Genomic DNA, 72,089 nt, shown 5'->3' on the forward strand with positions numbered 1-72,089 from the left:
TTGAAATACATAGTACTATAGATAAAATCTCTTTTTTAATAGTACTATAGTTTAACTGTGCCTTATTCCAGATTCCTGAGTAAAAGCAAACAATTTGTTCAGAGGATTCAGAGGAAACTCTTTGTTTCAGAATTCCACCATAACTAATGTCAGAGGCATCATAGCCAAGGAAACGAACTTTTGTTTGGAACAGTTTAATTTTCTTAGCAGAGACAACAAGACCATTTCTTTTAATAGTATCTAGAAACGAATACAAATGTTTCCAGTGTTCATCAATAGAGCTGGAGTAAACAAGAACATCATCAATATAAACAATGGTGAAGTGACTGAAGTAGTTGAAAATATCATTCATATATAACCTAATGCCTCCAAAATAAAGACCTAGCTAGAGAGAGTGGATTTTTGACCTAAACTCTTCCAAAAAAAAAATATTTTCTCTGCATCTTTGGCACTCATAGGTGGAGAACATTTCTTGGTTCTTCAAAACCTCTCTCTAGTGGTCTTAAGGCAGAAACTACTTTCTAATCTAAATCAAAAACCATTTTCAAAGAATCTTTTCAAGAACATCTTTTTATTTTGAGTTGTGATTACCTATGAACTATTGAATATTTTGATTCCCTTAATTATCATTTAATCTTGTTGTGTAGACACTGAGGGGCCGATTAAATATCAACCAAGTTGTGTTCCATAAGCAAGGTGAGTCTCTCTTCATGGCTCTTCCTTAATTTGGTTTTTTATAACTTCTGTTCTTGTTGTTTTTTATTTGATTTATTTTGTTAAATATGTTTAGAAATATGTTTTTCTTCGTTTAATTTTGTTTTGTTGTGTCTTACCATGTTTTGAATGAAGGGTGGAATCAAATATTAGAAGTACGCTAGGGTTTGTTAAATTTCTATTTTTTTGTTGTTTTGAATTTGTGTCTTTGGGAGTGTATGCATGCACATGCTCTATGCATACATACACATACTCAAAGTATGTGTACACATACAATTGGGATGTGCATGCATATTCGTGCCCAGAAACGCAAATTTCAGGTTCTTGTTGTTTTATTTGTTTTGTTTATTTTAATCACATGTTTAGATCTTGTTGTTTTCACATGTTCAGGTTTAGGGTCAATAGAATAACATGTTTCACATGCTTTGATTGTTGAATTGATAATTAGGGTTTATGTCTTTGATGAACTACATGAACATTCATGAGAACTTGAACATGCATTGATGCATAGGTGTTCTGGTGCAATGAGGTAAGGTAAGTCATGCATATGAAAATGAACATGCATCTTTAAATATGATGATTGGTCTCTTTGATTGATGAATACCATGATACTAGGTTTGAATTATTGAATATGCTTGATTAAATGCCTTGTTGATGTTATTGTTTTGTAATGTGCTTGATGCCCTTGGATATGCATTTTGCTAGATGAATGGTTTTTATGCAGTGGATGAGTGTGGGACATTTGCATGTTTTGCATGTTACGGTGTGTAAGTTTAGAATAACATGTTAGAGAATCCTTTGATGGGATTAGAATTTTGAATACAATGAGTGGAGGCTGACCTACGGGTTGGGTAGGGTTAGGTGCCTAAAACCTTCCCATCCCCATACCTAAACTCCAGACGTGCTTTGGTAAAGATCAGTCCTTCCACAAGAGTGCTATATTTATGGTTCCTAGAACTAATCTAGGTGGCGACTCCATTTTTCTCCACCACAGTGCACTCGGCCGAGGCATATTCCCCTGCACCCATACATGCTAGAAAGCAAGATAAATGCATGAAATTAAATGGGGGTAGGTAGTAGCTAAAGAGCTACATCTACACCCCCAAACCTCAAATCCAAGGTTCTATAAAAGCAAGAAATCAAAGGTCTTCGTCTGTGTTTTTGGAGAGAGAGAGAGAGAGAGAGAGAGAGAGAGAGAGAAAGAGAGAAAGAAAAAGAGAGAGACTGCCTAGAAAATCTTCAAAAATGCCCAAAATATTCTGTTAGAAATCTGGGGGTTTGGGGGTTAAATTAGTGTTCAGCACACTTCCAGAGGCTCAACACACCCTAAAGGGCCGTCGTGTTGAGCTAGTGGCCCTTTAGGGTGCACCAGGTCCACACGCTAACGTCAACAGTTTTGCCCTTTTCCTTTAGCTTTTCAATTCTAACTTCGATCACATATTTGAAGGCCTTGGAAAGCTTCAAATACTACCTCTGATTAAGCTGATCTTGGTATCTCTAGAAAGTTATGGATGTCTAGTTTCCAAAACACTAAAGAAATTGAAATTCCGATGGTCGGATCAAAAGTTATGGCCTTGGGAGGCGAGCTGACGTGCTTGGCACTATTTTGATGATATCTCAACTGTTTTAACTCCAATTTCAACCCATGAGAAGTTGTTGTAAATTTAATTCCACAATCTTTGCGATGACATTAGTTCAATTTTGACCTTAGGTTTGATGTAAAAAAATGGAAAGTGTTGTTTCGGAGTTGTTTTGACCAATTTTGACCTTTGGTCAACTCTAGGCTAACTAGGAGCATTTTGGTCATTTTGACCTAAAATGGCACTTTGAGTGCTCCAATGCCCGAATGGGTTATACCATGTCAATGTGGACATTCCCACAATCCCTTGGTGAAAGGTTGACATTTTTTGAATTTTCGGATTCTAACACCCAAATCCAGGGCAAACAAAATACGATATCTACAATGTCAATCATAAATTGAAATTTAACTTTTACGAATGACTAAAGTATACTTTTGGCCCTTAAAATACACTTTTTTTATATAAGTTTTTTAAAAGGCTAAAGCACAATTTTGGCCTTGAAAGTTTGGGTCTATTTTTATTTTGACCTATTATGTTTTAAAATTCTCATTTTGATCCTTCATGTTGGATTCCATTTTTATATTGGCCTTGTTATCAATTTTCGTTAATAATATGATCATTAAGTATCCTTCATTTTTTTTTTCTCAAAAAAATAAATTTTATATATATATTCTCCATGTTTCATATATTATTTCATGAAATACTAGCTCCAAATGCTATGGATTGTGGGAATTTTATTGTTGTAAGCGGGAAAAGATATTATGAAGAGTCAAAATTACTAATGAAAATGAATCAGTGACAAATATAAAAGTAAAATCAAACATGAAAGGATATAGTGAAATTTTTGAAGAAAAAAAATAAAAATAAAACTAAAACGAAATTTTAAAGGTAAAAAATGTAGTTTATGTTAGGCTAGGTGGAGCCTAATTTTGTTTTATTAGGATTATGACCCGACCTGATATAAAAGTTCTACAGTTTTTAACTGGAGATTTTTTAAGGCTTAGCTTATGGAGCGAAGGTTAGGAAAATTTTTGACCTGTTTTTAGCCCATTGTAAGTGCATGATAGAAATACAATTGTTTCATATTAGGGTATGGTGTAATTTTTTGGGAAAGAAAAAATTGTACTTCTACATCTTGTATTTTTTTTTTTTTTTCCTTTTAATAGTAAAATCACTACAATTCTATAGACATAGGCAAATTGCTGAACTGTGTAAATATTGTCTTGTATGATTGTTTTCTTTGGGTTGTATTTTTCTCTCTTTTTGCATCTCACGGATCTGAGAATTTCATGTATATTCCCTACCATTTAGCACTTTAGCCTTTTTATAAATAGCTTATTCACCTGTAAATAAACCCTTCAAATATAAAAACAATACAAAGAACAGTTATTTTTTCTTCTAAAAGAAACTAGTTATTTTACTGTGAATTTTCTTGCGTTAAAAATATTATTCTTAAGATTTTTTTTTTTTTTTTGATACCAGAAAAGGAAGAAATACATAACAGTTAAGTTACAAATTGAATCATATGAGGCCAACAAAAGTGAGTTGGCACATCAGTAGCCAACTTAGCTAAGTTCCATAGATTTTCTAGGACAACCTTAGGAACAAAAATCAACTTAAACACTAAACCAGTTTGTTGCATGTGACTAAGATCTGCCATCATTGTTCTTTCCCCCCAATCTGGCTTTGCAAACCCATTATAGAGTAGAACTAATTTCCTACAGTTGCTGAGTACCAAAACTTGCTGAAAACCAAGGGTCCTTACCTGGATAAAGGCTTCCAGTAGAGCTTCATGTAATGCCCCAGCAGCAGAGCTTGCAACACAGCTTCTGATACCCCAAAACACCACTTCACCTTATCTATTCCTAGCCTCATAAGCATAAGCACTACTAGTAAATCCCTTCCTTTTGGCACCTGCTAGTTTAAGAACTATTTGCCGTTGACCTCCAGTAGGATTAGGATCATTGGAACATTTGTACTCCTTGAATTGTTGAAATTCTTCCTTGTTGAAAGCTTCTTGGTACCTATAAGACAGATTTTGAGCCATTAATAGTACACCAAGGGGGTTAGGTTGAATATTGTCATAGACAACCACATTCCTATGGTTCCAAATTAACCATAAGATGGTAAACAGAATTTGCAAAAATCTCATATCCTCTTGAGTCATCTTTTTATGTTTGGTCAGCAAGGAGCTAATCCAACCTTGAACTGAGATATTATTCAAAGTAGAGGTATGGATGCTCAATGCAGAGCCATGCCAAATGGCTCTGGCAAACTAACAAGAGAGAAAGAGGTAAGTGGAACTTTCGGCAATCTCTATGGACATTTATCCCTTTGCTATCTAGATTCAAAAAAGTAGGGAAACTGTCATGCAGAAGCTTCCAAACAAAACTCCCAATTTTCAAAGAAAGTTTAACTCTCCAAATAAGTCTCCAAACCTCTTAAGGAATAGAGACACGTGGCCTAGAGTTAGGACAGAAGGCTTGAAAGTCTTTTAGGAGCAAGGAATAAGCCTTGTGGACTGGGAAATCACCAAAGGATGAGTGCTTCCAAAGAAGTTTGTCATTGAAGCATCCTGTTTTAGTAATTGGTAAGCTGAAAATCTCCTTGCAGACATGGTGAGGGTATAGACTCCTGAGCAAGTCAGGTTTCCAAGCACCTATGGAATGATTGATAAGGTCAGCTACTGTCCTAAGAGCAATCCCAGAAAAGTTATTGTCCCGAAGGTTTATGAGTTTAGGGAACCAATCTTTGTGAGTAATGGGAATATCTGAACCCCTCCCAATCCACCATTTACCCTCCTTAAGTGTTTTATATTCTCCAATTTAATGATGTTCCTCCAAATCCATGAGTTGTGAGGTTTGGGAGAACAATCATGAGTAGAGCCTCTAGAGAAATATTTACCCTTTAAAGTCTGTAGAGGCCTTTTTTGTGTTGTGGGTTAGGCTGAGCTGCCTCCTGCGGTGATGGGCCTGAGTATTCTGAGTAGAAGAGTTGAGACCAGCTCAACTGCAACTCACTTTGGGCTAACTTGTGCGCAAACTAGGCCTCGTCTACCAGGAGTGTACTTACAGCAGGCAGAGCTGTTTCAAATGATTTACGGCAAGCAAATAAAACAATAGCAGAAGAACAAAAATATAGTGACCTTTTATTAATGAAAAATAACCAAGTAATCTCTATTCTATACCAATCACAGTAATGGCAACAGCAGTTATAACAATAGCTTTACAAAAGAGATAAAGGATTAAGTGATGATATGAGTTAGTTGAAAATAAATGTTAAGTCAAGTTTGGGTCCGTAGGGACAAAGACCAAGAAGGAAGAACACCTCCTCTCAATGCAACTAATCCCCCAGGAAAAAGATCCTACTGTGGGAATTAATGACTTTGAGGGAACCGGACCTAAATAGTTAGTGCCCAAAGGAATCTCTTTTGTTTACTTATCTCAAAGAGAGTAGGATTTCGAGGGGGAGAGAAGGAAATCGACCTACTGGTGCATGCCCATTGTATTATCTCCCTCTATTTTATGTTTTCCTTCTTATCTTTTTTCTTTCCTTTTTTTTTTTTTTTTTACTTAGTAATACTTTGTTTTTCAATCTCCTTAACAGAGCACAGCAAGGGTCCTTTTATAGGGCCTGCCATGACTGGATTTTACCACCTTACCCCTTAACCGCCTTTGTCTGGTCTAGGCGTACTTGCCGACCACCAAGGAGTTCATCTATGTACCACTTACCCTCGCTAGACGGAAGTAGGTTTGTTTTGTTTTGTTAGTGCGTCGTGGCATTCTTTCCTGCCATGGTGTAAATGCTTTTCTCTTTCCTTACCTCATGGCATGCACCTAACAGTCCCCCCTCAACCCTGCCTCTTTTGGATGATCTGTCATCCCAGCAGGACATACCTCCCAAAAAGGCTTAGGCAGGAGCCGTGGAGTAGGTCTTTTTCCCTCTCCCTACCACCAAACCACACCCCCTTTATCTCTTACCTCTGACCCATGACCCTACCACGTCCCATATTGGCTGGGTACAGGATGGTGGTGTTTGGGCTTTGCGCGTGCTTCCCTGTCATTTATGTTCAAAATCTGCCTGCTACTCATGTGTTTGCTGCGCTCTGGAGCTTTGTTTGCATAGTCTGCTGCACTTCTTTGTTCTTTTACATGGGCCGTTTCATAATTCACTATTCCCTTTAGGGGCTGAGCTTCATTTGATACTGGGTTTTACATTTCTCTTAGCCTATTTCTTGGTTGCCCTCATGTCCTGCCATATTATTCTGTCATTCCTGTCGTAATGACTTAGTCCTGCTAGTCCTCGTTTAGACCTGCCGTTTTACTCTTTTCCCCAAATGGCTTTGCATGACCATGCGTTTGCCGTGCTCTGGAGCTTTGTTTGCATAGTCTGCTGCGCTTCTTTGTTCTTTTACATGGGCCGTTTCATAATTCACTATTCCCTTTAGGGGCTGAGCTTCATTTGATACTAGGTTTTACATTTCTCTTAGCCCATTTCTTGGTTGCCCTCATGTCCTGCCATATTATTCTGTCATTCTTGTCGTAATGACTTGGTCCTGCTAGTCCTCTTTTAGACCTGCCGTTTTACTCTCTTCCCCAAATGGCATTGCATGACCATGGGCTTTCTTTCTTAGGGGATCCTGTGTCCCCTTGGGCATCCTCGGCCCATTTACTTGTTTTAGGCTTCCTTGGCCCATTTACTTGCTTTGGGCTTCCTCGGCCCTTTTCCTAACTTTGTGTTCCCATGAGCTTTTACTTACTTCATTGGGCTTTCGTGACCCAATTACTTCATACTTATCCTTGGGGTTTGTAGGCCTGCCAACAATCCCCTACTCTCTTTATTTACATTACTTTAAGCCTACCGCAGCTCATTCTTACTTTTTTCACATCATACACTGCCCATGGGTTTGTTATTCTCTCTTTCCGAGCCTTTCGAGCCCACTTGCTTTCTCAAGACCTATTTATTTATTTTATGGACCTGTGACCCATTATTCCTGCCTCTTAGGTTTAATGGTTTTATTCTATGCTTACCATTTCTATTTGCTGCCTGCGTTACTGAGTTGGGCCTCCTCCTTGTTTTACAAAAATGACCCTCAACAGAGTCCTAGCTAAGAGTGATTGAGGGTTGTGAGCAATCCTCCAAAATTGTTTAGTTAGCATGGCTTGGTACATCAACTTAAACATTTTCAAACCTAGACCTCCTTCACTCTTGGGCTTACAAACCTCATTCCAATTGATAAGGTGTAATTTATGGGTTCCTAGATCATGACCCCACCAAAAGGCTCTAATGATAGCATCTAGTTTATCACAGATTGTGTCAGGAACTCTAAAACAAGAGAAGGTGTAAAAAGGCATGGATTGTAGCACAGAGGAGATTAGGGTAGTCCTACTAGCCTGGGATAGTAACTTGGCCTTCCACCCTTAAAGTTTTGATTTAAGCTTCTCCGCCAAATATTGGAAATCAACAACCTTTCCTCCCCTAAGTTTAAAATTAACCCCTAAATACTTGCTAGGATTAACCACAAGATTGACTTGGAGTTATGCAGCTAAAATTTCCTGGTCCTCCCTAACCATATTTGGAGAACAGAACAAATCAGACTTATCCAAGTTAATTCTTTGTCCTGAAAGGGCACAGTACCACTCCAATGTTGATTTTAATGTGGCAAGAGACTTAGCATCATTTTTAAAAAATAATAGGGAGTCATCAACAAAAAAGAGGTGGGTAAAGGATAAACGATTCCTACCCAACTTCACACCCACAATCCCATGGTTATGTTCAGCTTTAAGCAAAGCAAGGGACAAAATGTTGGCACACATAAGAAAATGGTATGGGGACAAAGGGTCTCCTTGCCTAAGTCCTCTTGTGGGTTTAAAACTTTGTGAGATGGTCCCATTGATCAATAAAGCGTAATGAACAGAAGAAACACATTCCATGATCCACTTAACCCAATTTGAGCTAAAATTCATAGACATTAGCACAGCTTTTAGAAAGGTCCAGTCCACCCTATCATAAGTTTTACTCATATCTATTTTCAAAACTCCAAAACTAGCCTTCCTACCCCTTTTCTTTTTCAGCAACTCAAAAATTTTATGAGCAATGATGATATTATTTGTAATGTTACTCATGTCTCTTCTTAAGATTGGTCTCAAGTAACACTCATGAAAATGTGTGCATCACTTACAAATTTTTTCAAAATACACGTTGACAATATGCTTACCAATTTCAACTTGTTTTTCTCTTAATTTCTTTCCTTCAGTGTCCTTTACATCACTTTAGTCAATATACATCTTGGAGTTGACAATATTTGCATTACAATATTGCTTTAAATTGAGTACAGCTATTTGAATTTAAAAAACTTAAGCATATCAGAAGTAAATTTGTGAATGAATTAAAATTTCAATAATTTTTTTTTTTTCACTTCCACACTTCGATTACAAGTTCTAATATACAGTTAGAAGTAGTGCCCTAAAACCCAATTATATGACATTATCCTTCTAATTATAATAATAAGTTTTTCTATTTTCTATTTTCTTTTTCTTTTTTTTGCATGGATATTTGGACATTATATATTATAGTCCATGAGATGTATTTTATGTGGTTTATGTATGAGAATAAAATTCACATAACAGAAGATCTAAATTACAAATTTCTTGTAAACTCATAAATCCTAGTTCATAGTTGGTGATGAAATTAGGCATTTCATGATTTGTGAAGACTATAACATATCAAAATTGATGGTATGTTTTGATTGTGGAAGTGATGAGTTCTAATTGATACACTGAATTTGACCACTGTGAGATTTCTTATCCTACCGACTACTATCACTTGAACAAATAATTCTCACAACTTATATTTGCACAAACTCTCAATCTTGAGAGAAATGTGAACTCAAACATGAATTGTTAGTTAGTTGCTTTGATGTTTACCTGAATGAGATATTGTAAGGTCAAAGCCTCAATATGTTGGGCAACCACATATATTATAAACATGATTTGTTTCTGTAAAGTTGTTGTTTACAACTATGTGTTTTTGTTGGCTTATATTCCGTGCCAAATTTAATTGTAATTTTATTCAATCTTTTGTACCCTATATTTATTATGAGATTTCATTGTAAGGGTTGTGTGAGAGAGAAAGTAGTGTGAAGACTCAAACAATTGAAGATAGAAGATTTTTCGTAGGTAGCTCGTGACTTAGCATCCCCAAAGTAACTCATGTGCCTTACACACGCTGGAATGCGAAGAGTCAAGCCAGATGGAGATAGCTGTGTCTCGCGAGTATCTCATAGGTAAGACCTTCTCGCGAGACACCCGCAAGACATTCTGTTCTGCTAGTCTGTCCAATCTGATACACATTTTCTGTGCCTACACTATTTATACCCACATTACCCACAAATGTTGAGGAGTGCTTCTGAGAGAAACCCCTAGTCAAACACCTTGAGAGTTAGAGATTGTTATACCCACAATCCTCTATACATTTGTTTTAGGAATTTCCTCAACTCCTACCTCTCCATTTCCATACCATTGAGAGGTTGATAGCTCAAATACTTACCACATCCTTTCAGAGTCTCAGGTGAAGTTTTGGTGCTGCTAGGAAGCATTGGAAGAAGCCAAGGATGGTAGATGCAACATGGAGCTTGTTGCGGGATTCGGAGAGCTAGACAAGACACGGTTCCGAGAAACCTTGTTGGAGTAGGAGCTTGGAGGGCTTAGGTACAGAGGGTAGATTAGGCTTGGAGGGTCTCTTGCTCACCCATGTATCCCAACTGATTATCTAGTGGATCAATTTCTACTTTGAGGGCCGCGGAAAGGTTTTTGGCCAAGTTCTTTGGTTTCCTCTTCGATGACACATCTCGGTGTTATCTGTGTTTGCATTTCTCTTCCCTACTCTTGTTCATTTCATTTTTACTGCTGTGTTGGTTTAAATATGGATTAGTGTAGTTCTCTTGCTTATACGCTGGTGTTTACACTTGTCCGCACTTAGTATTAAGTTAGTGTAAAATCAACCAAGCCATAACTTTGATTTGGGGGTCTAAACAGCTCTTGTGTTTTCAACACATTTTCAAGCTTTCAGATTCCTTAAACAAATGAGAAAATAAATTATTGTAAAAAATTTTAAAATATAGTAATATGCTTGTACTTTTTTTTTTTTTTGGTTGAGAATATATGCTTGTAAAGTTGTATACATGCCTTTAATGCTTTTAAAAGATTACCTAGAATTGAACCTTTAGCTAAAATTTGTAGATATAGTTATAGCCAAAACTCATGCTTGAGACTGAAAATGTTTGGAAATAAAACTAAAATGACAAAGTTTAGTTACAGACTTTTTGTAGCCTAAGGCTACAACTTCCTTTAAAAAAACTAACATTGCTACATATTTTGAAAATCTAACTATCGGATTGCATGTTCTTTATACTCTCAAATTTTGTACAAATCAGATGTTATTTACTATATGATCCATAAACTTATTTTTTATGAATAATTTTAGATTACAAAAAACTTACAATTTTAACAATTGATTGATGATATAACTATTGGTCTTGGATATTTTGAAAATTTTGCGAGTATGAAAGATATAAGAAAAAAAATGGAACCAATGGTGGATTTGTCAAAATTCACATCCGGTAAAAAGATATTATACGTATGTGCAATTTGGATTTTAGAGATTATTTTGTAAATATCTCTAAACCTCAACAAGAGTACATTTAAAAATCATATATGTTAAAAATTATAAAAATGATGTTTTTGTGCTTGTAAGAAAAGGAAGAACATGAGAGTAAAGTTGCAAGAGAAATATACATAAATTTTTTTAATGTGGAAACCCTCTATGTTTGGAGAGGGAGAAACCACAAGCACAAACCAGTCAAATATTCCACTATTTTTTGAAAATAGTTACAATGGGGGTATTATGTTACAATGGAGAGAAGAAACAATGAATGCAAGAGAGATAGAAGAGGTGGGAAGAGGGTTTCCACCTTAGTGTCAGAGTGAGAGAGCTTTTCATTCATCTTCTCCTTTTCTTCCATAAGTCCTTCATTCTCTAATAGTGGTGGAAATGGGCATGGGTCACTTTCCTAATGGGTAAGGTGTCGCCTTCCCATTGGAGAAGAACAAGGTAGAGTCCTGTCAAAATGGAACGACATGCATTTGGTGCTTCTTTGACAGGTGTGCTTGTGTTTATACTGCACGCAATTTGCTTCGACAATATGGCCCTCTATTGTAATATGGCCAAAACTTGTAGCATATGGCTGGGATTTGTTGTTGCAGTTGTAATAGTCTTTGACTAATTTTACCATTACTTTTACCTGCTATCATGGACACATGGACAATAATTAATGGCTACATGCCTTGGACACGTAGTGATGGCAGATTGGCTCATTATGAAGCAAATCCAGTATGCCCCACTTTTTGGCTTAGTGATTGTAACCAAACTCTATCCTCATCAATGGACTAGAGGCTCTATTTGTGGTACAACCTACAATGGAGATAATAATAGGTTATTTTTGTAGTTGTAGTTTTTTATAATGTCGTATCTAGTAAAGAAATTTAACAAATTACTTCCATGTGAATGTAAAAACTAAAAAACTGTTGCAAGCTAGAGGCTGCTGTCTAATATATATATATATATATATATATATATAATGTAAATTAACTTACCCTAACTTAGGCTAATGCCAACCAAGTCTAAGACATTTTTAAAAATAATCACTTAGTCTCTAAACTCAACTTGGTCTCTAAGACAAAGAAGAGAAAATGACTAATAGGCCTAACAATCTTTAGGGACTAAATTAGTTTTAGGCACCAAATTGGTGAGTTTTGAAATATCTTGGACTTGCCATGGCAATAGTCCAAACTTTAAAATAAGTTAATAAAATTTACCATCTTTTTTTTTTTTTTTTGGTTAAAAAAAGAAAGATAATTAAGCTATATATATAAAGTATGAATAGGTATATATCTTTCATTGATTGTATATGTTACATGAACGTGCCAAACACTATAGTTTAGTGCAATCAATCGGCTTGAAGGAGACCATCCTTGTTTTCAAGTCAAACCCAATCAACAAATTTGCTTGAACATAGTTGCCATATAATCCTTGGTTACCCAAATCTGCCAGTGCAGTGTTTGCAGTATTAGTAATTGCAGTAGTAAATATCATATGCATGAACTGGTCGATTGAAAGTCAGTATAGGCTTTAACTCCACATTTGCACCTTCAAAATGGACAGTCAATTTTGGTCCATTTTCATTAGTAATTTTAGTTCTATAGCAAACCATGTCCCTGTTAGAGTTTCATTTTTAATGGGATCAATTGAAATCTGCTTCTTCACTTCCACCTCTAAGCGACTATAAAAATCCGGTGGCAAAGTCAATGGTGGTGATCCTGAATCGATACAAATGTTGCCCTTAGAAACCTTACCTGAAGAGTTAAAGGGCACATGTGTCTCCAACACTAATTCCTTCTAGTGTCACATAATATTGATCTCCCACAGCTACAATTGGTGTTGAAACCACACCAACACTCACAACTTCACTGCCATTGCCAAAACTTATCTTACCTGTAATACTAGGATTAGTATATTCTAACGGTGGCAAAATAAGCCCAAACCCATTTGCCCGCCCAAACCCGGCTATATTCAATATCATATGGCAACAAGCAATAAGAAAACCTCTTGCTACCAATTTGTGAAGGAAAGGACAAAGGCCCTAATCCTAATGCAATGAGTCCCGTTGTGTGGTCATTGTAATTGATGGTATTGTTGTGTGCACATCCAAAAGCAATATCAAAGGAAACTACTTGCCCAGAGGTAGAAGTGATGGTGACTTTTTCTTTGGCCAAAACACCTTTGGATAAACCACTTGCATATCCACTCACGTAATTGCAACTATTTTGAGGAGAACAATGGACTTGGTCCCATACTTGGACATTTTTTTGAATGACAAGAAATTTCACTGTATGTGCTGGAATTTTTAGGATCGAACTTGGGATGAATCTGATTAAAGCAGATATCACAAGGTACACATTGTGTCCACACAAGGTCACTAGCTGTATCGATAATACCGTAAATGTCTACTTGTGGAGTGCCAATTGAGGCCTTCATGAGATGTTAACTGTAGTATGGTATTAATTGTGCTTAGGGGACATTATGAGCTATAACCAAAAGGCCTATAAGATAATATGTGAGAATGACACATGGATGAAATTTGACACTGCTTGCCATTGAATTTAGAGAAATGAAATTGTACTGGTTATACTAAATACTTTTATATTCTCGATTAAACCGAACTTTCCATGTTCGGCCTAACGATTACTTGATTGCACCATTAATATGACCTAACAGAAGGGGGAAAAAAAAAACAAAAAGAAGAAAATTTTCCATCCGTGAATGGCATTGAATGTACTACTAAAAACTGGAAATTTTAGTAAGCACCAAAATTTGGTTCTTTTAACAATATTTAAAACAAAGATTGTAATGAATGCAATAATACCAATATATCATAACAAATCTCTCATTCATGCCCGAAAATTTCAGTTAAAATTTCTCCCCAATTTTGGAAACCAAACCCTATAACTATTCTCCCCAACTCTGAAAATCAAAAACTCAAAACACATCTCTTCTCTACTTTTTTCCTTCCCCCAAATCGCAAAATCTCCTTTCCCTCTCCTTCCACTCTGATGGCATGTTTGGATGTTTAAAAAAGGAGGGAGAGTAGAGTAGAGGGAGGGAGAGTAATGCAATTACCTTGTTTGGAAGTTTTTTAAAGAATGAGGGGGAGGGGTTTGGAGGAGTTTGGAGGGGTTTGGACTCCCTCTAGCCCCCTAATTTTAATTCCCCCAAATTGGAGAGATTTGGGGGAGTAGATTACATAAACTATTGACCAAGTAAATTACCTAATTTACCCTTATTATATTAACAAAATTACACAAGGAGAAGTGCTAATTACTTCCTTCCCCCTTACTAATTTTAAAAACATCCAAATAAGGTAGAGGTGAATTATTCTCCTCTACTCTCTCTCCTCCCCACTACTCCCCTTCCCTCTACTCCTCTCTACTCTCCTCCCTCTCTAAACTTCCAAACAAGCCATGAGACCAGACAAGCATATATGGTTACCGAATCTCAATGGAAAATTCTCCGTTGAATCTGCCACCATCTTGCAACCCACTCACTGATACGCCAACCACAAACTGATGTTCGCTGGAAAAAGCTTTGGAAGCTCAAATACCCTGAAAGGATTGAGAGAATTACCTCCTCGGCTGCTTCGCTCAACCGAAGAGGTATAACTCTGTAAATTTCTGTCTCTGTGTGTGAGTTAGGGTTTTGTTTGGTTTGGGTTTTTGAATTTTTTCGCCATATTTGTTGAGCTAAGAATTATGATTTGCTCTTCAATTGAAAATCTATCTGCCCAGTTATTACTTCCTATACACCGTTCTCTCTCTACTTCAATTGTTCATGGATTTTTTTTTTTGTGGTTGTGGGTGATCTGCTTTGGTGTTTTGGTTGCTATAGCTAAAAGGTTGGCCTTTGGTTTGCTGCCATTAAAAGGGGTTTTTTTTTTTTTCTTTTTTTCTTTCTTTTAGGTTCTGGCGATTAAGGTGTAAATTTATTTTTCCATCTCAGTTTTGAACCAAAATTGGGGTTTGGATAGTTTGGGTTGTTGTCTTTGACTCAATTAATGAAGTAGCTACTATTGTATGGGAAGTTAGGTGTTTAGGTTTCTCTCTACTTTGAAGGCCTTGATTTTGGGATTTTGAATTTGATCTTATTATTGATGATAAATTGATAATGTGTGGTCTGTGATTAAAAAAAAAATTATAGATATATACACACACACATTAATACCTGATGAATGTCAACTTTGGTGTTAGTTTGCATCTTGGTTCTTTTACAAAAAGGCCATCAATTTTGGTTTGCTTACTTCTGTTTACTTCCTACTACTTAGAATGGTCCTCAGCCACATGGTAAGGTTGTTTTTGCTCACTTGGTAGGGACTTAAACCTATTTGCTGCTTTACGTATAGAAGGTGTTTGAGAAAAAGCCAAGCCCAAAGTAGTAGTAGAAGTAGTTTATGGTTCCATGTTACAATTCAAATCCAAAATAACTTGAACATATTTAGAAGCCTATAATTGAACCTATTGAACACAAATAATACCATATTCTCTCTGATTCATCAATTTAGAACCAAAAAAAAAAAAAAACCAGAGAAAAAAGAAAAGAAAAGAAAAGGAGTTATAGAGTGGCTAAAAGTCCACTTTGTGAACCTTTTTCTTTTCTACCATTTTGAGCTTCTTTTAACAACATAGTAAGGACCACAGAATACGACTGCTATTCATTAACATCCAGCAATTTCTTTCAACATAGATCCACTAAATCATTAGCATAGAAAACTATACAAATATACAACACACACCATGCCAAAAAAATGTCATTTGTATACCTTGCTTTTTTTTAAATAAATTTTGTAACAAACTTCTTTAAGAGCAGCATCTAGATTTTTGAGGGGTTTTGTTTGATTCTTTGTTTGGTTGCAGACCCCAACTTCTTTTCCAATGTCCTCCTTCTGCAACCTTGGCTTTGCTGTTTATGTACAAATTTTATTTGATAGTTATGGTAAGGTTTGTATTTTAAATTTTGGTATAACCATGGAAGCTAAGATTCGGTCCTACTACTGACTTTTTCTTTACATGGTTTTTCATTGCACCATATCAAGCAATGAGGGATTGCATTCCAGATGTGTGGGATGAATTAGAACTGACCAGTTTTTTATTTTTTATTTTTTTAAATTCAGTGGTGTGGGCATGGGAGGTTCATGGATAGGAGAATCATCTAATACAGGTTTCTTTTGAATGTGTTGATAGGAGGAGCTTTTTTACTTTTCTGTTTTCTGTAGATTATTTACTGCTGCTGACAATGATGATATCTCCACAGCTATATAGTTCATCAATAAGGCCATGGGAGGTTCATGGACAGGAGAATCATCTAATACAAGTTTCTTTTGAATGTGCTGATAGTAGGAGCTTCTTTACTATTCTGTTTTCTGTAGATTATTTACAGCTGCTGACAACGATGATATCTCCACAGCTATATAGTTCATCAATAAGGCAAGGCCATGGATTACATTGATGGCCGTTGGCTGGGAATATGGTGCAAACATGTTGACAAAGTACTTGGCAGAAGCTGGAGAGAATACACCGCTTATAGCTGCCATGTGCATAGACAATCCATTTGACTTAGAGGAGGCTACAAGATCCTCTCCTTATCACATGGCCATTGAACAGAAGCTCACTGGTGGACTGATAGATATTCTGAGATCTAATAAGGTTGGTGATTGCTTTCAATCTTCTGTCTATTTTGGTTCAAATGCTTTATACCCCTCCATTCTAGCATTGTTTTAATGTTGAACAAACAAAATCATTGATGTGGTATGCTTTGAATTGTGTTGGCCGCCATTTAAGTATAATAACTTATGCTTAATTTTTTAATTGGGACTAACTTATGTTTAATGTCTACTTAATATCTTCAATCTTCAACTTTTTTTTTAAAACATCATCAAAATCAAAGTCCTGGGTTAGAAAGATTTGGTAGGCATGAGCATAACTTTCAATCAAAGCTAAGCCCATTGCACACTACTTGGAATCTCAACAAAATAGTAATGGCAACACTTGCACACTAGGTTGCATGGACACGCCATTTTTGGCGTCGTGTCGGTGTCCGACACGTATCGGACACCGGAACGACCACGACGCGCCAGATTCCGGTGTCCGGCGGTGTCCCTTTTTTTTTTTTTTTTTCGCTTCTCCGACACGGCATCGACGTGGATCCGACGCGTCCGACACGCCAGCAGCGGAAAAAAAAAAATCACAGATTCCACCCTCTCTCTGACCTCTGCCCACTGCCGCTGCCCTCTGTCCCTCGCCAGAGCCAAATTGGGCCGATCGGAGAACTCCATAAACGTCGACGCTGTGCCGGCGTACCCTGTCCCTTCCAATCGGTGAGCTCCTCCTCTCTCCTTCTTCTTCTTCTTCTTTTGCTTCTTTTTCGTTTTCTTTTTCTTCGCAGATCAGCTGCCTTCTGTCTTCTTCTGTTCATTTAAACTTTTATAATACTTGTTTTATATATTACCTCTTTGTTTTGTGTGTCAACTGCCAACCCACATGAAAGTTACTTTCAAACTTTCAACTTCAAATTTAAACTTTTGAGCACCATATATCAATGCCATGGTGTCATTAATATGCCATTGGTCCAAGAGAAAATAAATTATATTATTATTTTGACTATTATTTTTAGTATTATTATTAGTATTTGAATGTAGTTTATTTAAATTTTTGGTTTGTATTATAAACATTTTATGTATATTATTGTATTAATTTGGGTGTTAATTTATTTATTTGTAATTTTTACATAATTTAAATTCTAGACATAAATGTATTTTATGTCTAAAAATATTAAAAAATATGCCTAAATATAAAATTTTATTAATTATTTAACTGCAGTGTCCCCGCCATGTTGTGTCCTTATTTTTTAAAAATTGCCGTATCTTCGTGTCCGTGTCCGTGTCGTGTCCGTGTCTGTGTCAGTGTCCGTGCAACATAGCTTGCACACACACAAAAAGTTTTCACCTTTTATTAATTTTCATAAATATACATGTATTTATATTCTCTTATCTCTCTCTTTCCTCAAAAAGATACTTAACTATATCCACACGCCTAAAACTCGCTGAGAAGCTTATGTTAAAGGTAGAAATGATTTAATTCCTCAGCTAAATTTAGCTGTACTTTTTTACAAAACCGACAAATCTGATTCCGACCCATTTCACACCTAAAAAAAGATCCACATTATTGAGAGATGTACTTTTTGTCTGAACGAAGTTGCTTGCTTCAGACTCCCAGTTCTGAGAGTTGAGTTTCACTGTTATCAATAATGGTAATTTTGATACATTTGAGGTTAGTTTACATCTGGGGTAGTCTTATTTTTCTTGAAATCTCATTTGGGTTTCTTTATGTGTTTGATATAGTGATTTCTAATGCATTTGTCTATGAGGAAAGCTACTTTAAAAATTGAGCTATGGTGGTCTTTATTTCTTATTTAATTATTTTGAAGTTGATTCTCATATTGGTTGTCCTTAACTATCCTAAATTGTATTTGGGAAGAGCTTTGGATTATGCTGAAAAACAATTTTTCCACCCCCCCCCCCAAATTTTTTCCCCCCCCCCCCCCCCCCTAAGAAAAGAGAGAAGAAGTTGACAAAATTGCCTGTTAATGATACTTTCTGAGTTTAAAGAACAGGTTTTGTTTAGTAATGGTGTTTCCACATTTCGTTATCTGTTATATATGAAAATAACACCAATATGTTGTGGTTATCGCACTTTCTCAGCTAACTTGGGTAAAGCAGCTGTTTTCAAGGAACTATTTCAAGGCAAAGCAAAAGGGTTTGACATGGAGAAGGCTTTATTGGCAAAGTTTATTCATGATTTTGAAAAAGCAATATATATCTATGGTATCTTAGCACAAGAGACATGGTTGAGAATGTGAGCAAGCAAAGAAGATTTATAAAACTCAATGTTTTATGTTGAATAAATATATGATGTACTCTTCTATATAATGCAGATTTGTTGAATTATGTTCTTTCTCTACTCTTTTTGAGTCATAGGAAAAGAATTTGACATTTGGTAATTATATTCTATTTATTTGTTATGAAAATAAGATTGCGATCATTATTACAATTTGTTTATTTGTTTATTCACAATATATATGTAACTATGAAAATAACTTCATTGCTAATGGACCTATGGTAGTGGTATTAATCTTTTTGGCATATATGTATTTTTATGGAGATGATATTCAGGATTTCTTTATCGCTTATTTGCCTTTATAATTTTTTATTGGGCACAAGCACATTGTGTACTAGGTTTAACAATGTTTAATATTTGAATTAGTGAAGATTTTATGTTATGCTTGGGTCTTCTTTATTTAGTTGTATTATTTGATTAGTGAGTCTTGAAACATTCTGATTTAGAGCAACAAATGATAATTGCAATATTGTTTTTTTTTTTTAAATAATCTCGTGCATCGCACGGGTTAGCGACTAGTAGTTTTTTAATGCTTGTGAATGACGCCACTTCGTGTACAGTGTTTAATTGTGACTTATGGCTGGCACCTTTTTCGAATATTTTATGTTATATTTAATTTGATAACAATGGTTATGATTTGTCTGTTTATTTGACAGTAGTTTAAATAATTAAATTGTGTTATTGTTATATGTTTGTTTATTACATATTTATGTTTGAACCTCTCAAAAATATTTTTATATTTGACAAAATGGTATGTGTAATTATCATTATTATTATTATTTTATACAAGATAGAAATTATACTCTAATCTAATTTATGTGTATATGAGTGTGAAGTTTCATCCTAAAGACTTAAACTCCGACTTTTGCATTTCACACTCCACAAGTACTTATATTTGTGAAATGACCTTTCGCCCAAAAGATGTGTGGTTGCATGTGTAATTATTTCTATTGAGGCGTTAATATAAAAACAAATTTACTCATAAGTTGTTTGCTTTTATTGATTGTACATAAACAATATTTTACATTTTTTTAAGTGAAAAAATGGCTATATAATTAGTGTATATAAAATTTAATTTTAATTTTTTTATGTATGAGTATTTTAATGGGAGAAGCCATTCGCAATTAATGCATATTTTAAAAGAAAAATGTTCAAGTTTGGAGACTATTGCTCAATCCTCTATACGAAATATTGAAACTTTAGATGCTGAACCCTGGTTCAAATATGTGAACTAAATAAATGTTTATTTCTTCTAACATGATTGTTTAACTTTGTATAAAACAAACAGGCTACTATAAAATTTAGTTCAAGATCAATTACAAATAGTTTTTGTTCCATGAAAAAACCTAGAACACAACTTTATTGAATTAATTAAAGCTAACTTATATAATAATATTTTATTTTACTTAAGAATTTTATAAATTATTATATTTAGCTTGGCCGTCCATAGAAAAAATTCTTTGCTCTGCCATTGTCCCTATTCTAGTCCCCTCCTCTCTTCTGCCTTCTATTATTATGGTCTTTTCTACTATTCTCCTCTCATCTCCCTCAAAACTTCCATACATTAAAACATAGGAGTGTAACTTTATCAACAAAATATGTGTATATATATATATATAGAGAGAGAGAGAGAGAGAGAGAGAGAGGGAGAGAGAGAGGGAGTAGTAGTGTAACTAATTAATAGTTGTATATGTTAGGATAATATAGTGCAACTTTCTCTATTTTTTATTTTGAAAAATCTTATTTGAAAATATTATTATTGGATGGTGTGTCGTGTGTATCAGGATTATTGTAAAAATAAAAATGGAGAGCTTCATACGTACTAAATACTTCATGCGAGTATGTATACATTTTAGGACATTCTAAGAGAGAGAGAGAGAGAGAGAGAGAGAGTTAAACAAATATAATTTTAGCTAGGCTATCTCAAGTATTTATGCTAAAATAGAACCGCGCTCTGCCGTTCCGTAGACGTATAATAACTAGCATTGGAGGGAAATAAAAAAGAAAGACAGGTGGGTGTCATGAAGTTGCTGCAATATAAATAACTAGTTTGGAACAGCAATACAACTGCCCAAAACAGTAACAAGCAAGGGGATTACATTATTTTACAAATTATCAATTGATATTTGCTCTCTTAAACTAGCTACTGCGCGCGTTCATATACATAACTCGGAGGTTACTAGTACAGTTGTGAACTGATCATCTGAATATACTTCAGGAATTGGATTAGAACTTATATATAAATTGCTAGAAGAATTAGGTTGTCTGTATTAGGTTACTAGAATTAGGAATTAATAATTATGAACTCAAACTAGCATTAAATTACAATATGCATTAATTTAGCATAACTGGCTTTAGCAATGATTTATCGTAGCCACCATGTCTCTTGGTGATGTTCATTGTAACTGAAAGAACAAAAATTGAAATGAAGCACTTCTACTCCAAGCTCAGTGACAATTTTACGTGGAACTAGAGAGCCACGACAAAGGGGACAGGTTGCACGCTTGCATCCAACCCATCTATCTAAGCAATCTCTATGAAAAAGGTGCTCACATCTCAGCTCCCTAATCTCTTCTCCTTCCTCAATCTTGCACAAACAAACTGCACATTCTATTTCTTCGGTATCCCCCGGCTTGCACTTGAACCGGGCTACGCTTGCTTCTTCACTGATCTCTGGGATGTCATGCTGATAATGCTTGGGGAATGATTGGTAAAGGAGGTAATTGCAAGTCCATTTCAAATGGAAAGCAATCAAAATTACGCTATTATACATGATTGATGGACGAATGAGTTTAGAAAATTGGTTACGTACAATAGAGAAGGTGAAAATTAGAAGGGAAAATAGTATAGGAATAGAGAAAGCTGGCAACATGCTCATGTTTGCTAATTTTCTAAGAAAAACTAAATAACTTCTGCTCTGGTTTGGTAATTCCAGAAGCAAAATGGGAGGAATATATTTATAGACCTCGTATTCGAGAAATTAGCTGGAAGTCAAGCTTAAAGTAAGTCTAAAGAAGCTTATCATGTATGAATTGTGTTTAGGAAAGAAGCTGGAAGTGAAGCTTAAAGTAAGTAAGGCGCCTTTTGCTATCTTTGTGACCAGTCTAAAGAAGCTTATCTCCTTCGGTGAGAGACTGTCCCACGCGCCCTTGACATAGGCGACCCATTGCGCAAAAATCCAGTGGCATGTAGTTTTCGGTTGTTAGGGTTGGTTTGGATACAGTTTATTTTGTTGAAAATTGAAAATATTATAATAAAATAATTTTTAAATGTGTAAAGAGTACCGTGTGACCAATTTTTAATTTTTTTTTTTAATAAAGTAATTGTGAATCTCGTGAACAGTGCATGAATAGTGCATGAACAATGCACAATGTCTCCTGCACAGTATAATCCACGTGCATGAACAATGTAGGTTACTGTTCATAAGTCTAAATGCATTGTTCATGTCTCATGAAGAGTGCAAGAGGCGCTGAAAAAAAAAAAAAAAACACAAAAAAACACAAGTGCAGGGGGAGAGACCCATTTTTTATACTAACAAAGAGGGAAAAAAAAAGGATTGATAAGAGATAAAGTGAGAATTGAGAATACTGAGATAAGAGTAATAAAGTAAGAGGATTGAAATGATAATAGAAAATAGAAAGAAAAATGGATGGTGTTTGCTATAACTGTGAGCTGAATCGCTAAGGAAAGCAAAATGATTGCCACTGTAAAGTCAAAAAGAGCATAATTGCCGGCACTATCAAGGAGAACTCGTGGCTACATTATTTTTCTTGATGGGTCAGAATTATTTTTGAAGTAATGCTACATCTACAACATTTTAAAAACAAATCTTATATAAAAATTTGATATTAGTGGTTTAAAAAGTGATGTCAATATTGGACCTAAATTAGAATTAGTAACGGATTTCCACTTATTACATAAGATTTTTTATGAAATTATTTTAAAAATGTTGTGAACGTAGCTTTATTCTTATTTTTATTGAATCAAAATTCTTGTAATTCTCAAATTAGAGTGGTCAAAATAGGTTAGTTTAGTATGTGTGTGTGTGTGTACATTTTTTAGTAAGTCAAGGTGGTCTTGTGACCATCTTGAGATATATGTAGAGCTGCCCCTGTACACATGATGTATCAATTTTCAAAACACTACAAATAAAAATTTAGAAATTTATTTATTATATTGTTAATGTTGCACTAATAATATTTTTTAACAAATTTTTAACATTAACTTTGATATTTTTCATTTATTTATTTTGTTAGTAATAATTTTGATATTATTCATTTATTTGTTTTGTTATTGATGCGTTATTGATTATGTTCATTATCCCGTCAATTTATTAGTTTTAAGTAAAATAAGTAATATTTTTAGCATTTTTCTCATTTATATATTTATATATATATATATTTTAATATTAAATAAATATTGTTTTGCATTAAAAAAAAATATATATATATATATACACACACACACTGTGGGCCCCAAGTTAAAATCTTTTGGTAGCTTCCGTAGTCTCGACAAGAGAAGACCAGCAATCGACAAGTTGCAAATGAGAACATTGAGCCTTCGTATAGAAGTGAGGCGGTAAAACAAAAACATGTTCACATGGACACAGTGATAAGTGATAACAACTAGAGGTAACGTTGAACACGTTTGAATTTGAATTGAACACTTTATTTTAATCTTAATGGAGTATTTATGTATGACTAAATGAGGATTGGTCCATAATAGTGACAACTGACTTGACTTTACCAAGAGAAAGAGAAGTATTCATACCATGGTCTAACGACAACGTAATACATGCATCTTCCTCCTTCCTACACGTCTCCTTCTTTCTATTTCCTCTCACAAAACCAAAGACACGCCCCGGNTGACTTGACTTTACCAAGAGAAAGAGATGTATTCATACCATGGTCTAACGACAACGTAATACATGCATCTTCCTCCTTCCTACACGTCTCCTTCTTTCTATTTCCTCTCACAAAACCAAAGACACGCTCTTATAACAGCGCGTGTCTACCCATATATAACATATTTCAAAATAAATTTTATGTTATTTTTATAATAATTTACAATAAATTTTAGATGATAAACTGTGTTAATAATGATAGATAAAAAAGTGAAAAATGATATTAGTAGTTATGTGGGTTCAGATTATAAAATTAATAAAAACTTTCCAATTAAGCTTTTTATTGTAAAATGTAGCCATAGCACTATATCCACCATTAACAACGTAGGTAATCCAAAATAAATTATAATTTTTGCCTCATTCTTACGTGAGTGTTTGTATGCGTGTCTCTCCTCTGCATTTGTGTGTGTGTTTTTTTTTTTTTTTTTTTTTTCAGCGCCTGTTGACTTTTCATGGGACATAAACAATACATTTAGACTTATGAATAGTAATCTGCACTGTTCATGTATGCGGATTACACTGTGAGCGTTTGGATGTGTTAACACTTCATGTATTTTTGCTTTTTTTTTTTTTTTTTGGTTGTGATATTGATATATTCAAGTTATTTCTTTATTAAATTTTGTATATTTTAAGTTTCTTAGTGACCACCCTAAAAATATTTCCTAGAGCCGCCACTAATCATGTAAACTGAAAGGTTTTTAGACCCCTTAACCCAACCAGATTAACCTAGTTAATTAGCCAAGTGATTAACTTAATCAAATTATGCAAATATAGGTTATCACAAACACACAATAATATCAAGAATATAAAGCAGCAGAAAAATAAATGACACAATGATATGATGACCCTAGAAACCACACGGTAAAAACCTGAAGAGGATTTAATCTAGCTATCCTCAAGGTAAACTTGAATCCACTATATGAAAGAATCGAAGTTCATACAAAAGGACTTACAAGTACCCACGCTCGACTTCCTAATGCTACCCACAAGTAGAACTTACTGACACGACCACATGCAAGCTCTGAATCCACGGACTCCTTCTTTCTTGAATTCTCCAGCAAGTACAAGCACCCACGCTTGTTTTTCTTAAAGCTTCAATGGTAGCAACTGAGTTGATCATCAAGGTGTTGATAATATCTCTACCTTGAAAACCCTAAGTTTATGTGAAGGAAAGCTCCTCAAGAATCTTACAAGAGATTCACACAAATTGCAAAATATGAGCAACAATACAACTAGAGCAACTCTCAAAAACGTGACTAGGGTTTTGCCTTATATACCTAGGGCAAAAACATAAAACCCAAAACATTTAATAAGATAGGGCTGAGTTGGAAATTCTACAGAAAAACATTCTGGCCGACTTTCGATCGATCGAGTCTATCCTTCGATCGATCGAGCCAGGCCGAAATGCACTAATACATCTGCAGCCTCTCGATTCCAACTTTACATGAATTACACAACTTTGAGCAAGCCTAAATAAGACTAAACATATTGTTTTGATCATGGTTTGCCAATATTACATATTAGAGTTCTAAATACATCAAATCCTAAGTCTTTAGAACCTAACATAAACCATACGTAGTTATAAAATGTATATTGATATTATTCTAAATAAATCCCTTTGACCAATAGTTAAAAGAAAAAAGAAGAAAAAAAGGACGCAAAAAACCGTTTTTTGAATTTTTGTTAAAAAAAAAATCAAATAAACCAAGTGATGTTTCTCATAATTTATCAATTAAATAAAAAAAATAATATTTATCATATAATTATATTTCAAATATTTTTGAACTAAAAAGTTAATTAGTGTTAATGTGTTATTAAGAAAGAAAAAAGCACCTTTACTTTTGGTCCCAAATAGTGATCAAAAAGTATTGAGAGAGAGAGAGAGAGAGGTGTCTTATATGGTTTAAATATTTAACAAAACTAATTGGGTTTAATTGGTAAAATCTTTGATGCTAAACAAGAGATCTAAGATTCAATTCCCGCCTAGAACGGCTGCCATAAATTGAAACTCTCTTAAAACAACAAAACTAGAAGATTGAAACAAAACTAATTAGTTGCAAGAAAAGGCCGATGCATGATCACACTTATGCAATCAATAATGCGTCCATATAAAAAGTGATTGAATAAAATGAATTTAAATAATTTTATCTAAAAAATCGAATGGGATAAAACTTCATGAAAAGGAAGTTACGCAATGCAGACATGCTTTTTATTAAACTAACAACTAGTTTATAGTGAATTTCAGTTAATTCAATTGATAAAGTTTTTTTATTTTCCTAAACAAGAGTTCAGTCACACCCTACTCCAAAAATTAATTAGTATATTTTAGTTTGATGATAAAACACAAATTATTATGGAACAAAAATTATATTTTTAATTTTAAAATACTATCGTATATAAATAATAATAATAATAATAATAACTAGCTTGTAATAGCTTATTCATATGTATGGATTCATTTAAAAATTAACATAACTAAATACGTATTACAGTTTTCGTATTGTCATAATTGTGTGGTTAAATGACTAAATTTATCATATCCCAATAGTTTAAACTTTTGGGACAATCTGTAATTTAAACATAGTATCCCAAGAAACTTCTAGCAAACCTACCACCACCACTACAGTAAAACCACAACCACTCTCACAACAAATCCACCACCACTGAAAACCCAAATCCAAAAAAACCCACAAAAAACCAGAACTCACCACTGGTGACTCACAACCACCCATAACCATAGCAAATGATGACCCACAACCAACCCAAACCTCCAGCAATTGTAGATCTAAGAGGGCACCCACCAAATTTACATGCTCTTCTAATGGAATTTACACTACTATTTTTGAACCTTTGGTTTATTTCTTTTTTCTTTTTTCTTTTCTAAATATAACCCTAGTCAAATAAAAATTCAATACTTAAAATAGTTTTAAACAAGTTGGAAATATTACACATTCAAAATTTCACATAAAAGTATAATAAATTTTTATTAGGTCTTTCAATATTTATTTATTTATTTTAGATTCATGAATTTACTTTTTTTTTTTTACAAGATAGAAATTCTACTCTAATTTAACAAAGTATCCCAAAACACTTACAGCAAACCCACCACCACCACCACCATTACAGTAAAACCACAACCACTCTGGCAAAAATCCAACACCACTAAAAAGTAAAAACCCAAATCCAAAAAAACTGACAAAACACTAGAACTCACCACTGGTGACTCACAACCACCCACAACCACAGCAAATGATGACCCACAACCAACCCAAACAACCAGGAATTGTAGATCTAAGGGGGCACCCACCAAATTTAAACCCATGCTCCATTAATGGAATTTACACTATTATATTTGAACCTTTGGTTTATTTCTTTCTTCTTTTTTCTTTTTCTAAATATAACCCTAGTTAATTAAAAATTTGGTACTTAAAATAGTTTTAAATAAGTTGGAAATATTACACATTCAAAATTTCACATAAAAGTATAATAAGTTTTTAATTAAGTCTTTTTATATTTGTTGAGTTTAGATTCATGAATATACATTTTTTTTTTATATACAAGATAGAAATTCTACTCTAATATAACAAAGTATCCCAAAAAACTTATGGCAAACCCACCTCCAACACCACTACAATAAAACCACAACCACTCTCACTACAAAATCCACCACCACTGAAAACCCAAATCCAAAAAAGCCCACAAAAAACTAGAACTCACCACTGGTGACTCAACCACCCACTTCCACAGCAAATGATGACCCACAACCAACCCAAAGGGCACCCACCAAATTTAAACCCATGCTCCTCTAATGGAATTTACACTATTATTTTTTATCCTTCGGTTTATTTCTTTTTTCTTTTCTAAATATAACCCTAGTCAATTAAGAATTTAGTACTTAAAATAGTTTTAAATAAGTTGGAAATATTACACATTCAAAATATCATATAAAAGTATAATAAATTTTTAATTAAGTCTTTCTATATTTTTTGAGTTTAGATTCAAGAATCTACTTTTTTTTTTTTTGTACAAGATAGAAATTTTACTATAATTTAACATAGTATCCCAAAAAACTTACAACAAACCCACCACCACCACCGCTACAATAAAACCAAAACCACTCTCACAACAAATCCACCACCACTGAAAACCGAAATACAAAAAAACCCACAAAAAACCATAACTCAGCACTGGTGACTCACAACCACCCATAACCACAGCAAATGATGACCCACAACCAACCCAAACCACCAGCGATGGTAGATTTAAAAGGTACCCACCAAATTTAAACCCATGCTCCTCTAATGGAATTTATACTATTATTTTTGTGCCTTTGGTTTATTTCTTTTTATTTTCCTAAATACAACCCTAGTCAATTAAAAAATCAATACTTAAAATAGTTTTAAATAACTTGGAAATATTACACATTCAAAATTTCACATAAAAATATAATAAATTTTTAATTAAGTCTTTCTATATTTTTTGAGTTTAGATTCATGAATCTACATTTTTTTTTTTTTATAGAAAATAAAAATTCTATTCTAGAATAATTTAAGGGCATGTTTGATAAACTGTAATAAATATAGTAATGTAATATTTATTTCTATGGTTTAGCTATTCTTTAGTTTGGTTATGTTTTTATTACAAGGTGATGATGAACTGAAAATTGAACTAACTCTAATTCGTCCATGAGAGTCGTCCAGGTCAAGAAAGTAAGAATGGCTCTACCTAGTATGACAGTCGTCCATAGGCACACGGGCATAAGTAAAACGCATGGACAACCCCAGACACTTGGGAAAATTCCAGAAAAGTTTGTCTACAAGAGTTAGTGAATTGAACCATGTGTTACTATTCCAAGGCATGAGTAAGATCCAAGTTCATTGCTACAACTTATTACTAAGTACTTAACTTTCAATGAAGGTTATGGAAGATAAAATTGAATATTCTAACTCCTGTAGCGGTTGTGGAAGTTAACCCTAAACCTTCTGACTTCCTCAAAAATAGGGTGAAGTTATGAGACAAGTAACCACTTTAAGTGCACACTATATAAACACTCATTCATATCAAATGAAGGTAAGTTTTTAGACAACTCCTAAAAAGTTGGAATTCCAAAATTTAAGAGAGAAACTAATTTAAGCATTGGAGGGTTTTTGGCTAGTCTGCCCCAGTCACCTTTGATCATGTGTTTTCCTTTTCAGGCCTGTCAAGCAATTACTTGATCATTGAAGCCCGGTGCATTTAGCCTACTATTTTTTTTGTGTATCATCAATTGGCGCCGTCTGTGGGAAGGATTAATTTTGTGTTTTGCAATTTATCTTTCTCCGACAAAAGGTTATATGGTTCGAACAAGATCAAGGGCCACTAGCCCAGGCCACGAAGAGAGTAGGGATACTTCTAGTAATCCCCACCGTGATCGACATCAGCACCTGTCATGCAATCGCGTTCCATCTAACATGTACAGTCCATGGCAGTCACCATAGCAGAATTAACCTGTCAAAATCAAAAGTTGACTAGGAAGATTAGTCTAAGGAGGCAACACCATGAAAGATATATGGAAGGACAAGCCCAAAGTCAAGAAGATAGAGGAGGAAATGTTGAGCCTGAAAACTAGTCAAAGGGTACCGTTTTACAAAGGGTGCCACACTTGGAGAGGGAGATGGATCAGATGAGGAAGGCCATGTACGAGATGAGGGAGAACATGAGAAAGGCAAATCCCATAGATGATTTAGTTCATCGAACCAACTCCTCTTTCATGGCTTCCATCAACAGTCACCCCTTGCCTCCTAAGTTCAAGATGTCTTCCTTGGACTCATATGATGGAACGTGCGACCCTTTTGATCATATCGCTACTTTCAAGACTACGATGCACCTTCAAGGGGTTCCAGACAAGATTATGTGCAAGGGCTTCCCTACCACCCTTAAAGGACCAGCACGAGTGTGGTTCAACAAGATACCTCCAAATACTGTGAGTTCTTTCGAAGAATTAAGTAAGCTATATGTCAACAATTTTATCGGAGGACAAAGGCATAAACGTTCCTCACCCAGCCTATTAACCATATAGTAAGGGGAAAATGAAAGCTTGTAGTCCTTCATTATTCATTTCAACAGGAAGCCCTAACGGTGGACGAGATGGATGACAAGTTGTTACTGGCAACCTTCCATAATGGAGTTAACTCTGATTTATTCATCCATAAGCTTTATGAGCAAGAGCCTCAAACCATGGCTGAATTCGTCCATTCAGCCCAAAATTTCATGAATGCAGAAGATGCAATTATAGCTAAGAAGAGGAAGAGAGCCGAGTGAATGGAAGCAAATCTCCTATACTACCCTGAGCAAGGTCCTCGTCCAAAGAAGGCACGGACAGGAGAGAAGAATGATCAAGACAACAAGAAGGCAAGTTCTTCAACGTGGAGTCAGTAATACACACCCTTGAACATACTGCTTAAACAAGTGCTTATGCAAATCAAGGATGATCCTTCCTTGAAGGCCAGAAAAGATGAAGAAGATCCCAACAAGCGTAATAGGAACAAGTATTGCCGCTTCCACAGAGATTATGGACATGACACAAACGAGTGTTTTGATTTAAAGTAGTAGATAAAGAATCTCATCAGGCAAGGAAAATTAAGAAATTTCCTTAGACGAGATCACAAGGACGAGAAGTTGAAGGGAAAGCTAGAAGAGTCGTCACGACCCCTGCTTAGAGAAATAAGAGTTATCATAGAAGGGACCTCGACAGGATAATCTTCCAAGTCAAGAAAGATGTACCTAAAGGTAGTGCAAAACGTCTAACTTTTAGGACGATCCCCAAGGACGAGGGTAAAAGACAAGTAAGCCATTACGTTCACGGACAAGGATGCTGAAAGGGCTCACCACCCACATGACAACACGATCGTCATCACTTTGCTTATTGTTGATTATATGACCAGAAAGGTGTTGGTGGACAATGGAAGTTCGGCGGACATCTTATATTACCCTGCTTTCTAGCAAATGAGGCTTGGACGAGATCAACTTCATTTAGTAAATTCACCCTTGGTAGGATTTAGAGGGATGAAAGTGCAGCTCGTAGGTACCATTACGTTACCTATGGTGGTAGAAGCGTATCCACAACAGATAACCAAAGAAGTAAACTTTCTTGTCGTGGACTGTTTGTCGTCATACAACGCTATCATTGGAAGACCAACTTTAAATAATTGAAAGGCAGTAACATCTACTTACCATTTGTCTATTAAGTTCCCAACAAATTACAAAGTGGGTCAAGTGCAAGGAGACCAATTAGCCACCAGAGAATGCTATCTAGCCATGTTGGCCATAAACGAGCACGTGTAGATGATAAGCATAGATGAGAGAAGGGTTACCACGGAAGCATTGGAAGATGTTTCTTTGGACAAAAGCAACCTCGACAAGTTCAACAAGGATTGGAACAAGCGTGGAAATGAAGACGAAGCAAGACTATGTCCACTTTTTAAAGAAGAGTATAGATGTGTTCGCAAGGAGTCACGAGGATATGTCAGGTATTGACCCAAGTGTAATCACTCACCGTCTGAACGTATATCCTTCCTCCAAGCCTGTGTATCAAAAGAAGAGGGTTTTTGCTCCCGACTAGATAATGCTATTAAAAGGGAAGTTAAAAGTTGACTATGGCGAAATTTATCTAAGAAGTTATTACCCGGACTGGTTGGCCAATGTGGTGATGGTCAAGAAAGCTAATGACAAGTGGAGGATATGAGTGGACTTCACCGATTTGAACAAAGCTTGCCTAAAGGATAGCTATTCGTTGTCATGTATTGACTAGCTAATGGACTCAACTACGGGTCATAAATTGCTAAGTTTTACTGACGCATTCTCAGGCTATAATCAAATAAGGATGGATGAGGTAGACCAAAAGAAGACATCTTTCATTACTAGCCAATGTTTATTTTGCTACAAGGTGATGTTCTTCGGTTTGAAGAACGCAAGAGCAACTTATGAAAGGCTGGTTAACCATATGTTTTGTAAACAGATCGGACGGAATGTGGAAGTTTATGTAAATGATATGCTGGTGAAGAGTTTGGATGAGGAAAAGCATATGAACGACCTTCAAGAGATCTTTGATACGCTTAGATGATATAACATTAAATTAAATCCGAGCAAGTGTACTTTTGGAGTCTCGTCTGGTAAGTTTCTTGGATTCACAGTTTCACATAGGGGAAATGAGGTGAATCTCGATAAAATCCATGCAATACTAAATATGGAGCCACTAAGGAACATCAAAGAAGTCCAATCTCTCACCAGACGAGTTGCTGCCCTTAACAGGTTCATCTCTAAAGCTACTAACAAGTGCTTACCATTTTTTAAGATTCTTAAGAAGGCATTTGAATGGAGGGACGAGTGTCAAAAGGCCTTTCAAGACCTCAAAGCCTACCTTACAACAGCTCCTCTGCTAAGCCCGTCTACACTAGGTGAAGAATTATATTTGTATTTAGCAGTGTCTTTGCATGCACTGAGCTCAATGTTGATTAGAGAAGAAGGGAAGATACAGAAGCCAGTTTATTATACAAGCCGAGTGCTAAGAGGGGCAGAAGGATGGTACCCAATGATGGAAAAGCTAGCCTTTGCTTTGGTCACAGCTTCAAGTAAGTTAAGGCATTACTTTCAGGCTCATGTTATAAATGTCTTGACAAATCATCCACTAAAAAAGGCGATGAACAAATTGAAAGCTGCAGGATGACTAATCCAATGGGCCATAGAACTCAACGAGTTTGATGTCAGGTACCAACTAAGAAACGTGATAAAAGCATAGATATTGGCAGATTTCATTGCAGAATTCACTCCCAACCAAGGTGAGCAAGATAGGGTGGATGAAACTTAGAGGTGGGTCATTAATGTGGATGGCTCATCCATGTTATATGCGGGAGGAATTGGAATTATACTCAAGTCCCTAGAAGAAGATAAATTGAAATATGTAGCCCGTCTACAATACCAAACCACCAATAATAAAGCTAAATATGAAGCTCTCCTTAAAGGATTGGAATTAGCTAAGTCCTTAGGGTGGAGTCAGTAGTCGTCCAAGGAGATTCACATTTGATTATCAGTCAAGTGAATGGAACGTGTGAAGCTAAGGAAGATTGGATGAAGAAATATCTACGCAGGGTAAAGCAACTTGTCAAAAAATTTAAAGAAGCCAGTTTTGTTTAGCTCCCAAGGGAGAAAAACATGGAAGCAGACGTTTTGGCAAAAGCAGCTTTTGCAAGGGGAGCTATAGACGAGTATGACAAAGTCCAATACATGCTGAGCATAGATCTTCCAAAGATACAACAAGTTGAAGGTGAAGAAAATTGGATGACTCCAATAGTAATTTATCTCAAAGATGGAAGACTTCTGAAGGACAAGGACGTGGCCAAAAGATTAAGGATCAAAGCTGTCATGTCCTTATAGATGAAGTACTATATAAAAAGGGCTTCTTTCAGCCTTACTTAAGGTGCTTAGCTCTAGACAAATCAAACTATGTGTTGAGAAAAGTTCATGAAGGAGCATGTGGAAACCACTTAGGAGCAAGAGCACTAGTTCATAAAGTCGTCTGTGCAAGTTACTACTGACCAACTATTTAAGTAGATGCTAAGGCCTATGTCAAAGTATGTGACCAATGTCAACACTTCAGCAACGTCCCTAGACAACCATCAAAGTATTTTACCCCGATGATGGCCTCATGACCCTTTGCGCAATGGAGTTTGGATATCATGAGCCCCTTTTCACTTGGAATCAAGCAGATGAAGTTTTTAGTAGTAGGGATCAATTATTTCACTAAGTGAGTGGAAGCAGAGTCCCTAGCAGAGCCCAACAATATAACAAAGGGTGAAGAAAGAAGAATTAGCAAAGTAAGAAAAATCATTAGGCCCGAATGGCAGGAACAATGGTACATAGGCCCACAAAATAGTAAAAAAGTCCTAAAGAAAGCAAAAGGGCCCAAGGGAGCCCCAAAGAAGAAAGTAGTTGATGGAAATATGAATATACACAGTGGAAAATTAATGGATCTACTTAATTCTCAGTTGATAACATGTGCTATATAAGTCTCAGAATATAAGAACAAGAGAGTGTACTATGAGGAGGTGAGATTCAAACCAAAGATTAAAAGCACTTAGGAAGACTTTTAATCTTCACTCCAATTTCACTTAATGCCGAAGAAGTGTGGTCTCTTAATCAGTTATATATGTATGTTCTAGAGAGAATAAAAGAGTGTCTAACACTCACATACATACCAATTCATGTATCTTGTTGTTATTACAAAATTTTATATGTTTCTCTCCTAATAATTGATTATCTAATTAGGCTAGCATTTTGGACCTTTCCAATTGGGTTTTAGTATGTGGCTCGGAGTGGGACCAAAATAGAACAAATAAGACACTAGCTCCAATAGGCCTTGGGTTTTTTTGTCAACTCTTGAAAAGTTCAAAGTTAACATTAATTATATTTAATACCACTATATAAATATAATTATACTCTATACCTTATTGATAAATTATATCCCAAGACTTTATTATACATGCAACCCCTTCATAAAATATTTGTAGTAATACAAAGTCATGAATGTAGACTATCACTTTGTAAATTATTACATCTTAATCCTTGAGTACTCAGTTTAATCCTTTAAGTTATTCATCATATATTTATGAAATCAAATTTCATAAATATATACTTTAGTAACTATTTACTAAAGTAGTTAGGCCTAACATTTTGAATAATAAACCCATTAAACTTATCTCAAGATAATATTGACTTTAAATTTCATTTTAAGAATATATGTTCCATCAATACTAAATGTGGCTGCCCAACATACTGAGATTTTGACCGTAACTTTAGATCTCACTCCTGATATATCAAAACAACCTACACTTCATGATCGGGTCCATTATTCTCTCGAGATTAAGAGTTCATGTAAATATAAGTCATGAAATTTATTATTCATTTGACAGTTGTTAAGAGAATAATAAATTTCACAGCAGTCCAATTTAATATCTCTTAAATCTTAAAACATATCAACACATCAACTAGAAGTCTCCACTTCCATGATCAAAACAAATCATCTTAGTTGATATATTATAGTTTTCACAGATAAAATGCCTAATTTCATCACCGACTACGAACTAAAATTCTGAGTTTACAAAAAAATTTTGATTTATATCTTTTATGACTTTTCACATAAATCAAATACTATACATCTCATGGATTATATGATAATGTCCAAATATTCATGTTACCATCATTTTAGATAAAAATAAAACAATTTTATCAATCACAATAAGTCATACATAATGTCATATTTAATATTATACATAGCATCATACAATATGATTTAAGGGCACTAATCCTAATAGTAGTAAGCCCATGAGAATTGTAAGTGAATGTTCAAATAGCGTATAAAATACTATGAACGTTTAGACCCTTAATAACAATATTATCAATTTAAGCTTAATGTCAAACAATATATGTGCAAAAAATGAACACAAACTAATAACAGAATTGATAAACAATCTAAACCAATTAAAATCACATCCACACCATAAATTAAATAGTAAAGATTAAGGGAAGAGAGATGCAAACACAAGGACAACATAGATATGTGTTATCGAAGAGGAAACCGAAGCCATCGGCGTAAAACCTCTCTGCCGCCCTCTAAGCGGTCAATAATCCACTAAAGAATGAAATTGGGATCCATGAATAGCAGAAGACCCTCCAAGCCTAGTCTACCCAGTGTACCTAAGCCTTCCAAGCTTCTTATTCCAACGAGGTTGCACCGAACCTTTGTCTTCTTTAGCTTACCGAATTCTGCTATAACCCATAGCATCAATCAATAACTATTGGTCCCTTCCTAACTGCTTTCCAAAGCACCAAATAGCCTTCCCATAGATGTGGGTATAGTGAGAAAAGAATTTTGGTAAGAACCTCTCAAGGATGTAACAATGGAGAGGGTGAGAGTAGAAGAATTTAAAGAGTCTCTATGTAAAGATTGTGGATGAATCAATCTTATTTTTTCTCTAGGGTTTCTCTCTTAAAATTCTCTCTAGAAGCTCTCTACATTTCATGGATATAAGGGGTACTTATATTAGGGTGAGAAATGAATGCGAAGAGTCAGTTTTTTCAAAACAGAGCTGGTTGGCAACTTGACTAAGTCGCGAGTTCAAGCCGTGAGCTAACTAAATGGTTAGTCTGAACTTTTATCTTGCAGTGCAACAAATGGCATGACAGTTCAGCTCCTTTGCATGCTTCTCTTATGTGCATCATCTGGCGGCTTGCCAGTCATAAGCCACCCGCGAGATCTAGTCACTAGTCCCTACTTCACTGCACATTTTTTAGCATTTCTTCACACTCTCACACACACTACCCTTACAAGATTCTCACTTAAATACAGGATTTCTAAGTGCTAAATTACAAGTAAATTGGTATGGAATAAAACCAACAAAATGGTTAATTAAATTCAACCTTACAGTAAGAAGTGGAAAGCAAGCAAAGATGGGTTGGAGGAGCCTAAAGAAAGGAATTAGTAAAGGGGGTTGGTGCAAAGGCCAACAAACCCCAAAAGTAAAGGATATGATAATTAGGTCGAGAAAGCTCGAAAGATTTATCAAAAAACCCATGGGAATGTAAAAATGAAATGGGCCAAGGAAGCCCAAAGGAATGAAGCGGGCCAAAAATGCCTAAAGAAATAAAATGGGCCAAGGAAGTCCAAGATGATATGAAAACTAACCTAGCAGAAGTATTGGGCAACACAAACTAAGTAAAGAAAAAATAAATACATGGCAGGCCCAGTAAGCATAGCTAAGTGATGCATGGCAGAAATAATACAGTGGCGTGGCAAAAATATTGGTCAACCCACAAACCAAAAATTGGAGGAAACATGGGCTGAATTGAAGAAGAAAGGGCTCATGCCAAAGCAAGACCTAGGCCAGAGAAGGAACAAGATGTAAAGAATGAAAACCCAAACTCATCCATGCCACAAAGGGTTAAAAATAAGCAGAAGAACGTGCAGCGTTACCAGACAAACCCATAGGCAACGACAAATGCATGAACAGCAAATAAGCCATGGACTCACATGGGAGTGGAGCACACACAAGGTTCAAGCACCACCCATTTGTACCCAGCCAATACAGGCACGATGGGCCATGGGTCAAAGGTAAGAGAGGGTATGGTCTGGCAGTCGGAGAAAAGCGAAGTCTATTCTAAGATTCCCGCTTAAGCTCTTTTGGGGGAAATGTCTTGCTAGGATGACATACCACCCAAAAAATGGAAAGATAAGCTAGAATCACTAAGTGCATGCTATAAGAGTTAGTAAGAGAAAATACCCAACCCTTATCCGAATAGGAATGCCATAAAGAGTAATGAAATAAAACAAAACTCCTTTTGTCTGGGAATGGAATGTGACACAGCTAGCACAGAGTAGTGGTGGTGGTTGAGCAGCTAGCAGATCAGTGGGTGGCTCAGAAAGGACACCCATACCAGGCTAAAGGTAGTTGAGGGGTAAAATGGTAAACCTAATCACGACAGGCTGTATAAAAAGGCCTTAGCTGTACACAATAAACAGCAACAACAACGAGGGAAAAACAAGAGTGAAGAACGAAACATAGAAAGAAATAGAAAGCAGAAAGAAAAACAGGGAGGATAAGTAAGGAAAGAAAGAGAAACAAAAGTCTAAGAAGTGAAGTGAGAAAACAAAAGTGTGATAAGGCATGCACTAATAGGCTTCTCACTTCTCTACCTCTTAAAAACCTACTCTCTATCCAATCAAGAGATTCAAGAATAAGCCACTTAGGTCCGTTCTTTCAAAATGGGAAATTTCTATGGCAAGATTTTCCTATGAGATTACCCACATTGGAGAGTGGTTCCCTTCTTGGTCTTGAATCTGCCAAGGAGTCAAGTCTAGCAGACTAACCTTTTTTTCCCTTTTTTATTATAGTTAATCAAGCATTAACATTATTCTTTTCTTTGTTGTTAACTTATTTCTACCATACTCATACCATTTTGTTTTCTTATTGCAAAAAATGTTTTAATATTATCTTTGGCCAGTAGTAAGCACTTTTATTAGAATATCTTTCTTATTATCCTATTCTATTATGTGTCTCCTGCTATAACATTTTTGTAACAGCATCCCTTGCCGTGGGCACGTGACCAAGATCTCTGCAAAAGGGTCCTAGCTTGTACACAAGCTGACTTGAGGTGAGTTTCAATTGAGCTAGTCCCGACTCTCCTACCCCAGAACTATTGGGCCATAGTACAGTAGGAAATAACCCAGTCTAGAATATAAAAAGGCCCACCACACTATTTTACACTACATTTCATTAAAATAATTTTTTTTTTCAATTTTTATTATTATCTTGAATCATATCTCTCTCTTCCTTACCAAAAACCACAACCCCTAAATTGTAAACACACATCCCCCCCCCCCCCCACCCCCCCCCCCCCCCAATCAATTGAAATTTTTAGTGAGTTTAAAGCCAAATAGGCAGGAAAAAACCCAATCAAAGCAATACCAAACAAAACATCATAATCCAAAGTTTTTAAATAAAATTAAAAATTCCTTAAAAAACAAACAAAAACTAGAAATATCAAAGCAAAACTAAAACAAACCCACAAACTTGACAAAATCAAATTATTATGTTGCAACTGCTACTAGCCAAAGTTTATTTAATCCTCAGCAAACCCACAAACTTTCTCAAATATTGAATACTTATACTCAAATCTAACTCAAAACAAATACCCAAATCAAATCTACTGTTCTCACCCAAATCACATTTTCACTCAAAATTTCTTCCATTGACATTTTCTTTCAAATCAACCTTCTTCCACTCCAATCTCTCAACAAAATCCCCAAAACCCAACTTCACAAAATCAAAACTCAACTTTTGCGTTTCCAACTTGCACAAGACCTAGCTTTAGCATTTCTAGCAAACCTAAAAGCCAACAAATTCTCCAACAAATCTTACCCAAAACTTGCAATTTGAGACTACACCATGAGAGAGAGAGAGAGAGAGAGAGAGAGAGAGAGAGAGAGATCAAATTTCTGGGTTGGGAGCAAGAATCAACTGCAAGATAGGCAGAGAGAGAAAGAGATAAGAAATAATTAAAAAGTGAAATGAAAAACTATAGTAACTGTGTATATTTACACATTTATAGATGGACTAATATGGGTAGATTTTTGGCAAAAATGTGTAAATTTCATATATTTTTCTATTATACACTCACTTATATGAATGTTCTAAGGAGCTAGAGCCCATAGCCCATAAAAAAAGAAGAATAGACAATAGTATGTATGATTGTATGAGATTAATTGGCCCATAAATATTTTCACCTAACCATTTGGAGAAAATTCCTCTAAAACTATGTTGTACTTCGTTCTTTTAAAAACTCAGTCATAGGAGTAATTCTTAGATATTTCGGCAACATGGTACTCATTTCTTTCTCGCTTACAATCGACTCATTAATTAAATTCGAGAAGTCCTATAGATAGTTAAGTACTACAAGTTTTACTATATTGATCTTACAAGCTAATTTGTCACTGCTTAGAAAAGAGTTAATTCAAAATTTAGTTATAAGGTAGTTGAAACTCACCAATTATACTTATTGTTACGTCAATTTGTAAAATTCATGTAATAAAATTTGTAATTCTTTTAGCATCTTTTGTTACATTAGCGAGTACCGGTTGGGAAGTTGATTATAATTATTTATAAATACGCGAGAGGAGTACGCGGTAATTTTGCTTAGCCGAGAGTGAGAAAAAGTCAAGTGAGTCTGTCTCAACTGGCACGTGTACTATTTAGTTCAAGTTTGGCAGATGCTTATCACTCGCTCAAACTTCACCTGCTTCCAAGCGCCCATTTTCTCATTTCCCAAACACATAAAAACAAAAACAATTTCTTGAAAAAACAACGATGGCGGTGAATTCATCAACTCCTCCGCTGCATCGCTCTCTTCATTGTCGCTCTCCTCTCGCTTTCTTCAATCGCACCGGACCTGGATTTTTTACTCACCCTCCCAACCCTAGGCTAGTATCAGTTCGCTCCCACTCCCAGAACTCCGCTCCGGACGGTTCCGGATCCAAAAGATCGCTCAGTTTGGAGGACTCCCAAACTTCGATTGGCTCGTCCTCTTCTGCAATTGATTTTCTCACATTGTGCCATCGCCTTAAGGTTTGCTTTCGTTCTCTCACTCTCTGTTTGGTTGCCGAGAAAACCTAAGAAAATTAGTATAGTATACATTGGTTGTTGTAGACTACAAAGAGGAAAGGATGGATCAATCATGGGATAAAGGGTCCAGAGTCAATTGCTGATCATATGTACCGAATGGCTTTGATGGCCTTGATTGCTGCTGACCTTCCTTCAGGTCTCAATAGGGAAAGGTAAAACTTCAACTTCCACTTCCACTTTCTCTTCAATCTTTGAATTTATATTTTCATTTACTCTCTTTTCTTTTCTTTTTTGTTTGTTTTATGCTATTATTTATTATTATATGTTGCTAAGACAAGTGAAGTGAATGTAGACTAAAACAACGCCATATGTATGAAATTATTGGTCTTTTATTTTATACCATGTGTTTATAGATTAGATTATACAAGTATTATTAAAACATTGTTGGTAACCACACATTCTGGTGTGCATTTGGCCTAATTCATGTTTTCCAAAATAATTAGCTCAAATAACTTCTCTTAGAAGTTTATGACCTCCTCTTTGGCTAGTTGGTTGGTCACCAATCTGCTAGTCATGATTGATTAATAAGATGCGTTCATTGGATATAAAGTGAAATGAGGATGTTTCTTTTTCTTTTTAATACCAAAGTTGTGGTAGAACTTTTTGGATGAAGCAATTTTTTTTTTCTTTTTTTTTTATAAGTAAAAATATTTATTCAAAATGAATCTACAAGTACACAGGAAGTATATAAGATGACTGTCGTACAGGAGATCTAAAATTACAATGAACTATAAAGTTGAAAGATGAAGCTTACTTCGTACTTCAGCAATCATGTTCCTCAATTTTTAGGTAATGGACCAAACCATTAAAGGTTCAGTTAATCAGATTTCTGCTCCTTGATTTACATTTTACTTGGGGTTTGATGGGTCCATTACAAGCAAACTGAGTACTAATCATAAAAAAGTAAGTTAAATGGTACTTTTTGTGGCCCTTTATTTGAGACACATAACCTTGGTTAATTCTGTCTATAGATATTAAGGAGCAACCATCCCATTTTCTATTTTCAGTGAAGTTGTAGGATTTTTTTTTTTTTTTTTGGTGAAACAAGTTGTAGGAAAGTTATATGATGAAAATACCACTTTGTATCCATCTGATAGGCCAATGGATTTTGAAAAATATTATGTCCAAACAACATGTGCTGGATTAAATATTATTTGCATCTAATGGAAGAACTTTTACTTTTTGATAAGTAATAAGATTATATTAGTACAAAAAATGAGTCACCCAAGTATATGGGGGATATACTGGGATAGACAGTCAGTTACAAAAATTGCATAAATCTAGCAAGTCAATAATAGAAAATAAAGAGAGGTTCCTCATGGCTGACAGCCAATCTAATAAAGTTCTAAAAAAGAACAACTTAAGATCAGGCATAGAACTTTCGGTGCCTTCAAAACTCCGCTATTCCTTTTCCATCCAGATGCATCACATCAAACAATGTAAGAACTTTTTACTATCTTGTAAACATAGGAAAAAAAAAAAAAAGATTAAAAGTTTCTACTGTAGATATACATAATAATGTTTCAATTCAGTCTTTAAGTTTAATTTATATCTGATGAAGGAACATTTTAATAGTGAAGGATGGCACTGTGCCTTGGTTCATATGATAAGATGTTGGTGGGGCTTGGATATGTTGCAGGTTGAACTCTTTCCATGCAACACAAAATTAAATAAATAAATAAACCTGATGTTCAGATTTTATTTGCAGTTATGGACATTTTAACTCTTGTTTATCTGTTTTACCCTTTTTTTGGGGAGGGGGAGGGGGAGTTGTTATGAATCAATTGTATTATATTTTACTGTCACTGCTCATCCAAATGTCATTTCTGTTAGCAAATTATACCACTTTGATGCTCGGGTTTTATTGGTACGTAAAGCTGTTCACTACAGTTTACCCAATAACCTGGAAGCTTTAACTTGTTGAGTAGTATAGGTAAAGAGATAATAGTTTCATCTAATTTTTCTGTTGTTACACTATAAAAGTAATTTAGATAAAATGTATTCAAAGCTTTGAGAATGCCTTGATAGAATTTATGCAGAGGTGTCTACTAGGCAGTTGAATCTGGTCTGGGTGGTTGAAGTCAGTTTGTCCCCTAAGTCTCTTTTAATTGAAATTTTTATTTACTTGCCCCTTCTTGTATTATTATTGTTTCTTATCCCTGATAGTTTTTTATTGAAATCTTTTGCCTTGTTTTGCATATTTATACAGGTGTATTAAGATAGCAATTGTGCATGATATTGCAGAAGGTATCATTTTGACTCCTTTTTATTCCTATCATGCTCAATAGTGTAGTTCCATACTTCAAATTTTCTATGATGATATTTTCCTTTTGAATTAAAAAAAAAAAAAAAATTATAGGATGATATTTTTATTAAATTATGTACCTCTTTTATGTGAGAATGGATCAAATGCTTCTTTTATTTGTAGTATTGATGCTGCATTTGGTGGTTTAAAATGGCTTGCTTTTAAACAATGTATGTATGTATATTTCATAAAATGAGTGCAGCTGAAATAAGAATGTTAAGATGGATTGGTGGAAATACAAGGAGAGATAGGATTTGAAATAAAGAAATTCACTTAAAGATAGGGTGACCCTTATTAATGAAAAGATTCTCTTGAGATGATTTGGTCATGTCTAGAGAGGAGCAATTAATGCAACAATGAGAAAAAGAGTTTATTTAGGTTGAGGGAATGAAAAAAAAAAGGTAAAAGAATACCAAAATCAGCATTAATGGTAGTAAAATCAGCATTAAGAGATTGGTTCTTTGCTTTGCAAAATCAATCATTCCCTTCTTTTATTGATTTCCTAGACTCTTGCAATTTTTGTATTTGATTTCTTATCCCTTGTTCACTCCCTGTGTACTAGGATGCTCCTTTTTTATATCAATATATCTTATCTTATCAAAAAAAAAAAAAAAAGAGAATACATGCAGCCAATCCTGACTAGTTTGTTGGGGATCCATAGCTGATTCCAAAAAAAATTTGGACTAAGTTCTTTTTTTTTTTTTTTTTTTCAAGAGGATTGGACTAAGGCTTGATTGTTGTTATTGTTTATTTTAAGGAATCCATAGCTGATTCCAAAAAAAATTTGGACTAAGTTCTTTTTTTTTTTTTTTTTTTCAAGAGGATTGGACTAAGGCTTGATTGTTGTTATTGTTTATTTTAAGGATTCTTTCAAATGCTCTTTGGAATAGACGGCATCTCCTCCCAAATAGATAAGGGTTGAAAGTTCAGATAATGGTTTCAATCACCTACACATGCATAAATACTATTTTCCTTTAACTTTTTTTTTAAAGCGTTTGTAATACTACCATTAGGAGGGTCATACAAGGTGCATATGGGTGAGAGTTTACATAGGATACTGCAGCCCTATGCATAGACAACAACACAACATGGAACAAGATACAACTCGAAACACGACACAACAATTCTTGAAAAACTAGGGCATGACACAGTGGGGTCATGACAATTAGTTAATTAATCAAAAAATATTTTTAGATGTGTTTTATATATTATGTTTGTTTAAGGTTTTTGAAATAATTATATTTTCTAATAAATAAATATAGTTTTTAACTTTTTGTTTTGTTTTTCTTTCTCTTGGGGCAATGTGTAATAAAGTTGAAAAAAAGGAAAAGAAAAAGGAAAGAAATATAATGGATTGAATTGGTCAAAAGAATAAAGACTGCCCATTATATACTACTTATAGTTTTCATTTTAAATTTGTTATTTCGTTACTATTCTTACTACTATTTATCATTCTTGTTTTATGCCATTTGAAATTGATAAACAAACATCCATAGTGACTACTCCATATGAGTAATCGTATTCGTAATTGATAAACAATTGTGTATATATGTTGGAGGAAGAAAGAAATTGTCGATTAGCTTGTGTAGAAGCACCGATGAGCAACAAAGGAGGCAACTGATCCATCCTTTCCACGATTTAGACAACCGTGAACCAAATGAGGAAGAAAGAGACTGTTGATGAACTTGTAGAAGCGCCAATGAGCTTTGATCTAGGCTGATTTACCTGTTTCAAGTGGTTGGAATGGAGATTGAATGAGAGACAACCAATAGCACGTGAAGATCTAAGGTGTTGATAAGTTTTTTGCCATTTTTTTTTTTCTTAATTTTTTGGGCAGTTATGTTCCAACCATGTCTCCATGATGTGTTGGTGTTGACTTCTATGGAGCATGGGCACTTCATTTGGGGTGCCATGCCCGTGTCGGATACAGTACACACCTGGGACACTTCTACATGCGTGTCCTAGCCGTGTCTTGTTAAAAAAAAAATTTGTGAGACACGGAAACAAGAGGAATTGAATACCTTTTCACAAAACAAAGAGAGCATTCATGTTTTAATAGTAGCAATGCATTCAAAAATTAAAAAATATTCTTATTCTTGGTTTGTATTCTAATTTCAAAACATCCTTTAATGGTTATGAATTCACTTTGTTATCCATTATTGCTCTTAAATTGATATATATTTAACATTATATGAAAAATAGATGCTTAACAATATATAGAAAAAAAAAAAAAATATTTTATAATTATTTAATATACGTGCCCACCGTACCCGTGTACTATTTTTTCAAAAAATGTTGTGTTGTACCGATACTCATACCTATGTCTGTTACTGTGTTTCCTAGGTTTTGATTGTATCGAAATATATATATTTTTTTCCTCTGGACACACAAGCCATGTCCTTGGTGTGTCTGTGTCTAACATGAAAACGCAATGCATTTTGTCATGTCTGTGCTTCCTAGGTATGGCCTTTTTTTTTTAAGGATTGTAACCTGTACCTTAGAAGCTCTTCCCAACATTTCCTTTTTGATAAGTATTAAAATTTAAGTAAAAAGCGTAGAAAGGGGTGCAACCCTAGTGTATAGGAAGTATACAAAAAAATAAAGAAAAAAAAAACTATTGAACTCTCAATGTATCCAATAGCTCTTGACAATCCACAATAGAAAAAATCCTGGAAATTGAAGTCCACTCATATAAGGTCTTCCAATCCCACCTACCCCCTCACGGCCGGTTAATTCTCACACTAAAATCTTCCTTCCAACATGGCAATAGCACACCATCACAGAATAAGGCATATCTATATATTTACTTGACCATGGCATATAAATCATCTAGTAAATGTGCCATAGATTATAGTTTCCAATCATTCACCACTTTAATGAAAAGGTGGATTCAAGGAACAACCACCATTTCTGTACTCTAGGTAATACGCCACCATCGTTTCTATCCCTAGCAATTAGGATTTTTTTTTTTTTTTTTTTGATGAATAACTAAATATCCTTGGTTTTGAAAATCAGACCGGACCGGCCAATTTGACTGGTTCAATTGGGAATCAGGTACCAGTCCCGTTCGAGAACCGGAGGGAAATCCGGTTTTGCCCTTGGTTTGGTTTTTAAAACCATGGAAATATCATTAATCAAAAGACCCAGGTACAACAGAAGTGTACATCGAAAGGAGTACATCAAGTTCGAAAATGACAATGATCAAGCATAACAAAAAGATTAGACCAAGAAAAAGAAGAAAGAGTGGAGGAGGAGAGATTTAATCTGAAGAGTTGACCATTCTATCCCCTCAAAGCATCTAGTGTTCCTTTCCCGCCAAAGACACCATACACAATGTGGGACAGCCCTCCACAAGCTATGTTGTGATGTCTACGAAACAGGCCCCCAAGATGTGAATAAATTTGCAACACTTTGAGGCATAACCCAAATCACACCAAAAAGGATCCAAACCATAGACCTTAGCTCGAAAGCAATGGGACAATGAAGAAGAAGATGGTTTACCGATTCCCCCTTTTTTTTTACACATATAACACCAATCCATGACAGGGACACCCTTATTCCATAATCTATCAAGGGTCAAAATCTTGCCTAAGGCAGCAGTCCATGAAAAGAAAGCAACTCTAGGAGGGATCTTTGAGTGCCACACAAGTTTCCAAGGAAAAAGAGTGAGAGAAGAGGGATAAGTAGTATTCACTAACCTTAAAGTCCTTACTCTTTGTCGACTTCCAACAAAGTTTGTCTTGCCCCTCACTAGTAAAAGTCATAGAATGTATAAGGTTCCAAAAAATATCAAATTGTTTCATCTCCCAAACTTGGGACTCTCTATAGAATTGAAGATCCCAATGAAGTCTCTGATGAGGAAAAGACATGACATCTACAAGATAAGAATCCTTGTTACAACTAAAGCTGTAGAGTTCTGGAACTGCCTGTTGAAGAGTACAACCCCACACCACAAGTGATGCCAAAATTTAATTCTATTACCATTGCCAACTTTGAAGATGATGGATTTAAAGAAAGCTGGCTAGCCTTGTCTTATGGTTCTCGAAAGACATAACACCATAATTAGCTGTTCTTCTTTTGTACACCACCCACCTAAAATATTCTCATACTTGATCTCAATATTCTGCCGCCAAAGGTGACTTATCTCCACACCATACCTACACAGCCATTTACTTAGTAGAGTTTGGTTGAATTTTCTCAAATTCCGCACACCCAACCCACCAGACTTCAAAGGGCTACACACCTTGAGCCCATTTGACCAGATTGAAATTAGGGGACTCATCAATACCACCCCATAAAAAATCCCGCTAGAGCTTCTCAATGCAATATGCTATATCCACCGGAATAGGAAAGAGAGATAAGTAATATGTAGGCAAGGTTGAGAGAGTGCTTTTAAGTAACCTTACCACCTTTTGATAGATACAAACGCTTCCAACTCGCTAGTCTTTACTCAATTTTTTCAAGAATAGGGTTCCAAATTGCCCAATCCTTAAATTTAGCCTCCCAACAGAAGCCCCAAATAAGTCATTGGCAGTGAGGACTGCCTACACCCTAAAAGGGCCACAAGCTCACCCATATTTAACACCTCACCAACCGGAACCAATTCAGATTTAGCCAGATTAATATGCAAACCTGACACGGCCTCAAAGGAAGATAAGATCTCTCTCAATTAACCAATCTGACTAGGTAAAGCATCACAGAAAATTAAAGTATTGTACACAAAAAGAAGATGAGACACCATAAAGGGGGCATGAGATCTGGGACCAACATTGAATCCTGAGATGTGACCAGCCAGAACAGCCCCATCCAATGAATGGCTTAAAGTTTCCATAACAATAGCAAATAAAAGCAGGGAGAGTGTATCACCTTGACGCAGTCCCCTAGGAAAATATAAGGAAATCTCTCTTGAAGAATAGACTTGCCATTCCATAGTCCAAGCCAAAAGTTTGTTTTAAAGCGATCACCAACATCACATCTGATAAATTTTCCTACCATAAGTCTTGTCTTATTATGTTGCACATGTTTCACTATTTAAATTTAATGGATACAATGCAAATTATTTTGATTGTTACTTCAAAGGGAACCTGAAAAGGGACTTCAAAGGAAATTTGATTAGAAGTGAGATGTAGTAGAGACTTTAAAATAGCTAATGTGCTCTAGCTCAACTGGCACCTCAACACCTCCTCCCCTTGCAAGTGATATGTGGAGAACGAAGGGAAGGCAATTTTGCCCTACCCCGCATTGACCCGCCCTTCCCTGCTTCGCCCCATGTTGGTTTTCCCCACACCACATAGGTGGTGGGGCGGGGATGGGGCGAGATTTTATACCCTGCCACGGGGTGGGATGGGGATGGGTTTAAACATTTTAGACCCATCACGCCCCGCATTGTTAAGGGCTATAATTGTAAATTTTTCACATCCAAAATCCTTACTATTTAAATAAACAAATCAATACTAGCTTATTTAAAAGCATGGATCTTAAGATTTTTGTTTTTGTTGTGATATTGTCTTGTTAAACACTTAGATAGTATTATTCAATTCTTCCTAAAAATTAGTTTGAGAAAACCATGTGGGGCCCTAAGGGGCGAGGATGGAGCAAAACAAAACCATGCAAGGCGGGGGTGAAGAACCCATCCTTCAGCCCTGCTCCTCCCCATTTTCATCTCTAAGAGTGAGGTCATGGGTTCAAGACTTGCTAGGTATATGTGTAGCTTACCCAGCAAAATTAAATAATAAAAAAAGCAATAGATACTTTAAAATAAGGGCACATTTCAGGAAGTAAGTGCACATTAATGCCAATGATCTTGGTATCACTCTCAGGAAGCATTAGAGACTTTTCTTGATGTTGTTGCACGCTTAGTATATTTCTTGTGAACTGATGGGCTTTTTTATTAATGAAATTTTATTATTCATTGAAAAAGGAAAATAGTAGGATCTTGTTTTTATGTGTGTGGAATCCCATATTCAATTCAATTGTGGTAGAATTGGAATTGTAATTTTGTTTGTCTGGATTGCACAGAAGATTTGAGTAGAATGCTGCAGAGTTCATAAAGATTCAGCTAAAAGAGAGGATTGTTAGAACACAAGACAAGATTATTAATTTGATTATACTAAAATCATTAATGACAAATCATCATATTCAAATACATCAACTAATCAAGAGTTAAATCAAAACCTTGAAAAGTAACTTCATCAGAAGATGGTAGTTGAAAAATAAAGTCATGGCCTACTAGCAAAGAAAATTAAAGGTAATTGGGAATACAGGATGGAAAACTTACAGGTAACATTAACACCAAAATTTCATTGGATAATTCACAAACCCACACATTTGAAAGTAATTATTAAAAAAATGTATTTCTTAAAACGGGTTTAGCTTAGTCTCAAGTGGAGCGGTCTTTAGAACATCTTATGAGTTGAAAGCAATTGAAACCATATCAGTGTGTCAATTGGATTCCAGATTTGCTCAAGCATTGTCATGTTAGAGAGAGAGAGAGAGAGAGAGTGGTGCTAGATCATTGAACTTGTAATTCCCTACTTAGCAATGTCCAGACATGTATTGGGGCTGGGAATGTTCTAGAATTGAGCCCTTTAGAATACAATTTGGACCTTATGCCAAATAATCATGAGAGGCCACTTTAACATGTCTTCATCTTGGGGTAAATATGCAGAGTTTGGAATTGCATTGATGAGCTCATTCAAATGGCACAGTCTCCTCATAAGAAAGGGGTGAAGGGTGAGGTCGTGGGTTCAAAACCCATAATTGTGTGCTTGTATAAATTCCTATTAAGGGGGAATAAAAGTATCTGCCTGCAATTTGTATTTATCCAATTTGGGCCTCTGGGCCAATCATTAGGAATGTGGCTGTCTGGAGGGCATTCTTTTTTCATGTGAGATCTGTCAAATGTTGCATTATTTTGAGTATCAGTACTCAAATTAGTCTAATGGATATTGAGGCTTTTTTTTTTTTTTTTTGGATCTTAAACTCTTAAGTTAAAAACTTAGTTTTATATTGACAAATTGCCTTTGGGCCCAGTGGCACTTCCACTCACAAAAATTAAGTGGTCGTTGAGGGTGTGGATTCATGACCGTTCAGAAAAGAAAAGGAGAGAAAAAAAAAAGTATGTAGTTTTATGTTTCTTAGGAGCAACAATCATACAGAGGTAGTCAAGATGGAGTTTGAAACCTGTTTCACCTGATCAAGTTGTTCTAGTGAAGAACTGTGATTATTTAACTTTATCAGTTCATATTGTCCAATATCACCTAGTAATACCAAGCTAGTTCATGTAAAAATTGGTATATTGATCCGTAAACTGGCCATTAAAAGAAAGGGCAAAGTGGCTCTTAGAGCATATGAGCATCTCTGTGTTTTTCTATTACTTGATGAAATCCAAAGTGTGCCTGTTTTCTTCAAAAGCAAAATGAAAACTCCTTTTCACAATATTACGAGTTAGAATTTACCAACAAAGATATTATGGATTATTATTTGTAAAAAGAATGCCATGGATTACTGACTGGTGATCAATTTCTTTATGTCAATTAAATTTTTTCATTTGTTACATGGACAATATTTGCTATATTTGCATGTATATGTATGAATATTATATGCTGTTTGTACCTAGAGTTAAAATTTTAGAGTCAGGTTTTGGTCTTTGATAGCTATTGTTGGAGATATAACACCATCTGATGGCGTGCCGAAAGAAGAAAAGAGCAGAATGGAGCAGGCAGCTCTAAATGAAATGTGCAAAGTTCTTGGTGGAGGGATGAGGGGTACTTGCTAAGCCTTGTTATCTAGGACACGTTTAAACAGTGTCAATCTTCATTTTTGGCATCAGATTGGCCATGATTGAATACTTTCTTATGTGCAGCTGAAGAGATCAAAGAACTTTGGCAGGAATACGAAAATAATTCCTCTTTGGAGGCTAATCTTGTGAAAGATTTTGACAAAGTACGTATATACCAGCATGCAAACTAATTTCATATTTGGAACATGAGAGATAGGTTTTATGTTTCAAGAGAATCCCTTCAATTGTTTATGCCATAATTATGAGTTAAAGTTGATGAGGAATCTTGTGTAATGGCTAGTGAGGATGGTAGTTGATGTTATGCTCTGTTAAGACTGAAGGAATGCATTGATTATTTAGAGTTTTAACATTTTAAGCATAAGTTTATTGCTTTGAAATAAATGAATTTCTACAAACCGATAGGTTGACAAAGCTTATCTTTTCTTCTATGCTTAGCAGTGAGCATTTAAATATGAACATATGGCACATGCATCAACTCATGCATTTCAAAAATTTTGCTATATTTGAAGGTTTCCATTCTCTAATTAAGGTTATAAATGTCCTGTGGTCAGGTTGAATTGATACTACAAGCACTAGAGTATGAAACTCGTAAGTTTTTAAAATAATACATGTGCTTATATAATCCTTGTGAGCTATGTGAATCTATTTGTTATCATAATGTTGTGGCAGAACATGGAAAGCTGCTGGATGAGTTTTTCCTTTCAACAGCAGGTAGAATTAATATTCCTTCGTATCAAGCAAAACACAAAATAATGTGGATATCTGTTTGCTGCACTTTTTAAACACCAACAAGTTTCTTATCTTTCTTCCTTTGAGGTGTCAGGAAAGTTTCAGACTGAGATAGGAAAGAGTTGGGCAGCTGAAATCATTTCAAGAAGAAATCCAAGTTTGCCAAACAGGCATAATTGATCCTGATTTAGTGTCAGTTTTTGTCTAGCTATCAGGTCAAACCATCCTTTGAATATAAAATCATATATGGACTGTTCTGTCACCTTGAACCATTCTTTCATGTTCTTGAATGTGGCAGGACAACTAGTTATGTTGGAGCAACCTAAAAACTCCAACAACTGAACCAAAGCTGTCAAACGGAGTTTTGTATCCTGTGGTGCTAGCTTGTTGTCAAAGAATTATTATCAATTTTTTTTTTAAAAGAAAAAAAGTTGTAGTATTTTTAAAGAGATGATAGCATTATTTTAGCTTAGCTGTTGGAAGTATGATACAAACTTTTTTTATATCCCACAATCCAAATTTGTACTGTCATAAAGAGTCCAATTTCCTGGATAGCTAGAAGCACGGTAATACCACGAGTTGTGTTCTTATGTTTTTGTCTGTTCTAGAAAATAGTAAAATTACTATTGTTTGGATGGTTGTTATTTCAGAAAGAACAAGCACTTGTGTAGTCACCCTTCATGGCAGGGGCACCCCCCACCCTCTATCTTTTCCTTGCGTCTCTCTCTGCGTTGTTGATTCCTTTTGGTGCTTAGAGTGCATCTGATGTTTAGAGTGCTTTAATTTCTGAGCCACTTCTAGATTCCTTTCAGTGTGTTAAGGACACAGAAGTGTCTGATATGGAAGAGGCTTGTTGGCTGATAGCCTGTTACTTAATTACAATATCTTGCAATTATGTGAGGGACATTTATTTTGCCCATAAGCTAAACAAATTTACATTTTTCATATGATTTTGTTAAAATTTCAATGTTGCGTTAGTTTAGTTTGTTACTTTCTTTCCAGAAACAATGTTTATTATTAAAATCGTTATCTATGAGCATTAAATTCTGAAGATACAAAGGTTTTCTGTTCTTGGCTTTTGTTTGGGCGATTGGATGGGGGTGAAACGATGATCTCTTTGTCAATCAGGTCTTGATTTGCATGACATCGGGCAGCACAACGGTTTGTTGAATGTTCGGGTGTTCGGTGGAAATCACATTTCTTGGTCATGTCACATCTGATTGGGAGTGGGTTAGGAAGTGATCTAGGCTCAAGAGGGTTGGCAAGTTCGTGCTTATTGATATTGGACACCTCAGAGGATATGTTGCTAGAATTGCTTGCAGGGAACCTCTTGTTCTTGGAAAGATCATTTTCCAACATGCCACTATTAAGGGCATCCTTTATTTGTAAGTCAGCTGATATTAATACCAGAAAATTGGGGAAGAAATAAGCAAATAGGTGCTTATAGTATATGGAAAAAGGTTCTTTACAATTATTTGGATTTGCTCTTCCCTTATTAGGCCCACTGGTCATCTAGGCAGCTCTGGCTCCTTATCTGTTGTTAAAAGCTGAAAAAGTTTACTTAAGTCTTGCTTAGTAGTATACAAGTCCCTTTAGTCATGTAAACTTCGGTGTTATAATGGTATTACTTAGCAAATTTAGTACAAATATTTTCCTAGTTCCTTGATTTAGTCTTCTATAGTCAAAAACCATAGGAGGCAGCACCAATCAAGAAACTTTGAAACATTTAGTGTCTATTTGGGAATAGTTTATTTAGTTGAAATTGAAATTTTTTTGTTAAAAGCACTATAAATAAAAGTAAAAACTAGCTAAATAGTAGTAAAAATAAGCTGAAATTGTAAATAAACTGAATTTTTTAACTGGTCCCAGATAGGCTAACAAGTTTTCATCAGCCTCTAGTGGTTGTCGGACATCCTGTCCCATCAAATCAAACTTGTGCATGGATGTCATCTTGAAATTTTGGTGGTAAATGGGCATTAGGAAACAAAGATAAACTTTTTAAGTTTAAGGACTCATTAAATCTCCAGGTCATCTTTACCATTTGGTCCATTCTTTCTATTAGATTTTTCTCAATGTCGAACCAGTGGTAGGAACTTGTTTTTCTTTGCCTTTGATGGATTGGACCAGGGCATTAAATATATTCCTTCATTTGAGCTTTGGTTGCAATAAGGGCAATCAAAAGACCTCTAAAGGTCAACTCGGGTGTCGTTGGGTCTTTCTTGTGCCATTATGTACGAGTGAGCAAGGGAATTGTTGTATGGGCTCTGACAATGGCTAGGCTTTTGTTTGGTTATTGGGAGGATTAGCGAAAAGGTTGTGTGACAGGCTTTAATATGAGGTTGATGATGGGCTTGTGGTATCTTTGGAGTAATAGAAAGGGCGTTTCTCAAAGAAAACAGTGGGTTGAGTATTGAGTTGTGGACTCAATTGTTTGTGGGCTAACTGAAATTTGGATGGGCTGAAAGAAGGTGGGTTGGGAAATGATGTTTAGCCTTGTTGGATTTGGGCTAGGTATGGATGTGAGCACCACCAAAAGGTTGAGGGTGTTTGGGCCTGGGAATGCTGCAAGAGTTGTCATGTGACTGGTTTTGCTTGAGTGCTACCTGATGTCAGCTCATCCTAGAAGTGGGCTTGAGAGTACACAACTAACTCATGTTTAGGGCAATATAATGGGAGGCTTCATCTAGTTTGGGGGTTGGAACCGCTCTCGACCCTTGTGCAGAATTACATTACCAAACTATGGTCCAAAGTTAGGATAAATTCTTCCGAAAGTGTTAGGCACTCAAGTATGCTCAATTCAATGGATTGGCCTCCACTTCATACCTTCTTTCCATATTCTAGGAAGGGTTTCTCTAAGTGGGGTATGTCCTAAAGATGCAAATTGCTTTAAGAAAACATAGATCAAAATAAACACAGGCACTATTCAAGCATACATAAGGGGTGAGTTTCCTATTTCTAAGTTTCTAGCCTTGTCTAACATCAACCAAACATGCATTCAATAAATAAAAATAGAAGATAAAGATTTCTAAGGTCTCTGCAATGTGTACGCATGACAAAGTCTGCGTACATAGGTCTCTAGGGTGGTGCCTTCATTCAATTTTTAAGGGTTAGGTCAACCTAGAATGACCTGTATTTTTTTGCACATTAAAAAAAAATAACAAAGAAACTTAATTATATTGTCTTCATCTTCCTTTCAATACAAATAAGAGACCAAATAAACAAAATACTAAAAAAATAAATGTTAAATAATACATAAAATCTTAAATTTACACCCTCCCAGTTAAATAATGCATAGATACTTAACGTTATACAATCTAAAGTTGTTCAATAATCTTATTATAACCACACAAAAAAAAAAAAAAAAAAAAAAAAAAACCTACATATCACGTTATTAACTTTGTAAGGTGCACGTGTTGTAAGTAAAATCTACTTAAGAAATTAGGGTGAACCCCAATCTACTTAGCATTCATTTGGGATGAGCCAAAAAATTCAGCTTATCTACACTTTTATCTTATTTTTGCTATTATTTATAGGTTCAATTGCACTTCTTAATACAATTCAAGGATTCCATTGTACTATTTAGCTTATTTTTTAACATATTTTTTATATATTTATGGGTCCTATTGCACTTCTTGTGAACAGCTTATTTAGCTGAAACTGAAATTTTTTTGCTGAAAGTATTGTAGATAAAGTTGAAATGTAGCTGAAATAGTACAATGAAACCTATGAATAGTATTAAAAAGTGCAATGAAGCTCATGAATAGTAACAAAAATAAGCTGAATAGTAAAAAAAAAAACTGACTTTTCAAGCTAATGGCAATCACAACTTCAGCAAAAAGTTTTCAGTTTCAACTAAATAAGTTGTTTCTAAATGAAAAATTACTGTTAGTCAAAAATTCAACAATGAAAATACTTAGAATTGCACCTTAAGTTGACCAATAATTTCATCAGCATTTTTATCTACAGTACAAAATTGTAATATAAATTTAGTATACAATGAAAAGAGTCAATAAAAATTTGAAATTTCATAGCTATGATTCTTTTATGAATAAATTACAAGAGGGAAAAAAAAAGAAAAAAGAAAAAAGAAAAAAGAAAAAAGGTAGAACTGACCGAACTACGATGAGAAAGTGTGAAGAAAAGAGAGCAAAATAAAGCAAAACAAAAATTCAATGTTTTGAAAAACGAGTTGACCCACATGACCAAGCTTGCATGGGTTCAGATTAACCTGTTTTTTCATGAGCCCAAAAAACTTTAGTCATACTGATAATGTTAATAAATGTTGGTCCAATTTTGCCAAGTCTAAGGCATCATGATTCAAATCTTCAGTTTCACCTCAAAACCAAGACTCCCCTTCCTCTTCCTCTTTTGACCATTTGAACGATTCTAATTTTTTAAAACATTAAATTACATGCATGTTGTGATTCCAAAAATAAAAATGAACAACATGATGCACCAGCAAAAATATTATGCGCATGTCAGATGCAATAGAAGCCTGACTGTAGAGTGCTGAGTGCGTAGTTGTTTCAGACAAATAGACACGGAATTGAGAATACTGAATCAAGTATAAGAGTATGACGTGTGCGCGCTGCACAAACGTGTGCTTCGAAATCGCTAGCTGATTTTAATATTTACTATTGGGTGGGTCCACCGACACCTCTTCAGAAAGAAAGAGAAAAGGAGTAAAAGGGTTATTATATTCTCATTATATATGGCTGGAAAAAAAGTAGACTCATCGGTGAGGAAAAAAAGTACAATTACAAAGATTAAAGTCGGTTGAAAATGATTGTAGTTTCTAAATCTAAACCGATATCTCAAATTCTTTCTCAGCAACTAGTTGAATTTTTCACGGGTTGCCTAAGGCTAAGATCCTACAATTATTTGCCTGTCGGTTGGCCCACCACTACACACAGATATTTTGGAATTTAACCTCGCATCCTTTGTTGGTGGGACCCACTTTATCATATGCCTGCTGGTGATTTAAGTAATTAGCTTTAGGGGCATAATGCAAAAAACACATTCAAGGGTTTGGGACAGTTGCAAACTGACACACTGTACTATCAATATTTAAGAATTTTTTAAAATAACCCTCCATCTCAATTACATTAACTATAATTGATAGAAAATGGACTTATATGTTGCACACGTATTATTTTAAAGATTATATATATTTTTTCTAGAGTGAAGTGGTCATAGTATGTTTTTTTTTCTTGAGAAAGATGTGTTTTTCAATTAGTTATAACTAACAGAATTAAAATAGGTGGGTCAGTTTAGACAGCTCTTAAATCTCATGAGTCAATAATATAAAATTTATCGTATAGGGATTAGTTTGTAATTGATCTAAAACCTAGGTTTTTTTTTCTTTTTTTCTCTTTTTCTTTTTTGCCTTAGCTTTTTAAGCCATTGTCAATTTAATTTATTTATTTTTAGTTTGAGCAATTTTGTCCTTCAACTTTTGAATTGTAGTGTAAATGATAATGTAATATGTATTCTTTAACAGAGTACCCTTCAATATCATATGAACTAAACATAATTTTTAGGGTAAATAAATTATATTTTTCTACCCTAATATTTCACCCAAATTACACTTAAACGACCTAAAACTATTTAAACACACAATTGATGCCCCCAATTTTATAACATTTCTATAATGTACCTCTTACCATCTATTTTAGTGTTAATTTTTTACAATATTTAGTATTGAAAGAAAAATTTAATTACCTCTCCATTCTCAAAGGCCAATAGATGGAGAGGGGTAAAATTGGTTCTTCAATATTAAGTTTCATCAAACTTGTTTCTCAAAAAAAAAAAAAAAAAAAAGTTCCATCAAACTTAACACCAAAATAGGCGGTAAGGGGACTTTGAAATAGAGTTATAACTTTTAGAGATCAATCATGTATTTTGATAGTTTAGGGGGTTAAATGTAATCAGTGTGAAACTTAGGGTGGAAAGTGCAGTTTTCATAATATTTAATAACATTCATTTACCACATACTAAATGAAATGAGATTTTCAAGATTACACTTAAAAAAAGAAGAGGAAGAAGAATTAAACTAGTTTTTAACCCTATGCATATGCATGGACTTATTTTAAAATATGCAATTAAATGCTTTAAATATGATCATTATTTTATTTTATTAACTCTTAAAGAAGCCTTGTAAGAATATGAATCCAATTTCGGCAAGGATGGAGTGTAAAACTCATATTTCATATCATTTAATAAAAAATTGTCATGTTAGCTTTTTATTTAAAATTTAATACATCATACTACACCTAATAACACCACATTAACCTTTTTACTTAAAACCTGAAATATGGTATTTAGTAAAATGTTATCACACATGTGATCAGATGTATTTATATTTTTAGTAATATGATAATATGACATGCTCTTATTGGAGGGTGTAAACCAAAGGGTTTACACCAAATCCTTATAGAATTTAATCTCTAAGAATATTCTTTAGTAGAAAATGCAAATTGGTAATGTCTATTTATTTTATTTTATTTTATTTTATAAATAAATAAATAAATATATATATATATATCATTTTACTTCTTAACTTAATATTTGTAATTGTGATGTAATAAATTTATTTTATTTGTGCATTTTTTAAATAAGATATGAACAATTAACTTCTAGAACATAATATACTTTTTCATTGAAATTTATATTTGAACTAATAATTAGTTTTTGTAAGAAAATCTCGGTTTTAAATAGATTGGAAGTCATTTCAAATATAACCCAAATAGAATGAGCTAGAAGTACTTTTAGATTAAGTAATTTTAGATGTACTTAAAATAGTTTTAAATAGGTTGGAAGTATTATACATTCAAAACTTTACAAATGAGATGGAACGACACTTAATACAAATTGAAGCCCATATAAAATATAGAGACAATTGAAATCAAAATATTAGTCTACTGTATTATTAGTATCTTAGATTTGATATCACATACCTCTATCTCTAGTTATATGGTAGTAGTTTATTAGAATTATTATTTTATTTTTTGAAAATTCATATTTTTTTTTGTTTGTTTTATTTATTTATTTTTTGCTTTTGGACTACCATAATTTGGCCTTCATTATAATATTATTTGATTTTCTTCTATTATGTCCACTTTACGACCTTGGTTTTTGTGTTATGTTTTAGAGTCAGTTTTATAAATTGTGATTTTGATCATTATATTTTTATTCTTGGTGGGAGCATTGAGGGAAAAAAGTTCAATTTTTAGAGGCTAACAATTTATCCTTCCAAATTATATTCTTAAAGTGTAATTTTTTTTACTTAAATTATCTATTATGTTAATTATAATTATGATTTAATTTTTTTAATTATAGTTTTAGAAAGATTTTATTCTTGAATTATCTTACTCAATTCAAATTCAAAATAATACTTACTCTTTCAAATGATAAGTGTAAGGACTGGATTTTGGCCCTTAGCCCACTAGAAATGGATGATAGCCCAACGAGCCCAAAACAATATATTTGTTAGAGAGTGGATCTTATAGGTAAGACTTAGCAAATCATGCATGGGCCACAAGAAATTGGATTCATGCCAGAAAGATAAGAAAACACAGTTTTACGGGAATAATACTCCTCGGTCAAGTCCGAGGATCAAGCGTTCTTATAATCACTTAAGTTCTTTAAGTACAAGATGTTCTCTCTTTCTTTTCCTCTCTTAGTGATTACCTCCCCCTTTTCTCACGGGGTCTTTTCTTTATATAGTCTTATTCCTTTTCAATCCCAACATTCCATCTGTTGATTGTATAAGTGATCTTTTGGATGCTTGTCCTATCAGAGCCCCTTTGGAACCTTTGTGTGTAGCTATAAGGCTCAATATCACTGTTTAAGTATCATTTCCACATAAATGTGGCCAGTTGGTTAGGTGCAAAACATTTAATATGGTGATAGTACCCTTCTTCTTAGATATTTCCTTATTCACTATGGACCTTTTTATCTGAAGTTTATCCTTAGAAGCATGGTACCCTCTCACATGATATCCTCTAAGCAATCGGGCCCCAATCCCCCACAACGTTTCCCGAGGAATTTTGGATCCTTGGGAGACAACTTTTGTTCGTCATTACTTGTTCTTGTCCTCGTCCCTTTGCTTCACAACCTTGCCTTACTGTTCAACTCTCCTCGGGTTACACTACAACCTCAGGCCTGGCCCACGGCCCAACATTCCTACTCAGCTCATTTATCCCCATAATATGATTCTTTTAAAAAAAGCAAGTTGGTTAATTGTCTTAAAATAAATAAAAATTTAACTAAAAGTTCAATAGGCTATATAAATCTTATATTTAAAAAATAAATAATTTTTATTGAAAGTAGTGACACGTTTAATATAAAATTAACAAAATCCTCGATTTTTGTAATGGGTGATAAATACTTGCATAAAATTGAGAAATTTATTTTGACACATGATACAAAATTAGACTTTAATTTTGGAATTTAATTAGATTTTCTCTCAATTTTGGCTTTATACACACACACATGCACACACATGCACACACGCACATACACACACACACACACACACACACACACACATATATATAAAAAAAAAAAAAAAGAGTAGTAAATACTCTTTCTATCTCTTTATTCTATTTTTTTTTCTCTCTCTTTCTTGGTGGGTTTTGTTATTGTTTCTGCCACCTTTACAGTATCATTTTTTAATTCTTACTTGTAGCTCTACTTTCGGTTGATACGTTTTGGTTTTTGATTCCCCATCACAAGTCATCTCTCTCTTATGACTTTGGTTTGAATTTAGTTTGGGTTAATATTTCATTATTTTATAAATGAGAGTTTGAGTTTATATCATAACACAATCAACTTTGTATGTATTTGAATGTATCTACCAACTGTTTGAGTAATTAATTACTATTGTATAATTTTATCTCGTATGGGTTTAATTTCATTTTAATTTTGGTTTGTTTTATTAGGTTTTGGATCTTGCAAAATTTTGATATAAATTTTTTAGATATTTTTTTTCTATGTTTTGAATATTAGGGAGAGAAAGCTTGGATTTTGATGTGATTTCTTTTTTATTTTTAAAATTTTAAATCATTTTTTTTTTTAGTTTTGGGTTTTGAAAGTGTTTGTTTCATTTTTTTTTTAATATTTTTCAAATATGTTTTTTAACTATAGGGAGAGAAATTGAGGATTGTAAAATATTTTGTTTCAGGGAATATTTGCAAATTTCTTGCGCACTTTAGTGATGCACAAAATTTGTAAGTAAATTTTATTTAAGAATGAATATTTTCCCTGTACCTTTTGAGTTGTTGAGAAAGTTTTGTTTTGTCTTCTTTTTTTGGTTTTGTTTTTGTTTTCATTTTATCGTGGAGATATTTTCTTAATTATAATTGAAATATACTATATTTAAAAAGAAACTGCACATCGTGCAGGTTTAGCGACTAGTGATGATCCCCAATGTACAATAATATTGGTGTAACTCATAGGTGCAAAACTAGCGACTAGCGACTAGTATTGTTTTTACAATTTAAATCACTGTAATTGGTTTTTTCTTTCCTTGAAATTATTATCGTTTTTAAATTAAATCCTTTTATTTGCAGATAAACTGCAAAGTAATCAAAATATAAATTCATCATTAGAAAAATATGAGTACTTAAAAAGACCTGCCCTAGATTCAACATCTGGGTGTTGGCAGGTAACGCAAATCATTTTCCTTTAAAGGCCTTTCAAATTTTCAACCATGATTGCCAAAACGGCATCTAATTACATTTTATTCATTTTTTGACTTAATAAATATTTTAAAATTTTTGGTAGAAGAATCAAAGAGGCACGTCCAGAAGAAAGCTTAGGAAATTTGTTAAGAAAATCAGTTCATACTTTATAAGCACATACAAATCGTAGAGGTTGGGGGTTCTATATTATATATCGAAATTCTTTTATGGTTTGTTTGGATCCCTTAGATTTGGATTTGGATTTGAGGGGACTTAAATCGAAATCCTTTATTTGGGAAGTTTAAAAAATGCCAAGGATTTGGATTTGACAAATCCACCAAGAATTTTCAATATTTAAAATGCTNTTGGGGTTTTGAAAGTGTTTGTTTCATTTTTTTTTTAAATATTTTTCAAATATGTTTTTTAACTATAGGGAGAGAAATTGAGGATTGTAAAATATTTTGTTTCAGGGAATATTTGCAAATTTCTTGCGCACTTTAGTGATGCACAAAATTTGTAAGTAAATTTTATTTAAGAATGAATATTTTCCCTGTACCTTTTGAGTTGTTGAGAAAGTTTTGTTTTGTCTTCTTTTTTTGGTTTTGTTTTTGTTTTCATTTTATCGTGGAGATATTTTTCTTAATTATAATTGAAATATACTATATTTAAAAAGAAACTGCACATCGTGCAGGTTTAGCGACTAGTGATGATCCCCAATGTACAATAATATTGGTGTAACTCATAGGTGCAAAACTAGCGACTAGCGACTAGTATTGTTTTTACAATTTAAATCACTGTAATTGGTTTTTTCTTTCCTTGAAATTATTATCGTTTTTAAATTAAATCCTTTTATTTGCAGATAAACTGCAAAGTAATCAAAATATAAATTCATCATTAGAAAAATATGAGTACTTAAAAAGACCTGCCCTAGATTCAACATCTGGGTGTTGGCAGGTAACGCAAATCATTTTCCTTTAAAGGCCTTTCAAATTTTCAACCATGATTGCCAAAACGGCATCTAATTACATTTTATTCATTTTTTGACTTAATAAATATTTTAAAATTTTTGGTAGAAGAATCAAAGAGGCACGTCCAGAAGAAAGCTTAGGAAATTTGTTAAGAAAATCAGTTCATACTTTATAAGCACATACAAATCGTAGAGGTTGGGGGTTCTATATTATATATCGAAATTCTTTTATGGTTTGTTTGGATCCCTTAGATTTGGATTTGGATTTGAGGGGACTTAAATCGAAATCCTTTATTTGGGAAGTTTAAAAAATGCCAAGGATTTGGATTTGACAAATCCACCAAGAATTTTCAATATTTAAAATGCTTGGATTTGAAATAACTCCTAAAATCAATGAATTTGAAATCCCTCGATTTTCTATTAATTTTAAATCCAAATCTAAGTTTCCAAACACAACCTTAAGTAATATGGAGGGGGGCTTTTATTGATAATCCCTCCTTTAATAAATATATTGGGACTTTTTGATAAATATATTGGGACTTAGTTATGTTTATGACTTAGCATTTAACAAAAGTGGTGTTCGTCAAAATACTTTTTTTTTTTAATGAAAAACTTGTGACTTTATTAAAAAGAAAATAAATTTAGTACATTATGAGTTATGACTGACTCAATCAATAAATGATTTTTCTCTATCCAAATTACAAGATTATCACTATTGTCTATATTTTTGGCGTACTTTGCCAATAGATGTGTTGGTCGTCAAAATACTTGATTAAGAAGAGGGGGGAGAAGAAGTTTGGGTTCAATTTGACTGAAAATTCACAAGACTTCTCTCTCTCTCTCTCTCTCTCTCTCTCTCTCTCTCTCTCTCTCTCTCTCTCTCTCTCTCTCTCTCTCTCTCTCTCTCTCTCTCTCTATATAATATATTGGGGGGGGGGGGTGGGGTTGGGGGGTTGTAAAGGGAGATGAAGGATTGGAAAATTTGCAATGGTGAGGTGAGGAATGATAGAGAGAAAAATAGTTAAGAAATGCTATTGTCATGGCATAGCAAGAGGTGGAATTATAAAATACTCTTAGAGTACGCTTAATGCGTACTCTTTTTTCTTACATAATAATAAGTTTCACTAATTACATTTATGGTGAAAGTCACTATTCATGTGAAAGAAGGAGTATGCATTTATGATACTATAAAAGTATTCTATAATTTTCAAGAGATTAGCAAAATTAAGTACTAAGACTATATTACTCCCTCCGTCCCCTTTTTTTTGTCCTCTATTCCATTTTGAGATGTCCCAAAATATTGTTATATTTCTAAAAATAAAAGTCATTAATTTACTAATGTTCCTATTATACCCCTATTAATTTACTAATTCAATTTTTTAATAAATTTTTTTAAGGGTAATTTTAGAAACTTATACATTTTTAAAAGGTAGACAAGATAATAAATAATGTTCCCTTAAAAAGTTTGACTTTCAAACAGGACAAAAAAATTGGGACAGAGGGAGTATTATATATTGTGTGTGTGTGTATATATATATATAAAACCCTAAATTTAGGGCAAGGATAAACAAAAACGAAAGGAATATATAATTTTACTATTATATCTTCTACATTTGTTTTATTTTATTTTTTCAAAATAGGGATAAAATAAATATTTTACCCCATTTTATTAAAATAATGAATGAACATTTCTCCCATTTTTTGGGAAAAATTCATAAGAGGGAATGCAATGGATGAAGTATACCTAAAACGGTGAAACCTCTCTGAAGTTTCAATGTTTTCTATTATATTCCTTTTCTCCATTCCTATCAAGTTGCTAGTTTTCACTCTCCCCCACACCAAAGTATATATTTACTGGTTCACATCTCTAAAAGTCCAAACTCCCGAGCAAAATAGAATCCATTATCTCTAAAACATCATAGATGCTTAAATTCTTTGGACCCAAATATTCTTATTATTATTTTGAGAAAGATGAAGGATCTATGAATTTATTTTACCAGCGTAAATCAGCTAAAACAAGAGGAAAAAGATTGGAAAGAACATCTTCCATCTAAACAGTTAAGAAAGATGAAAATCTAGCTTTCTTAGCTAAGGCATTTGTGAGAGCATTACCTTACCTATAAGTATGAGAGAAAGAGGTACACTGTAAATAGATTACAAAAAAAAGACATCATTAATCAAATGTCCATACACCGAACGAGAGTTAACACCATGCTTCAGCAAATTAATAACCGTTTCTGAATCACCTTCAAAACTAAATTGTCGTAGACCAATCTCTTGAACAAATTGCTATGCCTGTCTAGCTGCTAGCAATTTAGTTTAGTATCTTTGGGTTTTTTTAGCTAATAAGTTTTTTCAAGCTTACATTGTTATAATTGAATAAAAAAACGCCTAATAACAAATTTGTTTCCCTAGCCCTTTACATTAAATTAAAAAAAGAAAAAAGAAAAAAAAGAGAGGAAATATCATACTATAATTAGTTTATAATAAAAGTAGTACAATACTACAAATATATAACAGTGATATTGTATCAATCAAAACTTACCATCTTGCCTAGAGCCTTGTAACTCAATTAGTTGGTACCTTTTAGTGTTTTCATGATATCCATGATTTAAATCTCCTCTTCCAAAGTAACCTTTTTTTTTTTTTTTTTTTTTTTTTTTTTTAAGAATGAACTTGAAATTTTATTGAACTTGGCTGGCCAAATTGGCTAAATCATGCTGAGCTACAGAGAATAAAGGATGGGGGACTTCCTCCATCCAAACTGCATAGTCAGAAACATTTATAGAATATCTAGCTAGACTATGTGCTAATTTATTGCTGTCTCTTCTACAATGAGAGTTTAGTAATATTGAATAGAAACTAGAAAAAACAATGGCATCCTGAATTAGAAGGCTCCACTAAAGCAATTATATTGCCACCTGCCTTCAAGGACTCAATAATCAACTCGGAATTGCCTTCAAGAACCGCTTCACTGATGCCTATTTCATTCCCAAACTCCAGAGCCCGTGTTGCTGCAATTGCTTCAATCTCAGTTGGTTGAAGTGCTGGGGATATATGCTGAGCTAGTGACGCTATGATGGATCTAGTGTGGTCTCAAATAACAACTCCTATGCCACTTCTATTTTCATTCCTAAAGATTGCTTCGTCAAAATTTATTTTGAAACAACTTGTGTCTAGTGGCTTCCATTTCACCCTTGGTCTCGACATTGTTGGTGGTTTAGGTGGAGGTATAGCAAGGAATTCATCCAACTTCTCTTTCGCCTGCAATGCGAGTTAGTCCGAGGTGTAGCAAGGTTTGTGGGTGTGAACCTAGTTTCGCTAATGCCATATTCCCCATGTTATCATCGCAAATAGCTCTGGGTCGCCTTGATTTTTTAGTATCCATGACAGAAGCTCCTTGAAGTTTGTGACGCTTATGTTTTGGTGAAAGTTCCACTCCGATGAAGACCATACCGAGCTAAGTTCACTGCATGACCACAATGCGTGTAATGGACTTTCCTCGTCACTCAAGCTTCGTTCGCACAATGAGTTGTCCGTTCTGTGTTGCCTCCTCAGATTTTCTTTTATAGGAACAGAATCATGACAAGTTTGCCACAATAAGTTTTTGATCTTATTTGAAACTTGCAAATCCTAGATATTGTGCTAGAATTTTTTGTCTTTAACTTGTGTTGCCACAAACCTTTCCTCTTCATCCATATGCTTCAAAAACTGGTATCCAGAATTGCATGAATATTGCCTACTTTGTGTCCATAGCCAAAGCAGCTTGTCTTTTGTTGGATGTCTTGACAAAGGTATTTTCTTAATGAGTTCAGGTTCCTCAATAACAAACAGGCCATCAATTACCTTTTCATTCCATGTCCACTTGTCTTCATTTATCAGAACTTCAACTGTGGCCTTCTCCCACCTCTCTAAAATAGGAGATGATACACGGGTAGGGTGCTTGATTGGCAACCATTTATGTTGCCAAATATGAACTTTTTGCCCACTGCCTTTTCTCCAACAAGGTCCATGTTTAATAACATCGCAACCATGTAGTGTCCTTTTCCATGCATAAGAGCCACGCCTTGATTCAGCAGCCTCCATGACTGTGCAATTTGGGAAGAAGTAGGGTTTAAAGACCTTATAAAATAGTGGGCTTTTGTCCTACAATAATCGCCATGCTTGCTTCGCCAAGAGAGAGTCGTTGTGCAAAGCTAAGTCATGGAAGCCGATACCACCCTCACTTTTGGATTTTGTCATCTCACCCCATTTTAGCCAATGAATGAGCTTTTCCCCTCGTTGCCCCCACTAAAACTTTATCATCAACACCTCAATTTCATTACACAACCCCATTGGTAGTTTAAAGCACCCCATTGCATAAGTTGGAATGGCTTGGATAACTCCCTTGATAAGAACCTTTCTTCTAGCTTAGGAAATGAGTTTTCCTTCTGAACCCTGCAATTTCCTCCATGCTCTCTCCTTGATATAATTAAAGCTTGCTTTCTTTCCTCTTCTTGTCAAAGATACAACCCCAAATACTTTTCATAGTGGTGGATTTCACAAACCCCAAGAATCCCTTTAATGATCTGTCTGTTTGCTTCAGTAACTAATTTGCTAAAGAATAAAGCTGTCTTCCCCCTATTTATTTTTTGGCTTGAAACTTCTTCATACAAGGATAGAAGGTCTATCACATTGCTACATTCTGCGGAGTTGGCCTTACAAAAAAGAAGGCTATCATCTGCAAAAAAATAAATGGGTTGATTTAGTTCCTTGTTTGCACAACCTAAAACCAATGATATCGCCATTGCAAGCTGCCTTTTTAATTAGGCCATGTAGGCCCTCAGTGCACAGGAGAAAAAGCAAAGGAGAGAGAGGATCTCCTTGGCCTCGTGAGGGGTGTGTCAAGCCTTTCGGTTCACCATTCACTAGTATTGAGTAGGAGACTGTTTTCACACACACCATGATAAGTCCTATCCATTGTTCACAAAACCCCATTTTTCTCATCAATTTTTCCAAAAACACTCATTTAACCCTATCATAAGCTTTACTCATGTCAAGCTTCAAAGCCATAAACCCATTTGAGCCAGAATTATAATTTTTAATGCAATGTAATGTGTCAAAGCAATAAGGATATTATCAGTAACTATTGAATTATCAAAAATGACCATCTCAATAAATTATAAATAAAAGTTGAAAAAAAAATATATCCTTGACATTGTAGAAGTTCTAATTAAGATGAGAACATGTAAGCATTAGTGTTGATTTTGTTAGGGGAACCAAAAAATTTTATAGAAAATGTCACATATATTCTTATAGTTCACCTCACTTGAGCTCATCACAAAAGATGTGCCCTTGTGGTTTTTTTTTTTTTAATTAAAAAAAAAACTTATGGTTTAATTGAGGAAAAAGTCTTTTGACATCGAAATTATCACTAACTTTTTCACGAAATCTATGTATTTGTTGTGGTGTGATGAGTTTCAATGAGTTGAATTTGTGAGGGAAAGTTTGGTATTTGCAAAACTCTTTATTGAGACACTTTACGTAAATGTGAATTAAAAAATAGAAATTAATTTTCTTTATGTGTGTTAGGATATATGTGAATCATGTTAGAAACATATGTCAATATAAAATTGGCTAATCTTTTGACAAAATGCATTTTACTTGTAATTAGGTAGATCTAGGATGTGTTTAATATTTCAAAGAACAAGATTTCAAGTTCAATTGTTAAAGCCATGCAAGTCTGTCCAAGATTCGAGTGAAGAAGTGTTGGATTTTAAATCTCGGCAGCTAGTATCTATTGAGATTTAAGAAACTGTTTCAACCCGATGCTCGATAGCTGCTCAACAGATAGGATATCTATCAAGGTTTATGAAAATCAGTTTTTCAGATTTGATTTCACTCCAATCCGTGAATAGATGTTTGAGCTTTCTTTTCTCATAACCCTAAATATATATAAGGATTGTTTTATGGGATGTTATAGCTTATGCGACTCAATGCAGAAGTCTTTCACAAGCATGTTATGAATCAGAGACATATGTCCTAGTTCATCTTTCTCTTCAAGAAGCTGCTGTGTTTGTACACCGTAGAGTTTTGTAACCAAGGAGCTTCGTGATCTTCATTGTGTTGATAAACTGAAGAACTTTGTAGCCAACATCTTTCTCAAGTTGGTGAGTAAGACGCGTACTGGAATTCGCGCATCGAATTGGTTAGTCACATACTAGGAGCTGTGCATTGAAAGGAAAGATTGTCACTACAAAACAAGTCCAATTGGGTATTGGGGTAAGAGTTCAACTGTAGGTTGGTATAAAGTACTGAAATTCCTTTACTTGTAACTGCTTGTTGTGATAATAATGAATTCTCGGGAGTGGTGACCTTAAAATCACCCGGTGTGGTTTTTACTATGTAGGTTTTCCCCATTCGTAAACAAATCACCGTATCAATTTATTTTCCGCTGAATTCTAATTTAGTTGGTGATTTGTTTGTACTACCACACTTATTGCATGCAAATTAAATTAATTAATTAACTTGGCTAATTAATTGGTTAATTCATCACAAGGGGTCAATATATTCTTGGCCTATCAATGTGTTTGTTTTATTTTAAACTTCTATTATTTTATACACTTTATCACATATTTTTTTTTATGTAAGTGGTGGAGAAGGGTTGTAGTTAGCTCAACTAATAAAGTTTCTGATGATTGAATAAAAAATTTAGAGTTTAATTCCCGCTTGCATAAAAAACTGATTAGTATCTTCATTTAATGACAAAGAATACAATTATCAGAAACAGACGACATAGATTGAAATTTTCTCCAAAAAAAAAAAAAAAAAAAAAGAAGAAGAGTAACGGAGAAAAAGTAGTTAGTTAAATGCGTAAAAAAATGTGTAATATAGGTTTTGGTATTAGGATTACTTTGTTGTGGTCGAGGATGAGGACCAGGTGGGGGTGGTCTGATTCGAGACTCCTAGGGTAATTGGGTGAAAGGTTACATGAGGAACATTGGAGTGGCTACCAACGTTACAGCAGAATGTTGGGCCTTGAGGGATGGTCTACTCTTGGCATCCCATCTAGGTATAGCATAGCTAGTTGTAAAACTGGATGCTAAAGTAGTTGTTGAGCTTGTTGTTTCAAATAACTCCTCTAACAAACATTACTCTCCTTTCCTTAATGATTACAGATCCCTCCTCACACGGTTCCAGCAAATCAGAGTTAACCGTGTGTATCGGGAAGGGAATAGGTGTGCAGATAAGCTAGCCAAAGAAGGATGCTCCTTAGAAGTGGATTTTGTTGTTCTAGATTGGCCTTCCTCTTCTGATCTTTGTAATATTTTGTATTAAGATGTTGTTGGCATGTACTCATTAAGGTGACTAGCCAATACTCTGCCCACATTGGCTTCTTATCTTTATATATAAAAGCGGTTATGTCGCTACAGTGCTTCGGCACTATGCACTCAGTGTGTTTACACTGTGCAAGCACTGTAGTGGCAACAGTGCTTTGGTGAGGCACTTTGTCCCTTTTTTTTTTTTTTTTTTTTTTTTTTTTTTTTTTTTAAGTTTTGAATTGTAGCTACAATACCAAGTAGCACTGTAGCTACAATGGCTACAGTTTTTTTTTTGGGTCTTCCTTTTGTATTTTTTTTCCTTTTATATATATTGTTATACTGACACAACAAATTTCACAATATTTTCACAATTATTGAGTTGTTAATTTCTTATAAGTCAAAACAAAAATAAAAATATGAGTCTGTGACTAACTACAACTGAAAATAAATATTTTGTGAAAAGCAGCAATGCCACTACAGTGTTTTTGCACTGTTCATCTACAGTGTCATTTTGGTGAGCCACTTTATCTTCTTCTTTTTTTTTTTTTTTTTAGAAGTTTTGAACAGTAGCTACAATTCTAAGCGGCACTGTAGCTACAGTAGCTATATATATATATATATATATATTTTTTTTTTTTCCAGTCTTCCGTTTGTACTTTTTTTTTTCTTTTATATATATTGTTATGACACAACAAATTTCACAATTATTGAGATGTCAATTTCATTACTGCTTTAGTGTTTAGCACTGTTCATTCAGTGTTTTTGCAATATTCATCTACAGTGCCATTTTGGTGAGCCACTCTATAGTACCAAGCGGCACTGTAGCTACAGTAGCTACAGTTTTTTTTTTTTAGTTTTCCGTTGGTACTTTTCTTTTTTTTTCCTTTTATATATATTATTATACTGACACAATAAATTTTACAATATTTTCACAATTATTGAGGTGTCAATTTCTTATAAGTCAAAATAAAATAATAAAATATGAAACTGTGACTAATCACAACTGAAAATAAATCTATATATATAAGCGCGAATGCGCTAAATCACTGTAGCTACAGTGCTTTGGTTTTGTGAGCCACTTTTTTTTTCCCCAAGTTTTGAACACAGTAACTACAGTGCCACTGTAGTTACAATAGCTACAGTTTTTTTTTTTTTTTTTTTTTGTAATCGGTTTGTGTTTTTTTTTCTTCCTTTTAAATATTTATGTAAACTGGTATATATATTGTTATATTGAAATAACAAATTTCACAATTATTGACGTGCGCGAATGCGCTAAAGTACTGTAGCTACCGTGCTTTGGTTTCGTGAGCCACTTTTTTTTCTCTCCAAGTTTTGAACAGATGCCAAGTGGCACTGTAGCTACAGTAGCTACATTTTTTTTTTTTTTTAATAATCGGTTTGTTTATTTATTTTTTCTTTTAAATATTTATGTAAACTGGTATATATATTATTATACTGACGCAACAAATTTCACAATATTTTCACACTTATTGACGTGTCAATTTTTTACAAGTCAAAATAAAATAATAAAATATGAGACTGTGACCAAACACAATTAAAAATAAATGTTTTGAGAAAATGTTATAACACTTATTGTTCAGTGCTTTAGGTTTATTCAGCTTGCACGGTAGCTACAGTGCCTAAAAGTTTTTTTTTTTTTTAGTAATCGGTTTGTATTTTTTTTTTCTTTTAAATATTTATATAAGCTAGTATATATATTGTTATACTGACACAATAAATTTCACAATTATTGACGTGTCAATTTCTTATCAGTCGAAATAAAATAATAAAATATGAGACTGTGACCAGCCACAATTAAAAATTAATGTTTTGAGAAAATGTTGCAACACTTATTGTGCAGTGCTTTTGGTTTATTCAACTGGCACGGTAGCTTCAGTGCCTAAAGTTGTTATTGTTGTTGTTGTTGTTTTTTTTTTTTTTTAGTAATCGGTTTGTGTGTTTTTTTTTTCTTTTAAATATTTATGTAAGCTGGTATATATATTATTATACTGACACAACAAATTTCACAATATTTTTACAATTATTGACGTGTCAATTTCTTACAAACCAAAATAAAATAATAAAATATGAGATTGTGACCAACCACAACTAAAAATAAATGTTTTGAGAAAATGTTACAACACTTATTGTGTAGTGTTTTTGGTTTATTCAACTAGCACGATAGCTACAGTGCCTAAAGTTTTTTTTTTTTAGTAATCTGTTTGTGTTTTTTTTTTTTTTCTTTTAAATATTTATGTAAGCTGGTATATATATTATTATACTGACACAATAAATTTCACAATATTTTCACAATTATTGACGTGTCAATTTCTTACTAGTCAAAATAAAATAATAAAATATAAGACTGTGGCCAACCACAACTAAAAATAAATGTTTTGAGAAAATGTTACAACACTTATTGTTATCACAATATTTTCACAATTGTTGAGATTTCAGTTTTTTATAGATCAAATAAAAAAATGCTAAGTCCACAACATTTTAGCATTAATTTATACAGTGCCTAAAGTTCTTTTTATTTATTTATTTTTTTTTCAGTTATTGGTTTGTGTTTTTTTTCCTTTTAAATATATAAAAAGAGCCAAAGGCTCATGAATAGCTTTTTTTTTTTTTTTTTTTTGTTTATTCAATTAGTGAGGTGCAGTCTCTCTCTCTCTCTCTCCCACATTTCAAAGCATGCCAGTTGGTTTGAGCTTAGTTTTTGTTTTTTTTTGTTTTTTTAAGATCTTTATATATTTACTTTGTACTGGCAATGCAAGTTTACATTGTAAATACATAAAAGTGGTTAATATTATACACATTTGCACAAAAAATGGTAAATATTGTGCAAATTTTGTAAATGTATACAAAATTTGCCAATTTTTTTTTTGTCTACAATATAAATTTACATTGTAATTAAGTACAATGTATACTTAGAGATATTATGAAAATGTTGTGACGCATGTATCAATTCCTTATGGGTCAAAATAAAATAATAAAATATTATACCGTGATCTAGCATAACTAAAAATGTCGTGACATTTTGTTGTTATTACAATATATTCACAACTATTGAGGTGTAAGCTATAGGTCAAAATAAAATAATAAAATATTGGACTGAGATCTGTCCTAGTCTTATACGATTGAGATTAACTTTTTATAACATAATTATCAAAATTCTTAAAATTAATGTCTCTTTTGATTAATGTAAATCTCTATGTATTTTAAAAATTAAATGATTTATATCTTTATTTTATAATACAAATAAAATCTAAAATTGATCCTAATTACTACTTTTTTTTTTCCATGACTATGCACGTGCTGCCTTGACTAGTT

At 34.1% G+C, this 72,089-nt stretch overlaps 1 protein-coding gene and 1 long non-coding RNA gene across 12 annotated transcripts; both read left to right on the top strand.

The window, feature by feature from the left end:
* Positions 1–14,379: 14,379 nt before the first annotated feature.
* Positions 14,380–18,919, top strand: LOC112009773 (uncharacterized). 6 transcript variants are annotated; one of them, XR_010631075.1, is made up of 5 exons: positions 14,380–14,563; positions 15,818–15,896; positions 16,075–16,121; positions 16,215–16,606; positions 18,661–18,919. It is a non-coding gene; the product is annotated as an uncharacterized LOC112009773 (long non-coding RNA). The 6 variants fall into 6 exon arrangements; XR_002882692.2 differs by having other exon boundaries at positions 16,075–16,606; XR_010631072.1 differs by lacking the exon at positions 16,075–16,121 and having other exon boundaries at positions 16,145–16,606.
* Positions 18,920–39,541: 20,622 nt separating this feature from the next.
* LOC112010140 (uncharacterized) lies at positions 39,542–52,452 on the top strand. 6 transcript variants are annotated; one of them, XM_024042781.2, is made up of 9 exons: positions 39,544–39,913; positions 39,995–40,122; positions 42,180–42,217; positions 49,931–50,041; positions 50,140–50,219; positions 50,628–50,664; positions 50,746–50,787; positions 50,900–51,020; positions 51,934–52,452. In XM_024042781.2, exons 1-8 carry the CDS (start codon positions 39,656–39,658, stop codon positions 50,983–50,985), a joined length of 780 nt encoding a protein of 259 aa, XP_023898549.2. In that variant the 5' UTR covers positions 39,544–39,655; the 3' UTR covers positions 50,986–51,020; positions 51,934–52,452. The 6 variants fall into 6 exon arrangements, with proteins under 6 accessions (XP_023898355.2, XP_065635011.1, XP_023898549.2 ...); XM_024042719.2 differs by lacking the exon at positions 51,934–52,452 and adding an exon at positions 51,104–51,479; XM_065778938.1 differs by lacking the exon at positions 51,934–52,452 and adding an exon at positions 51,104–51,479 and having other exon boundaries at positions 50,900–50,997.
* Positions 52,453–72,089: the final 19,637 nt, after the last annotated feature.

This window comes from Quercus suber, unplaced genomic scaffold (genome assembly GCF_002906115.3).
Source record: "Quercus suber isolate HL8 unplaced genomic scaffold, Cork oak 2.0 scaffold_194, whole genome shotgun sequence".
Taxonomy (NCBI): domain Eukaryota; kingdom Viridiplantae; phylum Streptophyta; class Magnoliopsida; order Fagales; family Fagaceae; genus Quercus; species Quercus suber.

Excerpts from the sequence above, each read along its gene's own strand:
- LOC112010140 (XM_024042587.2), top strand. The coding sequence starts at position 39,656 with ATGGCGGTGAATTCATCAACTCCTCCGCTGCATCGCTCTCTTCATTGT. Across the intron at positions 50,665-50,745 it reads AGCACTAGAGTATGAAACTC|AACATGGAAAGCTGCTGGAT; the intron begins GTAAGTTTTTAA and ends ATGTTGTGGCAG. Across the intron at positions 50,788-51,933 it reads GTTTTTCCTTTCAACAGCAG|GTCTTGATTTGCATGACATC; the intron begins GTAGAATTAATA and ends TTTGTCAATCAG.